Source organism: Littorina saxatilis, linkage group LG7 (genome assembly GCF_037325665.1).
Source record: "Littorina saxatilis isolate snail1 linkage group LG7, US_GU_Lsax_2.0, whole genome shotgun sequence".
In the NCBI taxonomy this organism is placed as follows: domain Eukaryota; kingdom Metazoa; phylum Mollusca; class Gastropoda; order Littorinimorpha; family Littorinidae; genus Littorina; species Littorina saxatilis.
In genome coordinates, this window is record NC_090251.1 from 10,798,629 (window position 1) to 10,870,717 (window position 72,089).

The following is a 72,089-nucleotide window of genomic DNA, read 5'->3' on the forward strand; positions in this document are numbered from 1 at the left end:
AGCCTCCAGAGCTTTCTGCCATCCTTCTCAAGGTTCAGAGAGCTTGTTTTCTCTTGCCAGCTTCTTCGTCTTGCCTGTAGCTTCTTTTTGAGAAATTTGGCTTTGGCTTCCTGGAGGCGGATGTTGTTGTTTTGTGACGGGTTGACTTCTGCTTCCCTTCTGGCGTCTGCCAGATCATCATCCAGTTCCTGCAATTCATTGCTCCAGTAGGGCTTATAGTCTCTCCTGGCACCCCTGGGAATGGACTCACGCGCTGCTCTGAGGATGCTCATGTTGAAGTCCTTCGCCACCATGTTGATGTCTCGACCCTCGACTCTGATGTCTTTGGTGAGTTCGCTGGTGCGGTGTCTAAAGAGGAACCAGTTCGCTCTTTTGTAGTTCCACCGAGGGAAGGAAGCTTCAGTGCAGGACTCCATGCCCAGAGTCAAAAAGACTGGCCGATGGTCACTTCCACCTAGCTGTTCTCCGACCTCTCTGCTGGTTAGCTGGTGCATGTCTTCCGTGCAGAAGGCTAGGTCAGGAGTTGATGTAGTGTGCCATCTTCTGGAGTAGAATGTAGGGCAGTCAAAGGGACTGTTCAAAAGGATGAGACCTTTGTCGTCCTGCCAGTTCTCCACCTCTTCTCCTCTCCGATCCAGGTGGTCATATCCCCAACTCTGTGAATGACTGTTGAAGTCACCCACCACGATGAAGTTGGAGGCCTTTGCGGGGATCGTGTCAAGGGCGAGGTGTCTATCATTGGGGCAGTAGAAGTTGACAAGATGGAATTCTGATGTCTTCGTCTGGATTCGAATCACCTGATATTCGGAGTCCTCCATGTGCGTTTCTATCAAACAGGCATTGATGTTGTTCCTGATGAGGGTCAGGATTCCTCCTTTGCTTCGGTCTGTTCTGTCGGACCTAAGGCATTGGTAGCCTCTCACTTTGAAGGACTTTTGGGGTGTCAGGTGCGTCTCCTGAATACAGCAGATGTTGATGTTCTTCTCATGCAGGATATGCTCCAACTCTGTCTTCTTGTTCAGGATACTTTCTGCGTTCCAGTGCATGACCTGGAAAGGTCGCTGCTGACTGGGTTTCTTCCTGGTTGTGGTGGTGCCAGTCACTTTCCTCCCGCGTCCCCTGGCGTGACAAGACGGACGGGAGGGACCTCCAGTAGTTGGGGCTGGGTCCCTTTGAGGCATGGGACCCGACGCTGCTCCACCCTGGGGGGTCCTCAATGGGCGAGCGCCATTTCCATCTGTGCTGGTTGATTGTGTCATCATTTGCGTAAGTGCGTGTACCCGTGGTTTGTTAGAATGCGCCGTGCGGCCCGGGTCCTCCGTCTTCAGCATTCGGGGTTTTCTGTCGGGGTTACCTCACCCTTAGCTCATGGCCCGTACGTCCTACCCTGAGAGCACAGGGGGGAGGATTTTCCGGGATCCCACCCGGAGCCAGTTTGGTCCGCGGCCGCAAGCGGCTGATCTCCATATCTGAAGACCGTTCCCCTATCCGCCACCCGGGGACGCGCTGGGTTGGGGGTGGTCGCCCCACTGAAAATCCCACACTGGGTTAAGAAAGATCAGCCTGTCCCAGTGTACTCACCTGATTTCAGCGTTGCCTCGGAGTACGACTGGACGAGTTAATTGTCATTCGATCACTTCCCCCTTGTCCTGTTTCCGGTCGGAGTTCCACTTTCTCTTGGTGGCATGTTCTGCAAATGATTTCAGGTATTGGACAACACATATCAACAATACACTGTCAAACGTTAAACCTTTTTCCTCTCATTTTCATATTCTGTTTCTTAGCTCAGGTAAGTGATGTCAATACACAAACTCAAACAACTGTATTTGATTTTCTTTCTTAGCAGTCTGTGAAAATGTGAAATCTCAGCTAGTAAAATCCTGCCGTTTATACAAAGGGTGCATAATTATGTGAAAAGACAAAGCTATTACTGGGGTAACTGGTAACTGTAGATTGCACCTTATCGCTTTAAGAGCAACTACTCTTCCATGACTGTTGCATAGAAGGGAACGCACTCTGCTGGAATACAAATGGCTGAAAGCATCACTGTGTTCTACGTGTCTTCTTTCAATACCTAAACTGTCCTTTACTTCAGCAACGTATCTTCAGGACAGTCCTACAGGGGAAGCACTTTCACAACGTGTCTTCGTGGCAGTTATACAGGGGAGGCAATTTCACTAAGCACTGCTTGGAGATGTGTACTCACCTGATTTTAGCAGCTGCTGAGACACGACTGGTCGAGCTGCCTTTCACTTCTGGCAGTCCTGTCTCCGGTCTGTGTTCCCCTTTTCCTTGCTGTCAAGTTCAGAAAGTGAAATTAGCTACAAAACCACAAATCAATCATACATGTGCACTCACAGCTTGGAGGCTAGTACAACAAACAAACGCTGAATTAACCTGGATTTTTCAGAAGTACACTACTTCAGAAATGAATCTACATTGTACTACTGGTTAAGAAATGTCTGCTATTACTATCTGTTGATAATCTACTGACGTGATTGTTTTTCTTAGCATTCTGTGAAAACGATGAATTTTTGCAAGTAACAAACTACTGCTCATCCTTCTTCTTCTTCTGCGTTCGTGGGCTGAAACTCCCACGTACACTTGTGTTTTTTGCACGAGTGGAATTTTACGTGTATGGCCGTTTTTACCCCGCCATTAAGGCAACCATACGCCGCTTTCGGAGGAAGCATGCTGGATATTTTCGTGTTTCTATAACCCACCGAACTCTGACATGGATTACAGGATCTTTTCCGTGCGCACTTGGTCTTGTGCTTGCGTGTACACACGAAGGGGGATAAGCCACTAGCAGGTCTGCACATAAGTTGACCTGGGAGATCGGAAAAATCTCCACACTTAACCCACCAGGCGGCCGTGACCGAGATTCGAACCCTCGACCTTCCGATTAAGAGGCCGACGTCTTACCACCCCGCCACAGCGCCCGTCAAAGATCTGCTCATCCAAAGGTGGTGCATTTAAAAAGTATTGCTTGGGTAACATCTCTTATTGCCAACAAACACAAGAAGAATTCCAGTAATTTCAGCTCGTTATCTCTTACTCACTTACTGCTCATCCAAAAGGTGCATACCAAAAGTAAAAACTGCAACAGGAGAAATGTCTCTTCGTGGCAGTTATACAGGGGAGACAATTTCACTAAACGTAGCAAGGAGATGCGTACTCACCTGACATGAGCAGCTGCTGGAACATGACTGGTCGAGTTGCCGTTCACTTCTGGCAGTCCTGTCTCCGGTCCGTCTTCCCCTTTTCCTGCTGTCAAGTTCACAAACTGACTTCAGCACCACAAAATCAACTGTACATGTGCACACACATCTTAGAGGTAATTGCTCAATTATATTATATTTCTCACAATTATGCTATTCAATAGTTTTCTTTGCTATTCAAATGATATTGTACAAGAGCAAAAAACTTCTGGGTAGTCTCTTACAAACGGTGTACAGCTGCTGCATTAACCCTTAGGCTGGTTGTTGCGACATATGTCGCGCTACTTTACGTGTACTGTCACCTGGTTGTCACAACATATGTCGCGCTACTGGCTCAGTCAGTTTGGTCGGTTCTGATTACCTCCCATGGATGCGAAAACCTATATGACCGTTTTTCTTTATGTTTCTCTCTGTTAATTCACCAGTGGCTATGTAACATGTGTTATGGAATTGCACCAGTGTAAGGGTTAAAAGCTGATGGATTCTACGTGCACAACTCATATAATGACTGAGAAATACTGTATACATGTATAGCATAGTTAAACCAAAGTATTTTCTGAGAAGCAGCAGAACATTTTGAGACATACATATTTACAATCCCGGTCCGACTGACCTTTTCTTTTGTCCTATGAGGCTGGGAACAACACGTCATATCAAAGCGCTGAAAGTTTGATTGAATTAACCCCTTGACTGCCATGATACCAATCAGATACATACTTTGCCGTCAGCAAAAAATCAATACTCTGCAAAAAGAAACAAGCGCTGAATATTGTCCAATGAACTGCAGCAAGATGGTTGCCTCCCCTGGAGATTATGTTCTCAGTTATTGGCCACATTGTCAGACCTGCCAACCCCTATGGAACCTCAAGTGTAGCAATTTACATTTTTTTCAAGTTCAGTGTAGCAAATGGTGTTTTAGTGTCTACAAATTATTCACATTAAGGCAATTACGTACGAGAATATATCTTTTTTTGTTTAGGCCAAAAAAAAAATAGGTCTGTTTACGGTAACCCGACCGACCCTAGTTTTTAGGCCCGACCCTAATCTTTTTTTGGGATCGTCTGAAAAAAACAAAAAACGCATCCAAAATAGAGCTGTTTGCGCTCAAACAGCAGACGACAGAAGGGAGGTAAGCTCAAAGTACTGTTTATAGTTATGTTGGGCAAAAACAGGGATTGATGAGAAGAAATGAACTGTGAAACATCATAGAGAGGGGAGAAAAAAAAAGAAAAAAAAAAGCCGACCTACCGACCCTATTTTTTCACCCTATGTTACCGTAAACAGACCTTTTTTTTTTTGGCCTTATATAAAGTTAATTAGGGTTCTCCAAATAGAGTGTCTGCAGTGCCACTTTTCAGTGTGGACAATGTTTATGACATAAATTCTGACCACTGCACAGAGTGAGAATCAAAAATGAGTACCAGGACTCACAAGAAAGAGCAAATTGATGTATGCTTCTGGTTATTTGTTTGAGCATAGCAATTGCATGCCTGGCGTAAGAGCGTAGCAATTTGTCTTAAAACGTAGCATGCTACGCTGACAGCGTAGCGGTTGGCAGCTCTGCATTGTTATACCTTGAATGCTGTTTGTTTCATTGACCGTTTTTAACCCAATTTTTCAATTAAATTTTTCTGGCAGTCACGGGGCAATACACCTTGGTTTGCCTCTACTTTCCTAGGCGTGGGATCCCAGAAAGAATAGTCACCATGTAGAAAACTGTGTACTAGCAGACTGTGTACCCTTAATAATGCTTGCCTCAGCCAGTGGATCTCGTACCGCCTTTTGGGGACTACAAGGTGCCTGATACAGGTCAGAATAAGAAAACTCAAAAAAGTCTTGCACATAGCATGGCAAATACTTCATTGTCATACACTGTTGTGTTTAAAACCAGATGTGTATACCACACATCTCCCTCTTTTTCTTCTCTTGTTTTTTAAAAGAATTGTTTTGTATTTACTTTTTTTTATGGGGGAAAAGATACAAACTTAAAGGGCTCAGGGGTCAATGATGTTTGGAAAAAAGTGGCGCCTTGTAGTTGTGTAACTTTTGTAACTTGACGTAACTTTTAACTTCACTAAAAAAAGTCACAGCAAACACATACCTGATAAGGGTACACAAGTCTGGACTAGAATTCTCTACCAAACAAACATTTTGTCTCAACTTAATCTAAACTCATTTAATTGTACAATTTATCTCAAATTCTAGCCTTCAGTAACCAGTACCTGAAGATCCTAAGATGATGACAGTTTCCCGGTGACGATGGTGACGATGACCTGGATGACGATGACCAGGACGACGATGATGATGACCTACCTATCGGCAGTGACGATCCCTAGCAAAATGACACGCTCCCCAGCAGAGTGCATCAGGTGCCCAGTGTTCTCCATCCACCCACTGGCAGCAGAACTCCCCGAGTAGGCCGTTAGCTGCAGGAGGCTAAAAACTGGGCATTGCTCCCCCCCGTTTACCCGGACCCCCTTCGATTCCCGCCGCCCTATATGTCCCCGGAACTGGCGATGCACGCAGCCCAAGAGCCCATGTTACACGGCTCAGCCTCGAAGGTACCCGCCCCTCCCCCGGTTCATCCCCCAGATCGACCAGAAGGCCTGGATTGTGAGCCCCCCCTCTCCCTCACCCCCGACCAGCCGAATGACCAGCCCCCCAAGAGCTTACTCATCAACATCAATGTAACTAGCATCAAAAGCTGCAGCCAGAGCCTACGCCAGGGGCCTGTAAGAGGACCCCCGACAACATCCAGAAGGGATGCAGGGTAACAGACAGCCCCACTGATGTTGATGAGTAAGATTGAAGGACCAGCCACCCAGCCGGTCGGAGATGAGGGGGAAGGGGGGCTCCCAGGCCAACTGGCCGATCTGGGGGACGAACCGGCGGAGGGACGGATACCTACGAGGCCGAGCCGTGTAACCCAGACCCCTAGGCCGCACGCATCCCCAGCCCCGGGGGCATACAGGACGACAGGATCGAAGAAGGCCCGGGTCCACGGGAGAAGCCATGGTGCGCACTCCCCAGTTTTCAGCAACCTGCAGCAAACGGCCCAGCTGCAGGGAGCCTGCTGGGGGCCCAGCGAGCTTCGGGAGGACGCCGAACAGCAAGAAGACCCGGCCAGAAACACGCATCTTACCTACGCGCTGCACCCCCAGACGACTGGGGGCTGGTCCAAACTGCCATTAAGCTACGTCGTCCCGGTCTCCTGTGATGGCCGCCTGGAACAAAAACAAGCAAAATGTAAAACAGCAAGAACACACCTGTCTGATAAGTATACACAATAAAGAATAATTAACTGAATAAACCGAAGAAAAAAATTACTACATGGGACAGGGAAAGAAAAAATTGCAAAGGTGCAGGTAGTCATTTAGGCTTTCCTTTTCATCAATATACACCCCCAAACAAAATATGAAGCTTACAACTTACAAACAGTTTTACTATCCATAATTTTTTTTAAATCAACAAGAAAAAATCAAATAAATAAATAAATCAGTCAATAAATAATAGACACAAAAATTCAAAAACAAATAAATAAAGATATAGAAATAAATAAACGAATAATCACCAAATAAATAAATGAATAGCTAGACAAATAAATAACACACACACACACAAGAAACAAGTTGAGTTGCTGACAGGAACTAATTGTAACTTGTTTTAAAATAATAGGGAAAACAGGAGGGAATATTTTTGAAGTCTAAGGAAAGGAAGAAAACTACACATGAAGTACACAAGAACAAGGTTTGCAGGGAACACAAGTCATCCAACTGAATGTCTACCATTCAAACCAAAACAACAACACAAACAACAATAATCAACAACAATAACTCCAATAATATTAATATTAATATATATTAATAATAATGAAAATAACAATAACAAAAAATGTTTAACAGTCAGTTCATAACCAAAGAACAGGAGATATATATATATCCCAAAACAAAATTTAACAATTCTCAAACAATAAATTAATTTGGGTACAATTCTGGTTAAAGATACACAAGGGAGAAAACTTTGCCATGTCTTTAATAAGAGTGACTCCCCTTGGTTCTCCTTCAGAGTGACATTTTCTATTTATACTAATGGACCTCATTTTCCCAAAAATAGATTTCATCTATTTCTTCAGCTATTTTGCTGATATTTTGGGACTTTGTCTTTTGAAATTTATTTGTTTTGCTTTTGTACAGCTGGTTTGCACTTTTAAACTGTAAAGTTTCTCTCTAGCCTCCTAATATCTTGGGATTGCCGGAAACATGTATTTCTAATGTTTTTTTTTCTCTCCTTCAAATGATCTCCCAATCTGCACTTTCTATTCAAGATCAATAATAAACTCAGTTTTTCAAAATTATGCCACATTTGATTTTTTTTTAAAGTCACTCAGGTTTATCATGTCTTCCTTTCGTGTCCTAAAAATGAATAAACAAGGCCACCTTTGAAAATGCTTTATGAGTATACAGGCACCCCCAAGAACATTCTGCAGTTATGTCCCCTGCACCAGAAAGCTAGCCAGCTATATTTTGGGAAAGATATTTTGTTCTTACTCACACGTCATACTCTGCATAGTCGCGGGAGATATCAGGAATTTTTTTTTTTTTTTTTTTTTATCTCAGGGGAAATTTTTAAAATGTCAGGAAATATGAACAGCTACCCAGAGATTACTGCCAGTCTCACCTGCAAGCGTCCGTCCAGAGCCAAAGATCCTCGGGTTCGACGTCCGGGGTCTCCAGCGATGTCAGCCTGCTGGAAACAAAAACAACAATCTGAATGTAAAGTAATAACAGCAAGCATGCATCAAAACAAATTATGATTTAAAAAAAATAATGATTGTGATTATCCAGACTTTTTTTTTTTATAAACAATTAATGGCACATGGGCTTAAAGACGGAGTGATATTTAGGCCTGATTAACACTATCACACCTAATGCTACAAGAGGGAATTAAACCTGATACATTTTGGGGAAATAGTTTGGTGCCATAATGTGCAGTGACGACGAGATACACCACATGTTGCCGGCAAAACGCTCACAGCAATATGAACAGCTACCCAGAGATTACTGCCAGTCTCACGTGCTACGTCCGTCCAGAGTCAAAGATCCTGGGCAGTGGGGTCCGACGTCCGGGGTCTCCTGCGATGCTAGCTTGCTGAAAACAGAAACAACAACCTGACTGTGGAGCAATAACAGCAAGAACAAACTTTATTTATAAATTGATTGAAATTTTAGTCTAACAATCTTTGACTCTATCCGGACTATAGGATTGTATTTTCTCTTGAAAACTTAATTTGTTTTCTTCATTAATTGCATCATTTAAATTAAAAAAATTCTACTTGAAGTTTAAGTTTCAGTGACAGATTCCAACATTATTGAAATTGATTCTTTTTCATTTCCTGAATCCAAAAATATATAGATATCTCATGTTTACTGCATAAATGCTTACTGCTCAAACTTAAAAAAAAAAAAATTCCCATGTTCACAAGCTTTGCTTTTTTTAATAACTAGCAGTTAAACCCGGCTTCGCCCGGGTGCACATCTGCGGCACCTAGGGAGTGTACGTGCACACTATCTTGTTCCTGCCTCTTGCCATCTCAGAGGTATGGCGACCACAGACAAAAAAGAGTTATCTCCCTTACCTTCTAGAAATTTCCGGAACTGTCCAGTTAATTTTTCATTCTTCATTTCTTCCCCTCATAGGAGCAATTATAGCGAGTCTCTAATATCACTGGCATGATGTGCTTGCTAGAGGTGAACAGTAGGCACTGAACTGGTCTTGCACCATATAGGCTGTATTCAATAAATGGGAGGTCCATAATCTGAGAAAGGAAACAATGAATCAAGAAACTAAAACCCAGGTGCACATCTGCGGCACCTAGGGAGTGTACGTGCACACTATCTTGTTCCTGCCTCTTGCCATCTCAGAGGTATGGCGACCACAGACAAAAAAGAGTTATCTCCCTTACCTTCTAGAAATTTCCGGAACTGTCCAGTTAATTTTTCATTCTTCATTTCTTCCCCTCATAGGAGCAATAGCAAGTCTCTAATATCACTGGCATGATGTGCTTGCTACAGGTGAACAGTTATCTCCCTTACCTTCTAGAAATTTCCGGAACTGTCCAGTTAATTTTTCATTCTTCATTTCTTCCCCTCATAGGAGCAATAGCAAGTCTCCAATATCACTGGCATGATGTGCTTGCTACAGGTGAACAGTAGGCACTGAACTGGTCTTGCACCATATAGGCTGTATTCAATAAATGAGAGGTCCATAATCTGAGAAAGGAAACAATGAATCAAGAAACTAAAACCCAGGTGCACATCTGCGGCACTATCTTGTTCCTGCCTCTTGCCATCTCAGAGGTATGGCGACCACAGACAAAAAAGAGTTATCTCCCTTACCTTCTAGAAATTTCCGGAACTGTCCAGTTAATTTTTCATTCTTCATTTCTTCCCCTCATAGGAGCAATAGCGAGTCTCTAATATCACTGGCATGATGTGCTTGCTACAGGTGAACAGTTATCTCCCTTACCTTCTAGAAATTTCCGGAACTGTCCAGTTAATTTTTCATTCTTCATTTCTTCCCCTCATAGGAGCAATAGCGAGTCTCTAATATCACTGGCATGATGTGCTTGCGACAGGTGAACAGTAAGCACTGAACTGGTCTTGCACCATATAGGCTGTATTCAATAAATGGGAGGTCCATAATCTGAAAAAGGAAACAATGAATCAAGAAACTAAAACCCAGGTGCACATCTGCGCTAGCAGTCAGGCCCGGCTTCGCCCGGGTGTTTCTGATCTTCCCTCTCTCTCAGAAACTTCTAGAATCTTATTCCAATGAGAATAAGCAATAGATGAAAGTGTGAGCTCATACATTTGGATTAAAAGGCTGGGACTGACAGTGTGAAAGCATCACCATCAACACACTCTTTTTGCTGAAAAATAACTTTTTGACTTGAGTTATTTCCTTTTCTTAGGAAAATTCTAGATACTTGAAAACCAGGTCTAACATCGACTCTATATATTCTGTAAAGACTGATCAGGCGTGCCTGCATTAGAAGAGATACCTCCCTTCAATGTATACAAAGTAAGAGTTACCTCCCTTTGCTTCTAGAAATTTCCTGAACTGTCCGGTTAACTTTTTCTTCTTCATTTCTTCTCCTCATAGGAGCGATAGAGAGTCTGTAATATCACTGGCATTATGTGCTTGCTACATGTGAACACCAGGCACTGAACTGGCCTTGCACAGCAGGGGGTAGGGTTAGTGTGTGTGTGTGTGGGGGGGGGGGGGGGGGGGGCGCGGGATGATAGCGGGCGGGGGGTAACCCTTGAGAATTACACGGTATACTGGTTTGATGAGAGTTACCTCCCTTCCGTGTGTGACAAAGCATGACTTACCTCCCTTGCACTATGTAGACTGTATTGATAGATGGGGAGGGTCATTATCCGAGGAAGGAAACAATGTCTGGAGAAACTAAAACCCAGGTGCACATCTGCGGCACCTAGGGAGTGTACGTGCACACTATCTTGTTCCTGCCTCTTGCCATCTCAGAGGTATGGCGACCACAGACACACACACACACACACACACAGACAGACACTCTCTTTTATTATATGTATAGATTAAGATATTCTCACAAGCTGCATTTTAGGGGGATATATATGATCAAGAAGAAACTTAAGTTTTTCAGAATTAAACCACACTTGATTTGCACTCATTAAATTCAGAAATGAAAGGCATTCAGGTCATCATACCCAGAGATTACTGCCAGTCTCACCTGCATGCGTCCGTGGAAAGCCAAAGATCCTGCAACCGGGGAAGACGTTGAAATCCGGGGTCTCCTGCCATGCCAGCCTGCTGGAAACAAAAACATCACCCTGAATGTAAGGCCTAAAAAAAAAATAGGTGTGGTTACGGTAACCCAACCTACCCTATTTTTAGGGGCCGACCCTATAACTTTTTATTACATTTGTAAACAAAATAATTAAAAAAAACCCGAGTGCAGAAAACGAAATGAAAGCGAAAGCGCTCGAGTCGCACACTTATTTCCCTGTCAAGTAGGTTTAATTTGTACACATTAGAAAAAAAATTTAAAAAAAAAAAAAGTGATTGCCTACCTTCCAACCCTATTTTTTTTGGCTATGTTACCTTAACCACACCTTTTTTTTTTTTGTTTGGCCTAAGCAATAACAGCAACCACACACACGATTGATAAGTATTAACAAAACTATGATTATACGTCAAATCATGATAATAAATAAAATTATTTCTTTTTCTTGTCGTTCGCTGCATTTTGCGAAAATTATTTAATTATTTGGTCTGGTTCTGGTTCTGGTATAGTACGTCGCAGGAGCCAAGTTGGCTATATTGTGTGTGTGTTAGAGCAATTCCCCAGGCTGGCATTAAAGAGTTGAGGCCAATCTAAGCATGCCTTAGTCTGACTAGGTATCAGGAATCTAGTGGCAGTATTTTAGGTGATGCAGGAGTCGAGGTTACAGAAAATGTAGTTAACCTGTGGGCCCGTAACCCTAGTTCCATTTTAATCATGGCAATTTCCTCTGCTCTGCGCATGATCGCATATATAACTACCAAGATCTGAGAAAAACAATTCTCTGATTGAGTTAAACAACTTTTTTTTTTTTAAAGTTTAAAGCTTACATTGAAGTCTTTGGTACCTCTTACTTTTGACTGGGAGCATTTCCCCTTTTGACTTACAAACTGACAGTTAAGTTTGACTTTTTCAGATTAAAAGGTTTGAACCAGTGCCAGCACACAACAACAACAATAAATGCAGCAACGTCTGGAAAGCCTTAAAATTTGTGAACAAAGTAAAAGTTGTTTGCAATTTCTTTCTTCTGACAAAGCCTAGGCCCTATGGCTTTTGGCAATTCAGAAAGTTACTCACAGTGGCGACTTTCACTTTCAGTTCATTTAAGAGTTATATCCCTTGCGCGACTGAAAACAGAATTCTTGTACAATAATATGCACTGACAGCAACGGACAGTCAAATTAAGTCAAATGGCTATCTTCTTAAATTGCCCTCCAATTTGTTAACATTGCCGGCTAACTTTATCATTTGACGTAAAACTACCAAGGTTAGGCCTGCAGTTAGACTTGAACTTACCGTGCTTTGGGATGACGTGACGAGCCAGTCATAGAATACTGGCACTGATCATGTCCGTCGCCGGTGTCGTCACAGCAAAGAATACGGCTCGGGGCGCCTTGTCACATCAGTCAGACGTTGTTGTCGTCGGTTACGGCACATCGATCACCACCGGCCATCACAATAGTTGATCCAAGTTTGTCCCCGCAAAAGTCACTCGAGTCTCTCGGCACTAGTCACTGACTCAAAACAGAATCGTCTCAGCACCCCGATAGAACGAAGTTGGTCCATGCCGCGGAAAGCCATTTTAAATATACACACAGCTGGCTATTAGACTGATTTAACAGACATTTTTGAATAGTTTCCGAAATTCCACTTGAATGAAAGATCTCTCGTCAGTCGTGGTAAACTTGAGAATCCTAGTCGCCGCCATGATACCGTGAGTAGTGTTGATCATCCGATGATCGGAAAAAATCATCACCCGCCTTTTCCCCAGGCAAATATGATTGGTCGAGACCACACAATTTGGGTCACGGGTTGTGAACACTTTAGAAATGTACCCTGCAGCCTCAGAATGTTCCCGCAAATCTGAGGTCACTGCTGAGTTGACGGCCAATGACAATATCGCTTACAGCCTACTGTTTGGGGGGACACACGTACGAGGCAGACACACGAGGACATGCACTCACACGAAGGGATCTAGTGATTACACAGTACACGGCGTTTGTAACGTGCAAACTGGCGATGGTCACTGACTGTGACACACAAATGGGTCATTGGTGTAAACTGATGTGCTGTCCGCGCGCTTCAAGTTAGATGCGGCGAGCATATAAAAAAAAATTGTTCGGCAATGAAACTCAGCGGGCAATGAAAGTGTGTGTGTGTGTGTGTGTGTGTGTGCAATGTGTGTGTGTGTGTGTGTGTGCAGTGTGTGCGGCACGGTGTGTGTGTGTGTGTGTGTGTGCGGTGTGTGTGTGTGCGTGTGTGTGTGTGCCGGTGTGTATGCGGTGTGTGTGTGTGTCAATACAGGACAGAAAAGAAGATCAAGCATAGAATTCCACAGTAGCAAGTATGGAAAATACCCAAGTTTAGCTTTATATGCAACATGTGACCACATCGTTGAACACCTGCATTGAAGCTTAAATATCATTCGGACAAGCACTTCGATAATAATAATGTGAAGAGACAACTTAAAAACTGACAAACAATTAAGTTCATTTTTTAAATAAAGACAAGCCAATCTAATAATATTAGTATTTGCTTCCTTTAAACAGACTTGACAAATTTATGAAAAAAACAAATGTTTGAACTGCAGCAGCAGCAGGCTTCAACTGCAGCTGGCTTGAGTTACAAATCCCACACTTGTACTGTTAGTGTTTGCACAATATGGCATAACAAAACCTGATACAGTTTTGGACTGTATTTTAATGCAAAACCAATTTGTTGGTTTACAAATGCAGATTAAATCAAGCGAAACCCCATCTGAAAAAGTGTTTTAAAGTATTTGTCCTACATAATATACGAAGCGGATACAAATATTTAATACAGCGATGCTGGTGGTGTGTGAGTGTGTAAGTGTGTATGTGTAATTGTGTGTGATTGTTTGTGTGGTGTGTATTTGTGGGTGTGGTGTGTGTGGTTTGTGTGTTTGTGTGTGTACGTGCGTGTGTGCGTGCGTGCACGCAGTGAACTGATGTATGTGTGTGTGTGTGTGCGTGCGTGTGTGTGTGAGAGAGAGTGTGTGTGTATGTGTGTGTCAGTGTGTGTGTGTGTGTGAGGACGGTGTGTGTATATGTGTGTGTGTGTGTGGGTGTGAGAGTGTGTGTGTGTGTGTGTGTGTGTGTGTGTGGTTTGTTGTGGAGAGGACACAAATCTGTTCAAGTTTGATGTGGGAGACTCGTTTAACTTTCAATCAACATCTAGTTCTTCGATCATGGGCTGAAACTCCCACAGCCTGTACGCGTTTGACCGTTTACCCCACGATTTAGGCAGCCATACGCCTTTGTTCTGGGCTCCCACGTTATGTATTTTCGTGTTTCCATAAGCAACCGAACTCTGACATGGATCACAGGATCTTTTCCGTGCGCACTTGGTTTTGTGCTTGCGTGTACACACGAAGGGGGATAAGGCACTGGTAGATCTGCACATCAGTTGATCTGGGAGATCGGAAAAATCTCCACCCTTAACCTACCAGGCGCGGCCGGGATTCGAACCCACGACCTTGTTAATTGCCAAAAACTACAGTTCAGTTTGTGATGTGGAAAGTTAGCACCACTCACAAAGAATACAATGTTCTTTGAAATCGGCGTTTGAACCCCCCCCCCCCCCCCCCCCCCCCCCAGAGCGAGTCCATGCACCCATGCCTTATTTTGGAAGCCCCTCTCTCTCATACAATGGGTCTGGCCCTGAAATTGTAAACGCTTTGTCTGGTTATTATGTGCACATTTTCAATTCTCGAAAAATAGAGTGAGCGAGCTGATACAGCGCATGCCCCAGTATTCTGGTAGTACCCAAGGCAATTTTCTTGGACAGCGTTTTTTTAAAACTCTTTCTACCATCAGAAAAAAGGACAGATGTTCTTTTTCCTTGCACTATTTGTGCACTGCACGCTCTCAGTGAAATGTATGCTGTGGTCTTATCTCTTTTGAAATTGTGTAGTAAAAATCTCACTCAAATCTCTAATCAGCACAAAACCAAACCAGCCCATTTCTATTCTGTACTCTATAGTCTAATGTGTGTAGCTCTTATTTTATAGAGGTATTTTTATTGGAACGCTTACTCTCTATCATCATAGAGTATTGGTCCCAGTTATCATGTGCAGACCAGCAGTTTTGTTCTTAACTGTTGTTGCCGTCGTCATCGTCGTCGCGTCTGTTGTCGGCGCTGTTAAACCTGTCGTCATTCCGCCAACGAGAAATGCGACGACAGAAGCAGCGCTTATCATTGTACCAGCTGGCAAAATCAGTGGACTGGCGTATAAACCGCTAGGTATGAAAACCGTTTTTGGCTCACGTAAGTGTAGCCTATGCGATGATAAACTTTGTCTGTCTGTGCGTGCGTATGTATGTATGTATGTGTGTATGTCTGTGGTAGAAACTTTAACATTTCCGAGTCTATGGATTACGTCAGTCTCGGTCAAAAGTGTTCGACGTGTGTGATAGAAACTATTTGAAGACGTCACATTATGACGTAAGAGGGTTAGACGTCACGCAAAGGAATTACTGAAAGTCTCGGTCATTGTTATTGTGAGCGGGCCGAGACTTCTTGGCAGATCCAGGGTCTCGCTTTCTTGCATAGTTTCACCTATGCTTACTGTGTGTGTGTGTGAGTGTGTGTGTGGTGTGTGTGTGTGTGCATAAGTGTAAGTGTGTGCGTGTATGTGTGTTTGTGTGTGTGTATGTGTGACGTAGTGATTGAGTTTGTGTTACTGTTTGTCGATTTCTTACGTGAGCCTTGAAGGCTTCGCCTCTTGTTCTGTGTGGTTGTACAGTCTTCTCGGTAGAACGTCTGGTGTCTGTGTGCTTGACGATAGTCTGGATCTGTCTGTGTGTCTGTCTGTCTGTCTGTCTGTCTGTCTCTCTCAGTCAGTCTCTCTCTCTCTCTCTCTCTCTCTCTCTCTCACACACACACATGTAAACGCACGCGCACACACACACACACACACACACAAATACCTCCCCCCCATCACACTCTGTCCCTCTTTCTCACTCTTATTACTCTTTACCCCATCCCCCCACCCCCCTACCACCTGCTCCCCCTCGACAGTGTTGACCAATTATTCTCTAAGTGTTATGTGTGTTTCTGTTACACGACACTTGAGATTGACGAAGTTATCAAATGTCGTATAGTTGTGTTCTTTTATTCTACGTGGCCCGTCTTCACAGCAGCAGACAAAAACTCGTCAAATTGAGTTCGAGGATTTATTTAGCATTCCATACATACAACTGCACATCGTAGCAGAACTCAAAGTAGAAGCCTTTTAACATACAAATCGCGCTGGCCTATATAGTAAATACTCAATCTTGAGAATATTCCAGACCGAACATGATACAACTAAAATTAGATGAACTGTCCATGGACTAGAATAGTGACTCGTTTCTGTCCACAGCCAAAGATTTTATCACACAAAAATATGACAGCTAAGACCGTATTTGTTACATTTTAGCAGTGTTGACCCCGAGTTTCTACTGCAAACAAAAATAATAGCAACATTTCAAAGTATGTGCGAGTCCCCTGATATGGACCACCTTCAACAAATCGAAGAAAATAAAAGCTAAAGGCTATTTTCATTAATTCAATAAAAAGCTTGCTGGACATAACCTATAACTAGCCCTCGAGATTTAAAAAAAATATAACAAAAAGTCTTCTTTTCGTGGAAGTTGATAATTTCACTTATTTTCACTCTGTTTTTGATAAGCTTCTTTAGTTTCCCTGTGTGCTTCAAGTAATGCTCTCATCATCCCGAAACAGATAAATCTAAAACATATTTTAATTAGTCTGACTTGTACACTAAGTTGTATCATGTTATTTTGAAGTACAGGGGGCTTTTTACAGTGATTCGTGAAAGCCCAGGCTCCTAATATGGACCATTTGTGATTTTTTTTCTGTATTTAATTTTGGCTGAATATCTATCAAAGCGATTTCACTCTGATTAGGCCTCACGGTTAACCAAAGAGAGAAGGCACGCCGTAGACGGTGGCTGCATGGGGAATTGCCTCCGCACTAACTTACACTGCTGAAGAGCAACACGCAGGGTGAGTTTCTGCACAAAATCGTCTCTGTTTTCTCCAAAATGACATATCATCACAATACTGGCGTTTGTACTTCGACCTAAGGTGTTATAGCATCCCATCATCGATTTTCTTCTTTTCTTCGATGCATTTGTTAACGTTGAGCTTCGATTATTTATGCTTTTCTTGCAAAGTTTGCTTAAATTCTGACTTCCCACAGTTATTACGGAAAATCAAGGTTATCAATCAAACTGCAGTCTATTGGAATATCATTATTGTTTATTAGTTGACATGTGGTCCAAGTTGTGTCATCCAAAGTCACGCGGTTGGAGCGTAATTCTTGAATCTGTACCACGACTGATCGATTTTGCGGCTGCCCACCTACGCAAAGGGTGGCTGCATGCCAATGCACTATTTGCGCAAATGATACTGTGAACAGCGCATCCAGTAATAACTAATATAATAATATAATAGTTAATATTATGCTTGTATTTAAAGGACCATAACAGGCTATTTTTAAGGTCAGATAAAGCAGTTGGGGTTGATTTAATGATATAGGTAAGCATCTACAGATGCAAAAACCGATCAGTAAATCTCAGGTTTTGTGTTGCATCACTCTAATTTTACACAAAATGCATGCTCAAAAAGCGACCAAATTCGTCTGCTACGCGAGACTTCAAATTCCCCGCGGCGGCAAGCCCTTGGCTGTGACGTCACAAGGGGGAGCCAGAAGCGAAAGTAGCAACGCTCGGTGTGCGTCTTTGCTGCAGCTGTGGATGCGCGCGTGCTCCCGACATCATGCCGAGAGAGTGTGCTGCTGCCGAATGTTCGGAGTTGCAAAAAAAAAAGACTCAGGCTTGAGTTTTTATTTGTTTCTATCCGACTGGGTAACAACTACAACGACGACAATAACACTGACAACAACTCGAAAACCAAGAACAACTACAATGTCAACAACAACAGCTTTACACTGATAAACTGCAGGTGGAACACGATTGATTTGACACGTTACAACCTTGATTTCATCTACGACGACGACAACAACAACATCAACTTAAATTCGAGAACATAATTATACGTCTTAAACAACATAGCCAACAACAAATCCGATAGAACTTCAACTACAATCACAACAGTGATCATGGGCTGCCTAATCTATTTGTTGAGTCTGGCAGACATTTTACTTCCACCCTTGAGAGAGAACGTTTTTTCCTCGTACATTTTGTGCCTCAAACCTGACTAAGAGGATACAATTCTACAATAATCCCCGATTATCAACCCAAATAGGTGGGACACTTCCGTCTCAACTCGGACGCCGCTGTAAGAACGATCTCTAGTAACAGACGCTGATAACAATACAGCTATCTGCTCGCTCCTAAGCCACTCCCCCAGCCTGTATGTCTACACACTGGCACCAATTAAACCTCCAACTGAGCTGTTAACCCGTGGTTTGTAAAAATGTAAAAATATTGTACAAATTACGTCGAACCTAAATCCGCGATTTGTAAAAAAAAAAAATAATAATAATAAAAAAAATGTCTCCATTCAGCCTATTGTCCCATCGCTGGGAAATTCGGATCGCTTCCTCCCAGTGGAAAGCTAGCAGCAACAGAGTCGCGCTACCCCAAAGTCAAGGGATCCATTAGATTTGTTTTTCTTTCTTTTTCCATTTCGTTATTTTCCTTCATCGCTGGCGAATTCGGATCACTTCCTCCCAGTGAAAAGTTAGCAGCAACAGAGTCGCGCTTGTGGTCCAAGTTGTGGAAATTTCCAAGTTGTGGAAATTTCCAAGTTGTGGAATGTGTCCAAGTTGTGGTATGTGTCCAATATGTGCAATGTTGTGGTATATGTCCAAGATGTGGAATGTGTTCAAGATGTGGTATGTGTCCAAGTTGTGGTATGTGTCCAAGATGTGGAATGTGTTCAAGATGTGGTATGTGTCCAAGATGTGGAATGTGTCCAAGATGTGAAATGTGTCCAAGATGTGGTATGTGTCCAAGTTGTGGTATGTGTCCAAGATGTGGTAATGTGTCCAAGTTATGGTATGTGTCCAATATGTGGTATGTGTCTAAGTTGTGGTATGTGTCCAAGTTGTGGTATGTGTCAAGATGTGGTATGTGTCCAAGATGTGGTATGTGTCCAAGATGTGGAATGTGTCCAAGTTGTGGTATGTGTTTAAGTAGTGGTATGTGTCCAAGATGTGGTATGTGTCCAAAATGTGGTATGTGTCCAATTTGTGGTATGTGTCCAAGCTATGGTAATGTGTCCAAGTTATGGTATGTGTCTAAGTTGTGGTATGCGTATAAGATGTGGTCTGTGTCCAAGTTGTGGTATGTGTCCAAGATGTGGTATGTGTCCAAGTTGTGGTATGTGACCAAGTTGTGGTATGTGTCAAAGACGTGGTAATATCGTCATGTGTCCAAGTTTTGGTATGTGTCCAAGTTGTGGAATGTGATGGGACAATAAGGAAATGGAGAAACACAATCTAATAGATTCACTGACTTTCGGGTAGCGCGACTCTGTTGTTTCTAGCTTTTCACTCGAAGGAAGCGACCCAATTTCCCAGCGATGGGACAATAAAGAAAAATCCCAAAGATCTCCCTTGACTTTGGGGTATCGCGACTCTGTTGCTGCTAGCTTTCCACTGGGAGGAAGTGATCTGAATGTCCCAGCGACGGGACAATCTAGTAATGATATGGAGAAAAAAACCAAAATCAACGGAGTCGCGCTACCCCAAAAGTCAAGGGATTTTGTTTTTGTGCCTTGACTTTTGGGATGACAAGAAGATATCGGGAACATTAACGTGATTTGTAACAAAAATGATTACAAATCACGGGGCGCGCAGACCCTTGATTTTAACTCCCAGGCTCAAAACTGTAAGGTTCAGCAGCAAAAGTTGCTTCTATGAATACGGCTTCTGACGTCATCGAAAATTTTACCCAGAATTCACCACTTCCGTACTCTCGCGGACGTTCGAGATACAATGGCCGCAAGATCGGAACGCAAAAACGCTTCGCTTCAGCCACGAAATTCGTCGGATTATGGCCTAAACGATTCCGAAATAAACTAAACCCTGTGAGGGAAGGTGAGAAAACAATTTCCTACAGCATGCATATGTCTGGTTAACCTAAGTCACGCCAAAACGCAAATAAACGCGTTTTTGACACCAAAAATAGCCTGTTGGGGTCCTTTAAAACCAATGTGTAAGAATGCTGCCAGGCTGAGTGTGTTTGATATCGATTGTTCTTTTCAGCAACTGTCTGCAACTGGCTGGAAAGATCACTCGCTATCATATCAGTGTATGACGTCACTTTTTTGACATATCAATCTAGTTTAGAAACCAGAAGTGACGTCATAAAATTGGAGATGACGTGATCATCAAAACCCAATAATTATGTGTTATGCTATATAATAGAGCTTTCTTTTGTGTACGTGGTAAATATGATTTCTCTAAAATATTGCAAATGGTTCGAAAAATTTAATTACTAAAGTGTTTTGGGTTATAACCTGGGTTAGGATTAGTAACCTGGGTTAGGTTTAGGTTTGATATGTGAAGATCCTTCGTTTCTTACGCATGATTTAGTGTCCAAAAATGTGCTCAGCACTGATGGTTATAACGGGTAAAAGTAGAGAGATAAAAAAAAGTGTCCAAAGTATGATAGACGAACAGACAAGCTGACAGACAGACAGACCAACGAACAGAGTGAGCTATGGACAAGTGACTAAAGTCAGCTGGAAAAACTAATCCATAATACCCACCTTGTCTTATGTTTACACAGGCAGGCAACAGTCACGAACAGAGCCCTAACTATAATATACCATTTTATTATTTGTAGTATTCGCATAGGTGGGCAGCCAGAAAGTGCGTAGGCATGCAGCCGTAAGCAAAGATACATTGCGTAGGTGGGCAGCCGCAAAATCGATCAGTCGTGGTACAGATTCAAGAATTACGCTCCAACCGCGTGACTTTGGATGACACAACTTGGACCACATGTCAACTAATAAACAATAATGATATTCCAATAGACTGCAGTTTGATTGATAACCTTGATTTTCCGTAATAACTGTGGGAAGTCAGAATTTAAGCAAACTTTGCAAGAAAAGCATAAATAATCGAAGCCCAACGTTAACAAATGCATCGAAGAAAAGAAAAAAATCGATGATGGGATGCTATAACACCTTAGGTCGAAGTACAAACGCCAGTAATGTGATGATATGTCATTTTGGAGAAAACAGAGACGATTTTGTTGTGCAGAAACTCACCCTGCGTGTGAAAGTTAGTGCGGAGGCAATTCCCCAATGCAGCCACCGTCTACGGCGTGGAAGGACTACCAAACACAAAATGAAACTTCTTCGCAAGAAAACAAGCTAGTTATTAGCATGAAACAAAAAGTGGTCCATATTAGGAGCCCTTCCCCTACATCAAAAGTGCCCACGCACATAATCCAAGCGAACGCCACGAACCCACGACTCAAAACAACGTGGTAAACAACTTGTTCTGACAGGACTAGAAAGTTCACCTGCATTCTCGTCCAAACATAAATATTGTGTTTACAAAATATAATATCGGTACTTTCCCACAAAATACAAGTTCAGCAACGGCAGCGTTTCCTGACAGTTTCTTATTCTTTCTTTGCGTGTGGCCATGCCATCCTCTAACCACTTCCTGCCCTCCCCTCCCCCCCTCCCCCTGTAATGTATTTATTTTCCTCCATAATTTAGTTGGATCTGTCTCCATCTCTCTTTATCACTTTTTATTTTGTTTTATTTTATTTGTTTCAATTTTTTTTTTGGGGGGGGGGGGGGGGGGGGGGTGTTCTCTAATTTCTCTTTTTACATTTAGTCAAGTTTTGACTAAATGTTTTAACATAGAGGGGGGAATCGAGACGAGGGTCGTGGTGTATGTGTGTGTGTGTATGTGTGTGCGTGCGTGCGTGCGTGTAGAGCGATTCAGACCAAACTACTGGACCGATCTTTATGAAATTTGACATGAGAGTTCCTGGGAATGATATCCCCAGACAGTTTTTTCTTTTTTGCGATAAATACCTTTGATGACGTCGTATCCGGCTTTTTGTAAAAGTTGAGGCGGCACTGTCACACCCTCATTTTTCCATCAAATTGATTGAAATTTTGGCCCAGCAATCTTCGACGAAGGCCGGACTTCGGTATTGCATTTCAGCTTGGTGGCTTAAAAATTAATTAATGACTTTGGTCATTAAAAATCGGAAAATTGTAAAAAAAAAAAAAAGATTTATAAAACGATCCAAATTTACGTTCATCTTATTCTTCATCATTCCCTGATTCCAAAAACATATAAATATGTTATATTTGGATTAAAAACAAGCTCTGAAAATTAAAAATATAAAAATTATGATCAATATTTTTGTTTTTTTGAAATCAATTTAAAAACACTTTCATCTTATTCCTTGTCGGTTCCTGATTCCAAAAACATATAGATATGATATGTTTGGATAAAAAACACGCTCACAAAGTTAAAACGAAAAGAGGTACAGTAAAGCGTGCTATGAAGCACAGCGCAACCGCTACCGCGCCAAACAGGCTCGTCACTTTCACTGCCTTTTGCACTAGCGGCGGACTACGTTCAGTTTCATTTTGTGAGTTCCACAGCTTGACTAAATGTAGTAATTTCGCCTTACGCGACTTGTTGGTTTTGCTTTTACTTTTGCTTTTTATATTTAGTCAAGTTTTGACTAAATATTTTAACATCGAGGGGGAATCGAAACGAGGGTCGTGGTGTATGTGCGTGTGTCTGTGTGTGTGTCTGTGTGTCTGTGTGTGTGTGTGTGTCTGTGTGTCTGTGTGTGTGTGTAGAGCGATTCAGACTAAACTACTGGACCGATCTTTATGAAATTTGACATGAGAGTTCCTGGGTATGAAATCCCCGAACGTTTTTTTCATTTTTTTCAATAAATGTCTTTGATGACGTCATATCCGGCTTTTCGTGAAAGTTGAGGCGGCACTGTCACGCCCTCATTTTTCAACCAAATTGGTTGAAATTTTGGTCAAGTAATCTTCGACGAAGCCCGGACTTCGGTATTGCATTTCAGCTTGATGGCTTAAAAATTAATTAATGACTTTGGTCATTAAAAATCTGAAAATTGTAAAAAAAAAATAAAAATTTATAAAACGATCCACATTTACGTTTATCTTATGTTCCATCATTTGCTGATTCCAAAAACATATACATATGTTATTTTCGGGTTACAAACAAGCTCTGAAAATTAAATATATAAAAATTATTATTAAAATCAAATTGTCCAAATCAATTTAAAAACACTTTCATCTTATTCCTTGTCGGTTCCTGATTCCAAAAACATATAGATATGATATGTTTGGATTAAAAACACGCTCAGAAAGTTAAAAACAAAGAGAGGTACAGAAAAGCGTGCTATCCTTCTTAGCGCAACTACTACCCCGCTCTTCTTGTCAATTTCACTGCCTTTGCCATGAGCGGTGGACTGACGATGCTACGAGTATACGGTCTTGCTGAAAAATGGCATTGCGTTCAGTTTCATTCTGTGAGTTCGACAGCTACTTGACTAAATATTGTATTTTCGCCTTACGCGACTTGTTTTAATTTTTTTAAAGATTTTTTTTGTCCTTCTTTGTTCAGCAACGACGATTCAGCATGTGTCGAGTGCCAAGCTGTGGATCGTTCTGCTGACGGACTGGCTGGCTGGGTTCCCCAACCCAGCTGAGCTGCCGATCGGTGTGTCCGATGCCACGAGCGCCCTCAAGAAGCAGGGCATGCTGTCTGATAACGTCTTCCTGGCAGGGCACAGCCTGGGTGGTCAGTCAAACTTTGGTCATTCTTGTTTTCTGATTCTTCGTGTACACTACATTGGGGTGTGCACGTTAAAGATGCCACGATTGACAAAAGGGTCTTTCCTGGCAAAATTGTATAGGCATAGATAAAAATGTCCACCAAAATACCCGTGTGACTTGGAATAATAGGCCGTGAAAAGTAGGATATGCGCCGAAATGGCTGCGATCTGCTGGCCGATGTGAATGCGTGATGTATTGTGTAAAAAAAATTCCATCTCACACGGCATAAATAAATCCCTGCGCCTTGAATATGTGCGCGATATAAATTGCATAAAATAAAAATTAAAAAAATTAAAAAAATAAATCCCTGCGCTTAGAACTGTACCCACGGAATACGCGCGATATAAGCCTCATATTGATTCTGGATTTGGGAACGTTAGCAGTGTACATGTATCTGTTTCGGATTTCAAGTAACAACTCCGTTTTACATGACCGCGTGACACGCGTATACAGTGGAACCCCCTTTTACGCCACCCGATTCAGGCTCCCAGGGGCGGATCAGTTGCTTTGTAAGGGGGGGGGTGCACTTTGAATCAAAAGTGAATGTGATGGGCGCGAAGCGCCCGAATTTGCTAGGGGGGTCCGGGGGCATGCCCCACCCAGAAAAAAATTTGGCTCAAAGAAGCAAAATGGTGCCATCTGGTGCCATTTGAACTTATAAATGGTCATAGAATCACCTTTCCCAATTTTTTTTTTTTTTTTTTTTTGCTGGAGGGGGTTGAACGTGCACCCTGTGCACCCCCCCTCGTCCGCCCCTGGCTCCCTCCTTTTTACATTTAGTCAAGTTTTGACTGAATGTTTTAACATAGAGGGGGAATCGAGACGAGGGTCGTGGTGTGTGTGTGTGTGTGTGTGTGTGTGTGTGTGTGTGTGTGTGTGTGTGTGTGTGTGTCTGTGTGTGTCTGTGTGTGTGTGTAGAGCGATCCAGAGAAAACTACTGGACCGATCTTCATGAAACTTTCATGGGAGTTCCTGAGTATGATATCCCCAGACGTTGTTTTCATTTTCATGTTTTCAAAGAAGCAAAATGGTGCCATCTGGTGCCATTTGAACTTATAAATGGTCATAGAATCACCTTTCCCAATTTTTTTTTTTTTTTTGCTGGAGGGGGGTGAACGTGCACCCTGTGCACCCCCCCCCCCCTCGTCCGCCCCTGGCTCCCTCCTTTTTACATTTAGTCAAGTTTACACTAAATGTTTTAACATAGAGGGGGAATCGAGACGAGGGTCGTGGTGTGTGTGTGTGTGTGTGTGTGTGTGTGTGTGTGTGTGTGTGTGTGTGTGTGTGTGTGTGTCTCTGTGTGTGTGTGTGTGTGTGTATAGAGCGATTCCGGGAAAACTACTGGACCGATCTTCATGTAACTTTACATGAGAGTTTCTGAGTATGATATCCCCACAAGTTTTTTTCATTTTTTTTTTATAAATGTCTTTGATGACGTCATATCCACCTTTTTGTGAAAGTTGAGCGGGCACTGTCACACCTTCATTTTTCAACCAAATTGATTGAAAATTTGGTCAAGCAATCTTCGACGAAGTCTGGAATATGGGGTTGCATCTCAGCTTGGAAGCTTAAAAATTAGTTAATTAGATTGCTAATTAAAGTTGTCATTAAAATCGAATTTTTAGAAGCAGATTAAAAAATGATTGCATTGTAATCCTCATTTTCTCATGGATTCACAAATATATAGATATGTCATGTTTTCTCTAAAAGTGTGCTCAGAATGAGGTTCAGTAAGTTCTACGCACGCCTCCTTCGCGGAGGCGAGCGTGATGCGTCTCGGTCTTCGGTATGGTTAGCCGAGACTATCTGAATGTTGTCTCGGCGATGACTAGTTTGTGGTGTTGATTTTGACTAAATGTTTTTATATCGCTTCACGCGACTCATTCATACTTCTTCTTCGTTTCATGTGTGTATTGTGGTAGAGACTATAGCTGTAATATGCTTAAAATGGCTGCCCTGCCTGCAGCTAAGGAGGCAGAAATGAAGCCCTGGGAACAGCCGTGCCCCCCCCCCCCTCCCTTATATCAAGCCTTGTTGCTGTCAGTAATGTGTGTTGACTTTCAGGTGAAAATGTGGCTCCCTATGGCACCAACCACGGCAAGAAGTGACTGAAGGGCGTACTGCTGTATGGAGCCTACATGCTGTCAACAATGTGTGTTGTCTTTCAGGTGAACATGTGAAAGGCGTACTGCTGTATGGAGCCTACATGCTGTCAACAATGTGTGTTGTCTTTCAGGTGAACATGTGAAAGGCGTACTGCTGTATAGAGCCTACATGCTGTCAACAATGTGTGTTGATTTTCAGGTGAAAATGTGAAGGTCGTACTGCTGTATGGAGCCTACATGCTGTCAGTAGTGTGTGTTGTCTTTCAGGTGAACATGTGAAGGTCGTACTGCTGTATGGAGCCTACATGCTGTCAACAATGTGTGTTGACTTTCAGGTGAAAATGTGAAAGGCGTACTGCTGTACCGAGCCTACATGCTGTCAGTAGTGTGTGTTGACTTTCAGGTGAAAATGTGGCTCCCTATGGTACTAAGCACGGCAAGAAGAGGCTGAAGGGCGTACTGCTGTACGGAGCCTACATGCTGTCAGTAGTGTGTGTTGACTTTCAGGTGAAAATGTGGCTCCCTATGGTACTAAGCACGGCAAGAAGAGGCTGAAGGGCGTACTGCTGTACCGAGCCTACATGCTGTCAGTAGTGTGTGTTGACTTTCAGGTGAAAATGTGGCTCCCTATGGTACTAAGCACGGCAAGAAGAGGCTGAAGGGCGTACTGCTGTACGGAGCCTACATGCTGTCAGTAGTGTGTGTTGACTTTCAGGTGAAAATGTGGCTCCCTATGGCACTAAGCACGGCAGTAAGAGGCTGAAGGGCGTACTGCTGTACGGAGCCTACATGCTGTCAGTAGTGTGTGTTGACTTTCAGGTGAAAATGTGGCTCCCTATGGTACTAAGCACGGCAAGAAGAGGCTGAAGGGCGTACTGCTGTACGGAGCCTACATGACCAGGCTGGACGTGCCGCTGACCGACTACCCTGTGCCCGTCATGCATCTGTCCGGAGACCTGGACGGTAGGGTCCGCATCACCAGGATAGCTGACACCTTCCAGTGAGTGTGTGTGTGTGTGTGTGTGTGTGTGTGTGTGTGTGTGTGTGTGTGTTTGTGTGTGTGGGTGCGTGTGTGTGTACGTGTGAGTATTTGTGTGTGTGTGTGTGTGTGTGTTTGTGTGTGTGTGTGTCGTGTGTGTGTGTGTGTGTGTGTGTGTGTGTGTGTGAGTATGTGTGTGTATGTGTGTGTGTGTTTACAGTCCTGCTAGAATAGATGACGTCATCTTAAAAGGCGAGAGATTACGACGCCACTTTTGGACTTTACCAATAAGCATAACTTTGGACTGTTTTGATTTTTGTAACTGTTTTTGAAAATATCCTTCGGGCACCCCCCCCCTCTCTCTCTCTCTTTCTCTCTCTCCTTTAGAAAATATCAGGAGCGCGCGCGCGTGGGGACATGTGTTTGTGTGTGTGTGTGTGTGTGTTTGTGTGTGTGTTCGGAAGGTGAAAGCAAACCGGGAAACCGGACGTATTTCAGTGCAATATTCGATTGTCATTTCTTCGACGCTTGTAGTGTAGTGTGTCTGCATCGGTGATTGACTGAATTGTTTATTACGCCTTGGCGTTCTTGCTTATTTTTCCAGAGAACTGCAGCAGAGTGTTTCCAAAAACCAAAGCGCAATGTACCGAACGCCAGTCGTTATCATGCGGGGGGTCAATCACGCACAGTTTGCATCCGGTCCCGTGCCGGCCAAAATGACCTTCTATGACCTCAAGGCGGAAGTGTCGTCAGCAACGGCATACCAGCTAATAGCCAATCAGACGGCAGCATTTATAACGACGTCGCTCGCAGTCCCGGGAGAAGATCTCACGAATGCAAAGAACATTCTGAACTCCTCCTATTCAGAGACAAACGCTATTTTTGAGGTGAGAAGATACGTTGTGTTCTATTGGACAACGCCCAACCAGCCGCTATTGTATATGTAGTAATTGGTTTATTTCAATCAATCAATCAATCAATCAATGAGGCTTATATCGCGCATATTCCGTGGGTACAGTTCTAGGCGCTCTGCAGTGATGCCGTGTGAGATGAAATTTTATACGGCCAGTAAATTGCAGCCATGTCGGCGCATATTTACCTTTCACGGCCTTATTCCAAGTCACACGGGTATGGTAGACAATTATTAACTGTGCCTAAGCAATTTTGCCAGGAAAGACCCTTTTGTCAATCGTGGGATCTTTAACGTGCACACCCAATGTAGTATACACGGGGGGTGGTTCGGACACCGAAGAGAGTGTATTTCGATATGTATAATTATTTGACTTGGAATGATGTGGGTTAAAACTTTGTAAAATGTATAAGTATATTTCGATGTGTATTATTATTTGGTTTGGAATTATGTACAGACTAATTTATTCATGTATGTTTTTGTGAGGTGCTAGGAACTGTTTTAGGATTGTGTGCCATGTAAATATCCTCATCAATATGCAGAGAGAGCTTACATGCAGAAAGAGCTTAAAGACACAGTGTAAGCTAGTATTGCTCGATTTGTTTGTAAAATAGCTCAAGCTTTTGTTGTCATATGTGAAGCCGTGTTACTTTCTTTGTAGGCGGAAAAGACAACGCATTCTAAATCCGACATAAACTGCTTGGTATATCGGTACGTATCTTGTTTCGGACAAATAGTTTTGCTCTGTTTTGTTACTGATTCGTGCGTTTCTTGTGTCCGAAACATTATTTCTATTGACATTGGCTCCTCGTTTATGCTCTTGCATAATCTAGGTGATATTTTCTGCAACAGCTGATTGATAAGAATGGTATATCGATAACAAAAAGTACGCAAACACGTGTTTACCAATGTATCCTACTTACGTGTGAAAGACACTCGTGAGATAATAATCGTTCAAATCACACGTGTGTATATCATGTAAATGAGGTCATGGGACGTCAAGCAAGTCTGGCAGGGACCTGTTTTTCCACTGCTTATGATGCAAAAGTCACCGAGACAAACGTCATTATAGAAAACAAATTGCGCTCGCTAAGTACCCTCGATTAATTTATAGAACTAACATGTCACGCCACACTTTCAGAGTGACGTTTCTTTGCTTTGACGTAATGGATTGCACAAGGCTTTAGAAGAGATCGAGGTTCCAAAACAAGCGTCTTCAATTTAGCTGCCTCAACTGCAGGACATTTTCAGTAAAATACACGTAAGTAAAGTATGTAGGATAAACAGAATACTACATGGCTTGCTGTGTCGTACCAGATTTACACTCGTTGCTTTTTCAAATAGTGAACAGCTCGCTTTCGCTCGCAGTTCAATATTTACAAAAACAACTCGTGTAAATGTGGTACGACACAGCAAGCCATGTAGTATTCCCTATGTCTCTTATTGACCCCCTCTTTAGAAGTGAAATCTCTGACGTCAGAAGCTAAACAAAGTTCGAAAAGACGTCATGACGTGAATAAAACCTTCACGTACAAATTTGGTCTTTACTTCTGCATGTCTTCCGAGAAAGTGACAAAAGACTTTCGAGAACGAAGTACGTCTTGGTGACTTACACATAGCAACAGTAGAAAATGAATCGTAAGGTCACCGCAAGGCTGTGTATGTATCGGTATCATATATCATTAAGTGTTTTGTTTTGTTTTACTGTTTTACAGCCTCTGCTGAGACTGAAGGCATTCGACGTGAACACACACAACAGTGATGTGTGGGGTGTGTCTGCTCAGGTGCAAATGTCGCGATTGTCGAACTACTCAATTCGGGTGAGCGACTTTGTCATTTTGATTGATGCTGTTTGTTGCCGTTGATGTTGTTGCCGTTGATGTTGGTGACGTTGTTGTTGTTTGGTGGTGGCGGTGTTGCGGTTGATGTTGTTTCTGCTGTTGTTGTTTATGAAAGAAGATCAAAAACATAAACAACTTAGGTATATGAAAAATATAACATGGAAGTGCAGTATAATAAACAACGATCGTTGTTGTTGTTGTTGTTGTAACTTCTTATTCTTCGTTGTTGTCTGCTTCTACTACTACTGCATTTTTCTTCTTCTCCTCCTCCTCCTTTTATTTATTTATTTATTAAGGAGATTTCTATAGCGCATAACGAAAAGCACTATGCGCTTTACAATATCACTAGGTATAAGCACACGCAGACATACTCTGATTAAATAGAACTTAGCCTAGCAAGACATACTAAGAACACTAAACATTTGAGTTCATACAAAAATAGAGAATTAAATTAAATACTGGACATCATCATCATCATCATCATCATCATCATCATCATCATCATCATCATCATCATCATCATCATCGTCTTCTTCCTTCCCCCCTCTATTTGACGGCCCCCTGTTGCTGAAAGTTGCACACATTACTCGAACAGTAGCTCTAATTCTACAGGTGACGAATCAAATCCTAACCAGCGAGAAGGACTTCGTCACCAGCAAACCCAGCATCGACACGACAAGTCCTGGCACGCCATTGGTCAGAACGCTGAGTCACGTGAGATACGTGCCCAATCCGGGGGACCTCCCCACCTTCACCCACTCCCCCATGTACGTGGCTGTGAAGATGAAGAGCTTCGCCGCTATCCATAACGCAACCCATCTTCAGCCGGGCATCTCTACCAACATTACATGTAAAGACATCAATGAGGTATAATGTGTTTAGCAACATCTCTTAGAAAGACATACATGATGTGTTGATGAGACGGGCGCAGTGGCGTGGTGGTAAGACGTCGGCCTCCTAATCGGGAGGTCGTGAGTTCGAATCCCGGTCGCTGCCGCCTGGTGAGTTAGGAGTGGAGATTTTTCCGATCTCCCAGGTCAACTTATGTGCAGACCTGCTAGTGACATAACCCCCTTCGTGTGTACACGCAAGCACAAGACCAAGTGCGCACGGAAAAGATCCTGTAATCCATGTCGAAGTTCGATGGGTTATGGAAACACAAAAATACCCAGCATGCCTACTCAACGAAAGCGGAGGGAATCTGACTATGCTCTCAGAGTATAGTGTGGGGAACCCAAATGGGCAAACGAGCTCACACGTTACCAGAACATTCTGGAACACTAAAGTAGCTATATGTGTTAATTGTGTTTTTGCTAACATCACTTGAGGTAATGTAATGTATTTTTACCAATTCCCGTAAAGAAATGTGTGAGGGAATGTATTTATACCGAATTCTGTGAAAAACAGTCTTGTGTGCAAACCAAGGCATGACCTTCTGATCCCTCAGCTTGAGGCCGTATGGGTTGAAACTAGATTAAACCAGGATACGCTGTTAATAGGTACATTTTATAGGCCGCCTAACTCTAATGTAGAATACTGGAAACTCATCGATCAGTCAATTAAAAATGTCGCCGCTTCAGAGCATATGTTTATTATTCTTGGTGATTTCAATTCAGATTTTACAAACAACCCTTCGCAGCATCTTCTTGATATTATCACTCTAAACAGTCTACAACAACTAGTTACACTTCCGACCCGCGTTACAGAAACAACATCGTCATGCATTGACCTTATTCTTACCTCGAGTGTAGACATCGTGCAAAGTATTAACGTTCTACCCCCTATTTGCAGCGACCATTCTGTGCCATGTGCGACAATTAAGAAACACATACATAAAACTCCTGCATCTAAAAGAACAATATTTAACTATTCCAAATTAAACAAAGAAAAATTCCTTACCGAACTGAGGAAAATCGACTGGATGAGCATTGGAACGCTACACACTGTCAACGAAGCAGCCAGGTCATTTTCCGAAAAGCTGTTAAGTGTCGCAAGACTATGCATGCCAGTAAAGACAATAACTGTTCGCGATCAAGACGCACCATGGATGACAGAGGAAATTATGAAACTACGCGACAAAAAAATATCAGTTCACGATACAGCAGTGCGACTAAACACACCTGAGGCCTGGGAACACTTTCGTATGACTCGCAATAATTATACTGACACAATTCGAAATCGAAAATTAGAATATATAAAAGAATTAGACAAAAAAGTATCCAGTGGAGATAACTTTGGTACTAAAAATTGGTGGAAACTAGTTAAATCATTCTTATCAAAGAAAGGATCAAACCCCAATGAAATTCCTCCTTTGACGTCAAACGGAACAACCTACTATACTAACCTAGAAAAAGCAAACTTGTTCAACGACTTCTTTATCCAACAGTCCATTGTCGAAGACGATATGTCAGACATTCCTGAAGTACCAAGGCTTCCTTGCAGAATAAACACTCTCACACTTTCAGTCGAAGAAGTTATAAATACGATTAACAAACTAGACAAAACAAAAGCAGTCGGTCCAGACGAAATCCACAATAGAATTTTAATTGAGAGCTGCGAAGTGATTTGTGACAGCCTAACTGCACTGTTTAATCGGTCTTTACGTGAAGGACTTTTTCCGTCAGTTTGGAAAATAGCCCACGTTTCACCAGTTCATAAAAAGGGAAACAAAGATACATGTAGTAATTATCGTCCAATCTCCCTCCTAAGCTGTGTTGGCAAAACACTAGAGAAATGCATACAAATTCATGTCTTTGACTACTTAACACAAAACAATATCATTACAGAGTCGCAGTCCGGTTTCATCCCTGGAGACTCAACTGTTTACCAGCTTCTTACAATATACAATGACATATGCAAATCACTCGATAATAGAATAACTACCCAAGCAATCTTCTTTGATATATCCAAAGCATTCGATAGAGTTTGGCACCGGGGCTTATTGCATAAACTCGAAGCCGTTGGAATTAATGGGCCATTATTAAACTGGTTTACAGACTACCTAACAGATCGAAAGCAAGCAGTTGTATTAAAAGGCAGTAAATCAACTTATCTTCCAGTAGTAGCGGGAGTTCCTCAAGGATCAGTGCTTGGACCTTTGCTTTTCCTAATTTATGTAAACGACATTGTACGTGATATAGAATCTACGATTAAGCTTTTTGCTGACGACACGTCACTAGCATGTACTTGTCTTTAGCCAATCACAACATCCGTGCCGAAATTTTAAACTCAGATCTTGAAAAAATTGTAAATTGGGCAGAAACATGGAAGGTAGCATTTAACCATGCAAAAACTGAATTGGTGAACTTTTGTACACAAAGAACCCCCGATATCGCAGATCTAAACTTTGGCAATACCATCCTTGAAAGTTCCCAAAATCACAAACACTTAGGAATAATAATACAAAACAACTGTAGTAGGAAAGAGGTATAAACCGGACCCTTTTTATTTGCGCAATGCGCAATGCGCAAGGGTAGGGACCAGCATAAAGTTATAGGTTAAGGTGCCTGTGTTTAAGTAGTGATAAGGAGATATTGCGGATAAACGGTTTATTGCGTTTTATATTTTGTCATGTGATTTCATGTGCCTGTACCTGTTGCTCGGTACTAATGACCACTCCAGGTGGGGTAATGACAGGATTACTGCTCCCCTGCAGTAATTGCCCCCATAGGGTCAATTACTGCTTTTTTTTTATTGGTGCTTATCGCAGTTGGAGTACTGACAGTAATTGACCCTCCCTCTGTGTTTTCACGGGCTTGGGACCGTTTTGACATGGTATGTCAAAGCCACATTGGGGGTTTTTGGGATTAAACAATACGAGCATTATTTACAGAAGCAAAACATGTCTTATCAAATTTATTTACAAAAACGACAAAGTTGTTTGGCATTGGAATGTTAACCATATCACAGGCGGCGGTATCACAGTCAAAAAAAGAAAGAGACCCATTAGAGGGGTATCACAGTCAAAAAAGAAAGAGACCCGTTAGACGGGTGTAGGCAGGGTTGAAACCCCGTCAGAAGCGATCACACGCTTGATGTAGAAAAACGAGAGTGACTTTCTGGTTTGGGAATACGTGAACATAGACTTTCCGTCTGTCTTGAAACCAGTGTTTGTACCACCACCACTTTCTTGCGTTAGAAGCACCTGTTGGTAAGACTCTTTTGTCAGTTTGTTTTGGTTTTTGTTCAAACCTTTTGAACTAAATTTACTCCCACTGTCTCCCTCACAAAAGTAGGTTTTAGAACACAGACCAATAAACGCATTTCCTTGGTATTCGGTTTTAAAGAGACCGGGTGTTCGTTTGTCATAGTGGACACGCGCTGTACAGGCCTGACAGAGAGTCGGGTCCCATGGGGCGTTAGCTAAACGGGTGTTTTGGAAGGCTGCCTCGTGTTGGTCACAGGCTTGTGCAGGGAACCATTGGTTATACACTTGGTAAAACTGCTCTCGTAGTTCAGGACGAACTACCTCTTCTAACGTTGAAGCGCTAAGCGCCATGTATAGAGAATCTGTATCCATTTCCAAAAGCTGGTAGTCGGCTCTGGACACAAACTTATCTAGAAAATCAAAATGAAACTCCAACATGCGTAGTTTAGCGTACTGGTAAACAAAGTAACCAATCTGAGAGGGGAGTGACCAGTTGATTTTTTTTTTAGCCATCTCTACTTCAGTGACAGAATCTGTTACTTCTGTTAGTTTTTGAAAACGACCATTGTTGATCAGTTTTGAGGCCTCATCAGACAAAACGTAATGAATATCACGATGGTTGGCCACGTTAGTTAAGGTTTTCCCGTAGGCTGAGTTACCGAGCAGTTTGAAAGTTTCAGCTAAGATAGCTTTTGATGGGTCTTGGTCTCCTGCTCGTCTTGCGTTTGAAACGCTGTCACCAAACTGACGGAAACAGGTTTTGGGTTGATACTCTACGATCAGCGTGATGTTTTTAACAAGCAACCCGTGCTGCATGTACCAAAACAAGAGGGGTGTAGCTAGCAGAATTTGTTCACCGTGGTAACTCCCTACAAGTGTACGGCGTGGTTGGGATAAGAGCTTGTGTTTTTCAGCGTAGTCTTTCATAAAATCCCCGATCTGTTCTCGGCTGACAGACTCATTTTTGAAAATAGGCTGCATTTCACTGAAATGTTCTTTTAGATGATCAGGTACATATATATCACACTGTACCAACCCGAACAAAGTTTTGTTTTGCACCGCGTCTAAGACAGTTTGATCTGTGATGGTAGAAGGATGGCGGAAGGGTTTAAGTGTCGGAAAACGATCTTGTAGAAAAGCCTGAATGGAGGTGTTTTGTTTTTTGTCTGCGTGCCATTCACACTCCCATTTTTCGACGACAGTCACACCCACATCCTCACGTAGGTATTTGGTGATGTTGCTTGTATGCTCTCTGAGTTCAACTAGTGTTTTTCCGGTGACAGGGTTAGTCGTTTTACCGGCGGTCACAGAACAGTCATGACCGTGGAACAAACATCCGTGAAACTGATAGCAAATTTGATTTGTGGCATCCCAACCATCAACTCTAATCTTTTTTCGACCAAGGGCCTTCTCTTTTGCGTTAAACTTATGTTGGAGATGGATCTGTTTTGATGCCATGACCCACTCCAACCATTCCCGAGCTAGCTGACCGTAAGGATCTGTTTTTTCCGCTTTAAAAGCGTTTTCTTTTCTACGAATGACAGGGTGCTCTGTGGGCATGTCTTGCATGAGTGCAGCTAAATACAGCGCATTTGCATCAAATCCCTGAACAGACTGTACCGGTTTGTCCTGATTACCACGAATGTATGTTTTGTCTTTTTCGTGGTATCTGTGAAAGACAATAGACGGACCTCCGACAATGTTCTTTCGCAAAAGTGCGTGAACGTCTTTTTGTTTTTCGTTAAAAAGTGAAAAGTAGGTATCTGAAGACAACGTGTCAAACAGATACTTCAGTGTCACACCGGGGACAGAAATACCGTCTTTCAGCAAATCAACTCGCAGACTAGCGTACATACTAATCTGATGTTGCAAAGCAACCAGAAACGGCCCTGTGTCTAGGTTGTTGTACCACACCAAAAAATCCTTCAAAGTCATCATTTTGTTTTCAGTCCACACACGCTGACAAAAAGCGTACTCTGTATCAGAAATATTTGAGTTTTTGAGCTTACTAAAAAAAGCTGCATGGGGTGGGAGTTCTCTTTCATCTAGTGTACTTAGACTAGTGATGTATTCATAGCAGAAAAAACCCTTTTCCTCTTCGACACCGAACGCCTTGAGGTACTTGGAATAACTAAAACCTGGCGCAAGAAAATTGTTGATGTCGAGAAACCGAAGTTTGTCTGTACAAAGACACATATACTGATTGTTTCGTTTAACAACAAACTTGAAAGGGGGTCTTTTAGGGGCCTTCTTTTTTCCCTCTGTTTTGACTTCTTTGTCTTCTTCTTCTTCTTCCTCTTCTTCTTCTTCTTCACCCACGGTATCAAAACCATCTGGTTCAAAAACAGGGTCTGTTTGACTTTCGTCTTTTGGAAGATCGTTATGGGCTGTTTTGTCTTTGACAAACTTTTCAATGAGAAAAGGTTTGATCACATTCAGATCGTAGCGAGAAGAATTGAAACCTACGACAGGTAGTTCTTGTAAATACTCATATAATTTCTGTCTGAGTCTTTCTACGGGGATGTTGAGGCTATCTGTCTCGTGTTGTTGTGTCTCTTCGATCTCAGTCAACTGATCAAACACATCTTTAAATTCTTCACAAAGAAGGGCGCAGGAGGCTTCAGAGATACGTTCTAGGTAGTTAACCATGCTATCCACTAGTTCTTGAGAGTCACCTTTACTCACAAAACAGGTTGGTTCTGTGAAATGGGGAACATTACTGCATACAGAAACAGAAAGAGGAATATGTTTTGCTGTATACTGTGTACAGTTTGACTCAACTGATTTTGTCTGTGGCAGGTTATCTGTGTCAAAAAACACCTCAAAATCAAAAGTCGCTCTGTAGGGAAAAACAAAATCTGTAGCTACCTGAACACCGTGGTTTTGTAGCTGTTGAAAAATGTTTTGAGGTGGTGAGTAAACCCCGCCTTTGAACGTTTCCTTTGAACCCTCACCCTGACAAGTCTGCTCATGTCGATTCATTTTAAACAAGGACGACCAGAGTTTCCCGCATTTGGAACAAGCCAACGCATGACCGAGTTTATCAATGTCTAAAATGTACATGAAATGGTCTTTGTAACGCAAGAGACGCATAACGCCAGAATGTTTGTAAGCGCTACGACGCAGAGGAACGAGACAGACAGGTGTTTGGTTCTCGTCAAACTCAAACACATCTATGTTCACCTTAAACTCAGATTCAATCGACTCAAGTTGAAACAAAGTGACCCCCGGAAAGTGGACAGGGGGAGAATGTCCGGCCCACTGTTTGAACAAGGTTTTTGTGGGTTTTTGCAAAGAATGACGCGAGGCTCCTTTGTACAAAGCAAGACAGCGAAAGAGACACAGACCATCAGTATAAGGAAAATGATTACGCGCGTCTTTTTGCAACTTGTGCAAGAACTGTGTGTTTGTGATGTAGTCAGGTAGACTACCACAGGCACAACCGATAGGAAAGTCAGTCAAAGGCGTGACATAGAAACTGGAAGACATGATGCTGTGAACAGCATACCGAGAGTTTGGGCGTTCGAGTCTAACTTGTTCTAGAATGTCATGGTCACTGATTTCACCGAGAAAAGAAAGAAAGTCCTGCTTTGAGTTGATCAGGCGCGGTCGTTGTAAGACAGAGTGGTTATTGACTGAGGCATGAAAGAAAGACAAGTCACCCGACTCTTTGTTTTTGAGAAGAAAAGAGTGAGAAAAATTGATTTTGAAGCGCTTGTTTTGTTCATGGAACAGATCAAGAAGCGACTCGTCCCAATCAGGGAAATCAGAACAAGGGTTCCAGAGAATGGTATAGGTTGACTGAAGTTTACCAGGCCGCTTATGAGTTTTAACAGAATTCCAATGCTTTTCGTACATTTGTCTTTCTTCAAAAGGTAACTTTTTGATTTTTTCTTTTTCTAGAATTCGTTTGTTTAATCCCTTTTTGGGGGGAGGGGCATCCTGTGAAGGCGAACTTTTTCTTTTCTGTCCGCCTGTCGGCACTGGTGGTGGAGGTGTCCGACTCGCGGCATCTTGACAGTTTTTGTTTGAGTTTTCATGACGAGCAAGGCCGTGTTTTCTGCTAAACGACTTGCCGCACATAGCACAGAGAAAAGGTCTGGCTTTGTTATGGGCTTCGTTAACATGAACGTTAAGGTTGTAGTTTTGTGTAAAAACCTGTTCACAGTGCGGGCATTGGTTACGCTGCAATAAAAAAAACTATGTCTGAGCTACAAAAAAAAATATCAAAAAAAAATCTTACATAAAAACATTTATTTTTCTAAAAAGCTATGTCTGAGAAAAAAAGTAACACGCTACCTTTATTTTTTTTTTATCTTTACAAGATATAAAAACAAAATCAACTTACCAAATCTGTTGAGGCCGGTTGTGGCGTTGTGTTAGCGTCACTGCTGCTGCTGCTGTTGGTCGCCATAGTTGTTTTTGTTCACCACCACCCACTTGTAAAGTCGAAGAGACACTCAAGAGTTAGCCCCAGAAGAAGCTTATTTATACCCCTCTTTGCCCGCATCACCGCCGTATTCTAACTACGCGTTTCTATTTTTAGGCGCTGACCAATCAACAAGTTCTAACATGTTTAGGTCTTGCGTATCTGTGGTGCAATAACTCAGGCGTAAGCACCCAATGACCCCCTCTGGAGGTTTACCGGAGAGGGGGCTCCGCGAAGCGCAGGGATACCGTTTAATTTCCTTACTCTGACACCCCCCCCTGACAGGGCACCAAACTACATAGCTATTAAAGAGAGAGGGCTCCGCGAAGCGCAGAGAAAGTGTGAATGTGTGTGTGTGTGTGTGTGTGTGTGTGTGTATGTGTGTGTGTGTGTGTGTGTGTGTGTGTGTGTGTGTGTGTGTGTGTGTGTGTGTGTGTGTGTGAGTTAGTTTTGAATATAAAATTTAAAGTAGATGTTTGGTTTTTTTAAATTAATAAATAAAGATAAGGATAGGATCTTAGTTTAGTATGTGAAAATGGATCCAAGGTGGAAACATCCTTTTACCTGTGTGATTGCCGGTCCCACAGGGAGTGGGAAGACTCATTTTGTCAAACAATATTTGAATCACTTACAAGATATGATGACACCCCCTCCAGAGGAATTGATTTGGTGTTATGGGGCGTGGCAGTCTGGTTACAATGAGATGAGACATGTGACGTTTGTGGAGGGTTTACCCGACGTGGAACAGTGGACAGGGGTCAAAAGGCGACTGGTCATCATTGATGATTTGATGAGTGAGACAAACGACAAGGTCACACAACTATTCACCAAAGAAAGTCATCATCGGAATCTGAGTGTAATGTATATTGTACAGAACCTGTTCGGAAAAAACAAAGAGCAGAGGACGATCAGTTTGAACAGTCACTACCTGGTGGTGTTTAAAAACCCACGGGATGCTTCACAGATCAACCATCTGGCCAAGCAGATGTACCCTGGGAAGCTAAAGTATGTCCAAGAGGCATTTAAAAATGCGACTTCTATGCCTCACGGTTATTTGCTGTTTGACTTGCGACAAGAGACACCCGATCATCTTCGTCTGAGAACAAAACTTTTCCCACCAGAGCACCCTGTAGTGTACCTTCAAAAATAACCATGTCTACACGCCTGAAGAGAAATGTACCCATGTTGCGATTGTTGTGTGGGGCTAAGCCTGCCGTGATTAAGGCCGTATTGAAAGGAGCTTCTCCAGATTTGATCCATGCGTTGTGCGAGTGCTCCCTGAACATCTTAAAAGGCCATGTGCAGCTGACGCCCGCACAGAAGAAACGGTTGTCTCGACACAAACAGAACCTACGGGTCTTAGCCAAAAAAACAACATCTGTCAAACATCGAAAGCAAATCCTGCAGAAAGGCGGTTTTCTTCAGGCTCTTTTGAACCCTGTGCTAGGTATTGTATCTGGCTTGCTCGGGACCCTGGGTCTCTGATGCGATGGAGCATACCAAAAAGATGATTTTGATTGAGCCACGTGTGTTGGACTCTTTGCGGGACTCTGCAGGTGGACCTCCAGTACCTGATGCCACCTCACAAAGTTTGAAGGACATGGATCAAGTGATGCGGGGTATTTTAGACAAGAAGGATGTGGACAAACATGAAAAAGCAGACTCCTACCAACAAGTCTTGTGGCGGTTTCTTAAGCGTGTTGAAGAATATAAAAACAAACCTCTTGGAAGAGTGGAGATAGCACAACCCTCAAAACAACCTTTGACAGAACTAAATGAGGTCGAGAAACCTCAGGACCTAGCTAGGGTAGAAAAACGAGTGTTGGAGAGTGTGCCGAAAACCTTGAAGAAGAAGGCTCAGTTGCTTTTGGATATAACCAAGGACAGTTCTGACATCAAGTGGAATGATCAAGGGCAGCTCGTGTACCAGGGACAGACAGTAGAAGGAACCAACATGGCTGATCTGGTGAATGATGCTCTTCGTTACCGTAAAAATGCACCTGATCCTCAAGGGTGGGAAGTGTTTGCAAAAGGTTTAAAAGCGGTTAATGCCCCTCGTGAACTCATTGGTCACACAGGGCGATGGGAGTGGATGCACAGCGAGGGTGGTGATAGAGGAAGACCACCCACCAGGACAAAAAGAAGAAGAAGAAGAATTGTGACTCCTTCCTCAGCATCTCCTTCTGCAGAAAGAGTATCATTTCCTTCTCCATCGCCCAAGAAGAAGACGTGGCTATCTTATTCTTGAGCAGAATGCCAGTGAAAAAGAAAAAAGTCGCTGAGAAGCTGCGACGTCGATATTATGAAAGTCAACTCCCTGGAAGTTTGGGTGGAGTGGAGGCTTTGAGAAGAACCACCAGACAAGAACAAAAACAAGTTGAAAAGTGGTTGACTTTTCAAGACACCTATACACTACACAAACCTGTGCGGCGAAAGTTTACTCGTCGTCGTATTATCGTGGGTGGCATAGATCATCAGTGGCAAGCAGATTTGATTGATGTTAGATCGCTGAGAAAAGACAATGACGGGTTTACCTACCTACTCACATGTATTGATGTGCTGAGCAAACACGCGTGGGTGGTGCCTTTGAAGGACAAAACAGGGGCCTCTCTGGTGACAGCCTTCAAAAGCATTTTTGTCCGAGGTCGTCAACCCCTGAGACTACAAACAGATAAGGGTAGCGAATTTAAAAACAAGGTGTTCCAGGATTTTTTGGACAAAACAAAAGTACACTTTTTTTGTGACAGAAAATGATGACATTAAAGCCTCAATGGCGGAGCGCTTCAACCGTACCTTGAAAGACAAACTGTGGAGGTATTTCACCAGAACAAGTTCAGTGAGGTATGTGGAAGTCTTGGCTAAGCTGGTGCGTGGTTACAATCATTCCTACCACCGCAGTATTAAGAAAGCTCCTGCTGACGTAACCATCGCTAATCAGGAGGAAGTGTGGCAACGGTTGTATGGTGGTCCAACTCTCTCCAAACCACCTAAACTGAATATAGGAGACCGTGTGCGAATCAGCAAGACGAGAAGAGTCTTTAAAAAAGGTTATATGCCTTCTTGGACAGAGGAACTCTTTACCATCAGTCAAGTCAAGACAACCACACCCGTGACCTATGTGCTGAAAGATGATCACGGAGAAGAACTGTTGGGGACTTTTTATGAACAGGAACTGCAGAAAGTGGGGGAGAAAGAAATATACCGCATTGAAGCTGTTTTGGAACAACGCCCTGGAAAAGGCAAACAGAAAGAGTATTTAGTCAAATGGCTCGGCTATGACCCGTCATTCAATTCTTGGATTCCACAGACGGCACTGACCCCCTACACGGACTAGCTTCAGTGGTTCTGATGGAGGAAACTCAGAAGATTAATACGCCTCTGGATGAACCAGACAGTGTTGTTAAGCGACCAAGAACATCCAAGCTGTGGCGTGTATTTGGACGTCGTGTCCCTCGGAGCGAGATTGTCTTCCTTTGTCAGATGCTCCTTATTTATGTGGTGATTGGAGTGTCTCTGTTCAATCTGACAACCGGTCGCGGACCGGATAACTTGTGGGTGGCCCTACTGGGAAGTTGTCTCGGCTACGTGCTTCCTAATCCTTCCATTGATCCACCCTTGGTACAGTAACAACGTCTTCACTCATCATGTTCTACCTGACACTCCCCAGCAACAGCTCCTTGCAGCACTACCCTGACAACAACGCGAGTCACTACTACACAAAACTACCTCAAACAATTGACCTGGGCACCGACTACGAGTGTGGGTTGGCTGAGATTCAGTTTAACAACTCGTATGTAAATGTGGAAAAAGACACGTGTCAGTTTCGAATTTGTGTCCCATTAGGTGTTGTTATTTCTTGTGATACTCTAGTTTTACCAGAGGGGTTGTATGATTCACCTGCTTTTTTTATAGACTCACTAAACCAGCTCTTGGTTGATGTAAGTCTTACACACTATGTAAGGTTTTATTACACCAAAGCAGCAAAAAAAGTACGTGTTAAATTACTCAAAAATATCTCGCTGTGGATGAGCCCCGAGTTGATGAGAATTTTGAAAACAGATGTCACCCAACAAAGCATCATAGGCCCTGGTCACTTTGACGGTAAAGCTATGATGGACTTACATCAAGATTTTCACGCAATATACGTGTACTGCGATTTGGTGCGCGAAAGAGTGGTCGGAGACACATTAGTCCCATTGTTGCGGACGGTGCCGATTAAAAAGAAGACTGAAGAAGTCGTTCATCATATATTTGAAAAACCCCATTACATGCCACTGACTCGTTGTCAGTTCAACACGGTGGAAATGCTTTTAACAACGGACACGGGAAAACCTATCGCATTTGAGCAAGGGAAGACGGTCGTGACGCTTCATTTTCGTCGTAGACGCACCGACCATTTGTAAAAGATGGTTCGTCTAACCCCTTTCCAGGGCAGTGGAAAACTCTATGAAGATTATTACTGCAGCCAGGTCGGCCACGGTCTCCCCGTGTTTGTAGGAGGAAGAAACTACAGAGGTCATGGCATTGGCAATCTCTTAGGGGGTATTGGTCGAGCCCTTGTACCTCTTTTGAGAAGTGGTGGAAAAGCTCTGCTGAAAGAGGGGGCTAGGACAGGTATGCAGGTGGCTCAGGATGTACTGTCTGGGCGTAGTGTTAAGTCGTCACTCCAGCAGAGAGCTAGCAATGCAGGGAAGCGCTTGTTTCACCAAGCCGTGGGTCGAGTGACAGGCACAACAGCCGCGCCACCTGGAGAACCTGCAAGGAAACGTATAAAATCATCTACACCACACCGCCAAGGTCAGACTGGGAGGCAGAAGAAGAAGAGAAGGAGGGCGACAGCAGTCGATATTTTTGGATAAGCATCATGGCGCTTGCCCACCCTCAGTCATGTGAAAGTGTACATACTGGACTGGATTTGTTTTCTGTACCCCCAACACAGACAGCTGTGCAGGAGGGAATGTTTGTAGAGTATCATCCTCTAGCTACTCTGGCCCCAGGAGCCCCTATTGAGTTTGCCATCAGTGGTGCCACATCCGAGTACCTGGATCTAAGCAACACGTATCTCCATGTGCGAGCTAAAATCACCAAAGCAGACGGAACACACTTGGAGGCTGACTCCCCTGTGGCTCCTGTCAACTACTGGTTGCACAGCCTGTTTTCCCAGGTGGATATCAGTCTCAATGATACCTTGGTGACCAATTCAGAGAACACCTACCCCTACCGTGCCTACATTGAAGCCACCCTCAACTATGGACGAGAAGCCAAGAAAAGTCACCTCACCAGTGCCATGTATTACCGAGATAGCTCCAACCACCTGGATGATACAGCAGGGGATGACAACTGGGGTTTGAAGGTACGGCGTGAGCAAACCATGCGGAGCAGAGAGGCAGACATGATGGGGCGACTTCATGCTGACATCATGCACCAGGAACGCTACATGATGAACGGCGTGGACGTGAAGATCAGACTCATTCCTTCCAAGAACATCTTCCACCTGATGTCTCCTGACCCCTTTCAGGGTTTCCGCAGTGTCATTACACATGCCTCCCTGTTTGTTCGCAAAGTCAAGTTGAACCCTGCTGTGAGCCTCGCTCACGCCAAAGCACTGGAAAAAGGCACGGCCAAGTATCCTTTGAAAAGGGTCGTGGTAAAGACTTTCTCCATTCCCACAGGCAACCACAGTGCTGTGCAGGACAACTTGTTTCTGAGTCAGACACCCAACCGCCTGGTGATTGGCTTGGTGGACAGCGCTGCTTTCAACGGACAAGCCTCACGCAATCCCTACCACTTCAAGACACAAGGATTGTCCTTTCTCAGCCTGTACCTAGACGGGAAACAGATTCCCGGCAAACCCCTGACACCGAACTTTGAACAACACCAGTATGTGAGGTCATTCTTCAGTCTCATGACGTCTACGGGTGTCGCCAACAAAGATGCGGGATCTTACATGGAGCTGCGTGATTTTGAACTGGGGTATGCTATCTACAGTTTTGACCTGAGTCCCAGTCTTCTGGATGGAGATCAGTTTGAACTGGTGAAAAGCGGTGCCCTGCGTCTGGAGCTGAAGTTCAACCAAGCCCTTCCAGCGCCTGTGATGGTGATTGTGTATGGTGAAATGGACAGCATGATCGAGATTGATCGCTCTCGCCAGGTCCTGACTGATTTTGCACTATGAACAGCAAAGACATTAGCCGAGTGTTGGGGAGAGACATTCATACCCGACGTGTGTTTCGAGGTGTGTTTCCCAGAGACAGACTCCCACGACAGGTGAATACGCGACGCCCAAGCGCTTTTGTCATCAATACAGATCGCAGTACAGGACCGGGAGAACACTGGGTGTGTGTCTGGTTTGATGGACTGGGACAAGCGGAATATTTTGATAGTTTTGGTTTACCACCCGTGCACCCCGCCATTGAAAACTTTATGCTGAAACACAGTTCAGCCCACGTGTACAACCCACGTCTTTTGCAAGACTTGACGAGTTCAGCCTGTGGCTTGTATGTATTGTACTATGTTTTGATGAAAAGCCGCGGAGCCAGTTTATTTCGAACGCTTCGTGTGTTTTCTCCCAACAGACTTTGGAGTAATGATCGAAGAGTATGGTTTTTGGTCCAACAGCTAAGAAGAAACTGAGGTCGCGTGCATCGTCTTTTGTTTAGGTCTGTAAACTGTTTTATTTCTTTTATTGGGTGTGTTTTGTGTGTGTATGTGTCTATATAAGAAGAAGGGGCGGAATCATCACCACCACTTTCATCTCGTACCCACCAAAGTAGAGAGAGGGTTAGAAGAGTGCTAGTAAGAAAAGAGAGGTACACAAAACAAAAAAAGTCATGCTGGAGACGGCCAGTCCCTCTTTAGAGCAGATGTTGGAAGAATTGGAGGCTGGTATTCTCAAAGTTAAAGATCACCTGCGAAACAGTTTGTTCTTGATGTTTGTTAGTGAGTTAAAACGCGATGTTTGCAAACGCCTTGAAGAAAAAAAGAGAGAAGAAAAAGACTATTCAACACGGTGGACTGTTGACGCCATTAGAACCGTCGCAGATAAAATCTGGGAACACCTAAATCGAGACAAAATTCTTAGTCGTTGGAATGTCGCATTACCCAAGACACATCCAGACGGGGTCTCCTGGTGGTGTTTGCGAGTTGTTGTGTGGAAGTGGACAGAAACGACAGCGTTTCGAAAAAGGGTTATCACTCATGTGACTGAACAACTGCTCTGTGAGTGATGCAACAGAGTGAAAAACGACATAGCATCCCACGTGACCTTAGGCTAACCCAGTGTGGACCCGTTAAAACCAGAATAATCAAGATGTACATGAACCACGAGTGTGTATATAAGACAGGACGGATGTAAAAAGACCACTACAGAGGATTTTTGCGGAGTCGATCATGTCTTCAGGGACCATGAAGCAGCCACCACAGCCGGCTACACGCTACCCGCTAGGTGGAAGCCTTTTTGCCTCAGTAAAAACGTGGAGAGGGGATGTAAAAATCCATATTCGCCACTATGCTGTTCCTACCTGCACCAAAGGTGGACGTGTTGTCCCCACCCAAAGAGGAGTCACCCTGGACTTGAAAAAGTTTCAGAAACTGCTTAGAGTGCAGAAAAAACTCAAAGAAGACTTCCACCAACAGGTATCTTCTCTGTCACCCACAGAGGAGAAGCAGGAGAAAAAACATCCGAAAAATCACACAGAGTATCCGCCGTCAGACTACTACTGTTCAACACCATCAACCACAGCCACGGCTTCGACACAAAGCGAGGAATACCCTCAGCAGCTACAGCGACCCCTGTATTCCACATGTCCAGCTTACTGTCCTGTCACAACCGTAAATCCTCTTCCTGTGACACCAAGAAGTGGTTATGAAGTTGACAACTAATCCGGGGACCACCTCGTTCCTTTAAATTGACAATCATGATTTGGATTTTTTTTTTTTTTTTTTTTTTTTTTAATGTATGTGTATGCAAAATGTTAATTTTTTTTTAATATTTTTAATATTCAAAAGACTGCTGTCACTTTTATAATAAAATGATCATATTGGAAAAGTTAATAACTATGTGTCTGTATAACTCTTGAATGCTACCGTGAGCAGTTTTATGTATTGTTTTGTTACTCTTTACATCTGACTTTTTTACCTTCTTGTTTGGAAGTACTTGTGTAAACGCGCGCGCATGTGTGTGTGTGTGTGTGTGTGTGTGTGTGTGTGTGTGTATGTGTGTGCGTGTGTGTGTGATCGGAGGTGTGTGTGATCGGAGGTGTGTGTGTGTGTGTGTGTGTGTTTGCACTTACATTTTATTCCCACCACACATATAATCCTACCTCTTACATAGTCTATCAACAACAAAATTAAAAAAAATTAAACAGTGTGTGATCGGAAGTGTATGTGTGTGTGTGTGTGTGTGTGTGTGTGTGTGTGTGTGTGTGTGTGTGTTTGCACTTACATTTTATTCCCACCACACATATAACCCTACCTCTTACATAGTCTATCAACAACAAAATTAAAAAAAATTAAACACCGCAACAACGAAGAAAATAAATATCAAAAACAAAATAATACCTATCTTATCTGGTGTACCTATCAAAACCTTGTATGTAGAACAACCGTTTCTATTTTTAGTGCTGACCAATCAACAAGGTCTAACATGTTTAGGTCTTGCATCTCTGTGGTGCAATGCTCAGACGTGATCAGTCTCTAACCTAACATTATGTATGACTGACTGTAGAACAACTCGTGTTCGGTGTAAAATGTACCTCCGATGTTTATAACACCCACATAAAAAACAACAATCTGAGTCTACTTGTTAAAACTTTTGTTATATGTGTACATCAGCTCCCATCCCTCTCATCAGTCGAGCTAACTTCCACACCCACCCCACACCATTTGTCTAGCACTAATCTAAGCATTAAAACCTAATCAACCCTCGGGGTAGGCAAACCACCTCCTATTAAACTTCTCTAACTGCTGGCCACCTCTGGTGGTTTTATCGGCGAAGGGGCTCCGCAAAGAGTAGGGATACCATTTTTATTACCTTATCCTAACACCTCCCCTGACAGGGCACCAAACTACATAGCTATTAAAGAGAGAGGGCTCCGCGAAGCGCGGAGAAAATGGGAGGGGATTACTGTCAATAGAAAGGAGGCGGCTCAGTAACCCAGCCGCGTTAAGCACCAATAAAAAAAGGCCGGGGGGCAGTAATCCTGTCATTACCCCACCTGGAGTGGTCATTAGTACCGAGCAACAGGTACAGGCACATGAAATCACATGACAAAATATAAAACGCAATAAACCGTTTATCCGCAATATCTCCTTATCACTACTTAAACACAGGCACCTTAACCTATAACTTTATGCTGGTCCCTACCCTTGCGCATTGCGCATTGCGCAAATAAAAAGGGTCCGGTTTATACCTTTTCCTTACTACTAACAACTGTAAATGGGATGAACATATAAAATCTCTTGTTGCAAAGTGCAGAACTCTCGTAGCTTGCTTGCGTACATACAAATATAGACTGAGTCGAAAATCATTGGAAATTATGTTTAAATCCTTCATTCTACCACACTTTGATTATTGCGACATAATATGGGACAATTGTAGCAAAACCCTAACAGATGAACTCGAAAAGTTAAACCTAGATGCAATACGAACAATCATCGTAGCTGTCCGCGGAACCAGTCACTTTAAGCTTTACGGAGAATCTGGACTCCAATCATTATCTGAAAGGCGTAACCGTCATAAACTAACAATGTTCCATAAAATTATTCACGACAAGACCCCCCCATACCTACAAGCAGCACTCCCACCTCTCGTAGCAGCCAACAACCCCTACCACAGACGCCGCCCCTTAGAACGAAGTATACCCCCACATCGAACAGAAACGTACAAAACATCCTTTTTTCCTTCGACAACAGTACTCTGGAACCAACTACCTGAACAAATACAGTTAACTGACTCCCTCGGGGAATTTAAACATTGCTTAACAAAAGACGACACACAAATTCCCGTTTACTTCTACAGTGGCAGTCGACAAACACAAATAATCCACACAAAAATGAGACTTAATATTAGTGATCTAAAGAAAGACTTAGTTGAGCGACACCTTGCGGAAAACAGCGTATGCGACTGTGGTGATGGAACAGAAACTGCAACACACTTCTTACTAGAATGCCGTTTACACTTAGCTGCAAGAAACAACACAATCAACAAACTAACCAACAACCTCATACACACAGATATTCTACTTCATGGAAACCCCTCCTTGCAAACAAAAATTAACAAAAAAATCTTTTTAACAGTGCAGGAATTTATTGGACAGTCCGGCCGTTTCGAACAGATAAACATGTAAAGTGAAAGCAAAATCGACACGTCTACTCGTCTCTCTCTCTCTCTCTCTCTCTCTCTCTCTCTCTCTCTCTCTCTCTCTCTCTCCCCCTCCCTCTCTCCCTCTCTCTCTCTCTCTCTCTCTCTCTCTCTCTCTCTCTCTCTCTCTCTCTCTCTCTCTCCCCCTCTCAGTCCGGCCGTTTCGAACAGATAAACATGTAAAGTGAAAGCAAAATCGACACGTCTACTCGTCTCTCTCTCTCTCTCTTTCTCTCTCTCTCTCTCTCTCTCTCTCTCTCTCTCTTTTTCTCTCTCTCTCTCTCTCTCTCTCTCTCTCTCCCTCTCTCTCTCTCTCTCTCCCCCTCCCTCTCTCCCTCCCTATCTCTTACTCGCAAACACCATAAATATTATATATATATGTATTCCCAAACGGATTTTTGTTTTGATGTACAATTTTCATTCAATTTTCTTTTCATGTTTGCAAGCTTTTCATTTAAACTGTACAATAGCCGCCATTTATATCATATGTAATTTTCTAGAAATAGTGAACACCACTATAAGCATTATGCTTGTTGTTTACTCAATATGCGTTTTTTGTAAATAATGCACAAACGTTAAATAAAACAGTTTAAGCCAATTGAGGCAATATTTTTCTAACAACATCAATGAGGTAATGTAATGTATTTCTACCAATTCCCGTAAAGAAATTTGTGAGGGAATGTATTTATACCGAATTCCGTGAAGACATAATTGAGGCAATATTTTTCTACCAACATCACATGTAAAGTCATCAATGGGGTAATGCAATGTATTTCTACAAATTCCCGTGGAGACATTGAGGTACAGTGAAACACCCATATAAGACCCTTTTAAGACCCCCTTTTAAGAGCCCCTTTTAAGACCCCCCTTGTAGGACCCCCCATTTAAGACCCCCATTTAAGACCCCCATTTAAGACCCCCCATTTAAGACCCCCTTTTAAGACCCCCCATTCTAGACCCTTTTAAGACCCCCCATATAAGACCCTTTTAAGATCCCCCCATTTAAGACCCTTTTATGACCCCCATTTAAGACCCTTTTAAGACCCCCCTTTTAAGACCCCCCATATAAGACCCTTTTAAGACCCCCCATATAAGACCCTTTTAAGACTCCCCATATAAGACCCTTTTAAGACCCCCTTTTAAGACCCCCCATATAAGACCCTTTTAAGACCCCCCATATAAGACCCTTTTAAGACCCCCCCATTTAAGACCCTTTTAAGACCCCCCATATAAGACCCCCCATATAAGACCCTTTTAAGACCCCCCAGATAAGACCCTTTTAAGATCCCCCTATTCAAGACCCCCATTTAAGACCCCCCCATTTAAGACCCCTCATTTAAGACCTTCGTATTTAAGACCCTTTTAAGACCCCCATTTAAGACCCCCCTTTTAAGACCCCACCATTTAAGACCCATTTAAGACCCCCCCATTTAAGACCTTGTATTCTGACTTTCTGTTCAGAACCTCTGTAGATTTACCCCCAATTTAAGACCCCCTCCCTTTTAGGACCTGATTTTCTCAGATATTTGTTAGGTCTCAAAAGCGTGGTTCCACTGTAATATTTTTCTACTAACATCACATGTAAATTAGACATAAATAAGGTTATGCGTTTTTGACATTATCACTTAGAAAAACATAAATAATGAGTTTTATTTTTTTTCTACCACCAACACTTGTAATGCAATGAGGTAATGTTATGTATTTCTACCAAACTGTAAAGACATTAGTGAGGTAATGTTTTTCTACCAAAACCATCTGTGTTAACAGTAACACTAATGAGGTATTGTAATGTACTTAAACCAATTTCTATAATTGTAAACAACAACAACAACAAAACCACAACACTACCACCAACACCTCCACCACACGCACAACAACAAAAACAAAACCACCACCACAACAACAACAACACCACCGCAACAACCACAACAACAAAAACAACAACAAGAAGTTATCGACGTACCAACTCTACATTTTTTCGGCTTTGTCATCGGAAATGAAATGTAATTTGTTTACCTTAATTCCTACAGGTAGCTTTCCAGGTAGCGGTGAACGCCGCCTCAGACGTGGCAAACCAGCGGTACCAGAGCAGGGGCCGCAAGGTGAAGTTCCAAGATGACTGGAACGCCAAGACACAGCTCCAATGGTCAGCCTCCCAGATCAACCTCTTCGAGGATGACGTCACCTTAAACGTCACTTCCCCTTTTCTCTGGACGTCGCTTAACGAGACCGAGTTCCCCGGATTTACCGGCATGCACTACTGCAAGCTGCTGGCCCCGTACCGCGCCGCGGAGTGGATTTATGTCGACTCTCTCCGGACCCACCCCATTGAGTGATTTTATCTAAGAAAATTCACTCGCTGGGCACAGTGCCCGTGCACCCCCCCCCCCTCCTTTTCTCTCTTTAAACGGGGGTTGATTTATGTCGATTCTCTCCGGACTCACCCCATTGAGTGATTGTATCCACGTTTATCCTACATACGTGAGAGAGACACTCGTGAGCCGTCGCGATATAACCTTGAACGGTTGAAAACGACGTTAAACACCAAATAAAGAAAGAACACTCGTGAGATAATAATCGTTCAAATCACACGTGTGTATATCATGTAAATGAGGTCATGTCAAGCAAGTCTGGCAGGGACCTGTTTTTCCACTGCTTATGATGCCAAAGTCACCGAGACAAACGTCATTATATATAAAAAAAAAAAAGTTGCGCTCGCTATTAATTACCCTCGATGAATTTTTATAACTAAGACGTCACGCCACACTTTGAGAGTGACGTTTCTTTACTTTGACGTAATAGATTGCACGAGGCTTTAGAAGAGATCGAGGTTCCAAAACAAGCGTCTTCAAGTTAGCTGCCTCGACTGCAGGACATTTTCAGTAAATACACGTAAGTACAGTATGTAGGATAAACAGAATACTACATGGCTTGCTATTTCGTACCAGATTTACACTCGTTGCTTTTTCAAATAGTGAACAACTCGCTTTCGCACGCAGTTCGACAGTTTCTATGGCATTCCATTTGTCAAATAATTATGTGGATACTTTTTCATGGTTTTTTCACCAGTTTTAGCTAAATAATCATTATTTAGAAGCTCATGTGCTAAATAAGTAATTGTTTATTAACAATGTTAAACAATTCTAAATAATTTTTTGTTTATGTAAACCATTCATTATTTACCTAAACAATTAATTGTTTACGTAAATAATTCATTGTTTACGTAAACAAAAAATTAATGCCGACGCCAGGCGGAGCAGCCACTAGATTGCCAATTTTAAAGTCTAAGGTATGACCCGACCGGGGTTCGAACCCACGACCTCCCGATCACGGGGCGGACGCCTTACCACTAGGCCAACCGTGCCGGTAGAGTTTTGATTTCTTACTGTCATTTTCAATCAAGTGTACACCATGCTCAGAAATTAAAGGTCCTGGAATTGCTCCCCCATTGGTGTGTGTGTGTGTGTGTGTGTGTGTGTGTGTGTGTGTGTGTGTGTGTGTGTGTGTGTATGATTGTGTGTGTGTATTGACCTTCGGCCTTGGTCGATAAAGATGAAACCAAAGACCATATCACGGTGTGTCAACTGATTCCGTTCATACACCGGATGTTTTCGTTCGTACGCGTACTCTGTGCTATAACATGACGACCATTGAAACACACATAACTTGTAGTAGGGGCCTGTTTCTCCCTGATCAAACTAATGTGTACGAAATCTGCATGTTTTAAAAAGACAAGTGATTGTACAAAAGCCATGGGTTTCTATAAACTTCTGTTCAAGCGAAATGTCGTAACAGGCAATGGTTTTGGTGATCATGTGCAAATCAGGGGTCAGATTTGATAACAGAGCGAGAAAAACAAGAAAATGTAAAAAAAACAAAATCAGGCAATTTTGTCACGTTTGGCTCGCGTGTGTTATCATGAGGATTACTATCACCTTGGTACTTATCGTACACATAGCCCAACCAATTAGCTACCTAATTCTTGCAATATCACAAAAGTGCGCTGCCCACACCACTTACCGCCACGGTTTTTCCCCAGGCAAGTGCCGAAAATGAGGCTGTATGAACGGAAACATCCTGCGTACGGACGGAAACATCCGGTGTATGAACGGAATCAGTTGACACACCGTGGATAATTTATGCCCCCTTCGGACCAACAAAAAAACTTGTCCGTCAACAAGCCACCAAACATCTTATAATGTTGCGACAAGATCCCAAGTCCCGACAGGCAGGGCCGGGTTGGCAATTTGTACTTTTGCGATCGTTCCGAGATGAAAGTACTGACCAGCGTTTCTATTCTCGGACTTTCGGGAAAGATTCGGGAAGATCTCGAAGGTTAGATTTTCTGATCACACACACACACACACACACACACGGTCAGACGTACAGCATTTACCAATCCAATGATCACGTTAATAAAATATGCTCACTCTCATCACATAGGAATGAACGATAAAGTTGGGGTACGAAAGTTGTCGCAATATTTTTTTCTCCACAGTTCTTCTTCCTCTTCTTCTTTGTTCATGGACTTAGACTCCCACGTTCACTCATGTTTTTAGCACGAGTGGATTTTTACGTGTATGACCGTTTTTACTCCGCCATTCAGGCAGCATACGCCGATTTCGAGGGAGGCATGCTGGGTATTTTCGTGTTTCTATAACACACCGAACTCTGACATGGATTACAGGATCTTTTCCGTGCGCACTTGGTCTTGTGCTTGTGTGTACACACGAAGGGGGTTAAGTCACTAGCAGGTCTGCACATAAGTTGACCTGGGAGATCGAAAAAATCTCCACTCTTAACCCACCAGGCGGCAGCGACCGGGATTCGAACTCACGACATCCCGATTAGGAGGCCGACGTCTTACCACCACGCCACTGCGCCCGTCATCTTCATAGTTCATGTACACCTTCCCGCATGAAGAATGCTTGACCTGGTTCCAGCGAGTCCGCACATGTCAGTTTTGATATTTCTGTTGCGGGGGGTTGATGGGTTCTCCTGACCAGACTGCACATGTCAGTTTTGATGTCTCTGTTGCGGTGGTTGATGGATTCTCTCGACCAGACTGCACATGTCTGTTTTAATGTCTCTGTTGCGGGGGTTGATGGATTTTGTCGACCAGACTGCACATGTCAGTTTTGATGTCTCTGTTGCGGTGGTTGATGGATTCTCTCGACCAGACTGCACATGTCTGTTTTAATGTCTCTGTTGCGGGGGTTGATGGATTTTGTCGACCAGACTGCACATGTCAGTTTTGATGTCTCTGTTGCGGTGGTTGATGGATTCTCTCGACCAGACTGCACATGTCTGTTTTAATGTCTCTGTTGCGGGGGTTGATGGATTTTGTCGACCAGTCCAAACAAGTCAGTTTTGAGGACTCTGTTGCGGGGGGTGGCAGATTCTCCCGACCGTAGCCGGGTTGTCGTGCATCTCTACGGCCGCAGCAGGCTGGGAGTGATTCGCACGTGCACACCTCTCGCACGCGACCGCTCTCCTGACCGCTTGTAGAATAGGCCAGAAGTTGACCAGCCTCCAGAAGAAGATGACGGGGTTGGTGATGCTGTTGACCAGGAGGAGGGTGGACATGAAGGTGTGCCTGGGACTGCTCAACTCCGCCCTACGGTCGGCGCGAGTGGCGTACAGCATCAGCAGGTAGCCCGAGGTGGGCAGGTAAATGATGCAGAACCACACGGACAGGAAAGCGATGTGTGCCGTCAGCCGGCGGGTCCGCTGCCCCTCGGCCGGCGTGATGTGACGCGGGGTTAAACGACGAGTGTGCAGCCAGACGCATATCGCCAGGTAAGACAGGGACACGCCTTTCCCGCACACCAGCAACACGACACCTTGCACCAGGAAGCCAAAGGATTGCAGGGCACCCACCGGGTAGCGTTGCGGCGTGAACGCCTCTCTTCCTATCGACACTGCGCTCAGGCACATGGCGAGCAGCCAGGGCAAGGACACGGACAAGCCAATCTTCTCACGCCATCGCCGCTCGCTGGTGGCCTTGTGCCATGCAGGGCAGAACACAGCAAGGGCACGATCCACCGCCAGCACGAGCAACGTGAGAGCAGTGCAGTCCACGAAGGTGTATGACAGAAACGTCAAGGTCAGGGCCATAGGCTCGGGCCACTGTCGAGTGGCACCAACGACAGCCATGATCATCAAGCCAAGGTCGGTATTGACGAGACTGACCAGCGCGCAGCGGAGGTACCTGGAGAGATCGTGGTGTCTGATAACGGCCACGAACGTGAGCACGTTGAGCACAACGCCTACAGTGCCCATCAGTAAAAACAATACTTGTTGGGGACCGCTCATTGTCAAAGCCTGGACAAGGTCGTCTAGGCTGGCGTTCGGCGTCGTCGTCGTGTTGAACATTGTCTAGACACCTGGTGACACTGCGGACGTTCAAAACCCAGCTTCGATGTCTGTTTGAAATATGGACGTGCACAACTCTGTTTACACTGTAGTTTGCCAACCCTTTTGTTTTTGGGTCGGTCCACACTGTGGATGCGCACACCTCTTTGTGCTTGTGTTTAGATTGTGGATATCCCAATGTCAATTTACACAGTTGACATGTACACTTTGTCCTGGTATCGTTTACCCTGTGGATATGCACTTCTCTTTGTCCTGGTGACAGTTTACACTGTGGATATGCACATCTCTTTGTCCTGGTGTCAGTTTATACTGTGGATGTGCACACCTTGGTCCTGGCAGGGCCGGACTAGGCGAAGAGGAGGGGGGTGGTTGCCAGTGGTGGCCCAGGGGGATGTCCCCCCTGGCGGCAGGGGCGGATCAGTTCATTTTATGACTGGGTTTTTTCAAAAGTATATTGTGAAGATATGGGTGTGAAGGCGCGAAGCGCCGAGCCGACGGCGCGAAACGCCTAGCTTGCTAGGGGGGTCCGGGGGCATGCCCCCCCGGAAAATTTTGAAAAAAAGGATGCAAAATGGTGCAATCTGGTGCATTCTGAGGATGATCATTACCAGTTTCAGGCAGCAGATTTTGTCACTGATTAATACCCCAAAAATTGAAACTCAATGTAAAATAAAGAAATGCATACCTCATTCAATATTTTTATTTTTTGGCTGGGGGGGGGGGGGGGGTCCGGAAACCCTAGAACCCCCCCCCCCACCTCGTTGTGGGGGTCAGGGGGCGAAACCCCCTGAAGCTGATGGGTAAGTCATATTCTGAGATAGGAAAATGGTCGCTCCTTGCATGAAACGGCATAAAATAAGCAATAATAAAAAAAAAATTAAATAAGTAAGGTACATGTTTGGGCTAGGGGGGGGGGGGGGTTACGCAACCCCCATAACCCCCCCGGTAGTCCGGCCCTGCCTGGTGTCAGTTTACACTGTGGATTTGCACACCACTTTGTCATGGTGTCCGTTTACACTGTGGATGTGCACACCACTTTGTCATGGTGTCAGTTACTATTGTGGATATGCACAACACTTTGTCATGGTGTCAGTTAAAGGCAGAGTAAGCCTCCCGTAAACCATCACAGATACGGTCAGGCTTTTACACACAGTATAAACACCCTTTCATTTAAACACTCACCAATTGAGAACATCCTAGGTGCCCTCCGTAAAGAGCGAACAATTTTCAAAGAATTTATTTTTGCGTGGTTTATCTTACCCCTGAGCCATCGTGAACCCGTGTGATCCAGTTTTCCCTTTTCACAATGCAGTCGTCATAGTTAGTCATTTGAATGCGACTCGACGTGAGCTTATCTACAATAGCACGTTTTTTTATGCACGAAACAACGGCTGTGGTTCACAAGAACTCTAGCGATGGCTTGTGACTGTTGAGAGGAACGGCGATTTGCACTGATAAACCGGCCGTCGTCTGCTACGACCCTTGCGTGACCCTGCTTCCGGGCTTTTCTTTTTTTAAACTTTCACAACTTCGAATTGTTCTGATCTTGTCTTGATGAAAAACGAATTCTTTTATGATTAAAGAATGTTTGTGTAACAAGCTGTCAATTTATTATTTAGATTTTAAAAGTTAGGTCCAGCGCAAAAACGAGGCGCCGTTGTTGTTAACGGAACAAGTCTACGAAAATAAATTCTTGGAAAATGTCTCACGCTCGACAGAAAGCAGCCAGGATGTTCCCGTTCGGTGAGCGTTCAAATGGAAGTATGCTTGTACTGTATTTAGACGCTCGGGGAGCTCTGTGATGGTTTACGGGAGGCTTACTGTGCCTTTAACATTGTGGATATGCACAACACTTTGTCATGGTGTCAGTTAATATTGTGGATGTACACAACACTTTGTCGTGGTGTCAGTTAACATTGTGGATGTACACAACACTTTGTCGTGGTGTCAGTTAACATTGTGGATATGCACAACACTTTGTCGTGGTGTCAGTTAACATTGTGGATGTACACAACACTTTGTCGTGGTGTCAGTTAACATTGTGGATGTGCACAGCTCTTTTCTAAGTGTCGTTTACACTGTAGATGTAGATGCACTCTCTGTTTAAAAGATATCCGTATTAGTCCGCATACTGTTCTGTATCCTGTCGATAGACTCGCACTGAACAAATTAGCGCCAGGTTTTAGGCGAGTCTGGCGCATCGCGGAAGTAAACTGACAAGCGCAGGTGGACGTAAAACTCAACAACTCTCAACCGTCCGCAGTCTAACACTGCCCACGGTCACCCATACCAATGACACAAGTCATACTGTTGCTGAACATTACGTCTTCTGCTGTCGCCCACGCAGAAGAGTTGGCACAGTTCGTCTTTTTGACTAAATGTTATCAGATAGACCGGGAAACGAGACGAAGGTGGTGGTGTATGTGTGTGCGTGCATGCGTGTATGTGTAGAGCGATTCCGAGAAAACCACCGGACAGATCTTCAGTAAACTTAGCATACACGTTCTTCTACATTATATCCCCAGACAATGTTTTCAATAACTGTCTTCCATGACGGCATATCCGGCTTTTTTGCAAAAGTTGAAGCGGCATTGTGACAACCTCATTTTTTTGCCAACCAAATTGATCGACATGTTTGTCAAGCAATCTTTGTCTAAGTGCTGACTATGGGGTTGCATTTCAGCTTGAAAGCTTATAAATCAATTAATGAGTTTTTTAATCAACATTCTAATTGAAATGAATAAATATTAGTAATAGACACAATTAATATAGTGATTGCATTTACTCTTCTCAATTCCTAAATCCAAAAGTATATAGATATGTCATGTTTACTCTGAAAATGTGCTCACCATTAAAGAAAATGGGTTAGATATATATGTACTACGTTCATACGCTTCGCGGAGACGAGCGTGATCCGTCTCGGTATTCGGGTGTGGCTAGACAAGTCTTGCTACATGTAGTTTCGGTACTGATCAGTTTTGGGTGTTAATCTTTTAGTTTCAGGCCGACGGGTTGACAAAATGTTTTATACCGCTTCACGCGACTTGTTTCTTTCTGTGAAAACCTTAGTGAACGATGACCGGTGTAACACGAGAAAATTACTCCCACGAGATTTTTACTCCGGAGTAAAAATTTCGTACGAAAATGTTACTCTCTTTACGAAAAAAGTACTCCCCAATTACACGAGAAAAATTACTCCCCATGACAGGTGAGTTCCGAGTAAACATTTCGTACAAAAATGTTACTCCCCTCACGAATATCTAACGAATAAATTACTACACCCTAACACGAGCATTTTAACTTCCCATGCCATGAGGTGTACGAAATTTTTACTCCCTTGTCCCCTGTTAGTCTTGGTGGTGAAAGGGGTGGAGGGAGGGTAGCGCGACATTTGTTTGCGCGAGATCACATATTGGCATTATCCCTTCGCCCGCATCCCATTTTTTGCGTACGAGATTTTTACTGGAAGTAAAAAAATGGGGAGTAAAAATTTCGTGGAGGGAGTAATTTTTGTGTGCCTTGGTGAGTTCTTTTTTCGTACGAAAAGTGTACTCGGAGTAAGAATTTCGTACAACATTTTTACTCCGGAGTAAATTTTTCGTGGAGTAAACATTTCGTGTTACACCGGTGCGACCACAGAATCATATACTGTTCAAAAAAAGAAACGCATAGCTTGTAATATTTGGTTAATTTAGTTATATGGCTACAAGGATATCCACCAAACTGCAGAAAATGTTTATCTGGTCGTCGACCTTTCGTCCATTGCCACAAGTGAGCTCTGCACGTGACGCATGCGTTATCAGTGGCTACAATGTCAAAATTGCTCATTTGGCAAGACCACTCGTCATGCTTCAGTGTAATCTCGTGAAACTCGGGGAATATTGAGCTCTCACCATGTCTTCCAAAACCCATAAAAGCGGATTGTTCGCCACAAAGAAATCAGACGACAATTCAGCGACGAAAGATGGCCCGGTTGAGCAGAGAAGACCGCCAAATTGCATTGGGTCGTTTACAAGCAAAGTCAAAGTGCAATCGCCAGGCACTTCCACGTGTCCCAGAGCACCATCAGTAGACTGTGGGTCAGGTTTCAAGCCACTGGCTCCGTTGCTGACTTGCCACGAGCGGGAAGACCAAGGGCGACAACTGCTGCTCACGACCGCTTCATACGGCTCCGCCACCTCCGGAATCGTTTCCTGTCGGCCTCATCTTCTGTCCAGGCTCTCCCCGGGCCACACCGATTATCGGACCAGACCGTGCGGAACCGCCTGCATGAAGCTGGTTTGAGAGCTCGCAGACCTCACAGAGGAGCTGTCCTCACCCGCCGCCATCGCCAGAACCGAGTGCAGTGGGGCAACCAGCACCTTCGCTGGACCGTCCGGAATCACTGGAGACACGTGTGGTTCAGCGACGAGTCCTACTTCCTGCTCCAGCGACATGATGGTCGGAGGAGGGTCTACCGGAGAGTAAACGAACGTTACGCGCCCAACTGTGTGGATGAGGCACCCGTTCATGGTGGTGGAGGCGTCATGGTGTGGGGGGCGATCAATACCGCTGGAAGGAGCACCCTGGTGCACGTCCAAGGGCGCATAACTGCCCAGCGATACGTGGAGGAAATTCTGCGCCCACACGCCCTTCCTCTTCTGGCTGACCAGGATGCCATATTCCAGCAGGACAACGCTCGCCCGCACACAGCACGACTCGCCACCCAGTTCCTCACCGACCACCATGTCCAGGTGCTTCCCTGGCCATCCATGTCGCCAGACATGAACCCGATAGAACACCTCTGGGATGAATTGGACAGACGTGTGCGCAGGCGAGAAGAAGCGCCGGCAAATCACCGCGATCTATTGCAGGCACTTCAGGAGGAGTGGGACACCATCCCACAGCAAGATATCCGGCATCTGATCCAGTCCATGCCCAGAAGGTGCCGGGCAGTTGTTGCTGCTCAAGGCAGTCACACCCCCTACTGACTTGACAGCCTCGGCACCCAATCGTATTGATTGACTGATTGATTTGAAGATGCAAATGAACTGTGTGTGCATTCAACTGTGTCCATACCAAATTTCAAACAAATAATCTAAATATTGGATCTTCTGTTAATTTTTTCGAAAAATAAAACAAATTTGGCAAGTAGCAACTATGCGTTTCTTTTTTTGAACAGTATATGTTGCACGGTGATGGCCTTAACAAAACTACCGGAAATAGGCAGTAATGGCGTCTCTCCTTTTCCCCCTGGATCATGTTGTTTTATATAATTATAGAGTTTTGTTTTAAAGGCACAGACTACAGTAAGCCTCCCGTAAACCATCACAGGGCTCCCCGAGCGTCTACATACAGTACAAGCATAGGGGAAAGGCCCCAATTAACGGACACTTAAGGTTAAACCCATTTTTCTCACAAAGTATATAACATAGCGCAATTTTGAAAACGGATTATTGTAGATCTAACCTACCTTTATCTTCATGTTGAAAAAAAAATGAAAAAATCTGTTATACTTTAAAAGTTATTAAGGTTTGAATTTTTCGGCAAATTGTCCGGTTTTGGGGAACCTACTGCCTAAATCCGGACAGGGGGTCACCAAAGTCCGGACACAAAATTCGCTGCTTAATAGAGTAACAAAAGTTGCTGAAACCATGTTTTAATTAACAATTGCAACCGTTTTCTTTTTTGTGAACGTTCATGTATTTTTACATTTAATTATTATGTTGGTTTTTGCAACTTTTGTCAGTCAAAAAGCAAGTTTTTATGAAGATATGTATCTTTTTCTCGAGAGAGGGTTATGCGTTATTTTTAGTCAAGCGAATTGACCGCACGTTCAACTACACACACACACACACACACACACACACACACACACACACACACACACACACACACACACACACACACACACACACACACACATATTTATTACATATTGCCAGGGACCTATATTTTTTACACATATTACATAGTCCGTTATTTGGGCGCACGTGGTGGACGGTATTTGGCAAACCCCACTAGTTGGAGTTACAATGCAGCTGTTGAAAAATGCGTTCATTTAATACGTCGTATTGCATGGTATTTACTAATAGAGTGTATGTACTATCTACTTCAACCAATCAATTCATCTTAGAAAGTCGTAACTTCTTGCTGCACTTAGTTTACAAATGTCTAAAATTACAGTGAGAGTGCGAAAAACAGAAAACCACTTCCCGTGCAGAATGCGTGCGTTCAGTCGCCATGTTATTTTGGTGCGAAGTGTAAGGGGATATCACTGAATCGTTTTGCGCAAATTTTTTTTTTGTTGTGACCTACCATTTCTGAGATAACGCGTGTCCGTTATTAGGCGCCCGTCCGGTAATTAGGGCATTTCCCCTACTTCCATTTGAACGCTCACCGAACGGGAGCATCCTGGCTGCTTTCTGTCGAGCGTGAGAAATTTTCAAAGAATTTATTTTCGTGGACTTGGTCTTCTACAACAATAGCTGAGCCTTGTTTTGGTGCTGGACGGCTGTTATGATACCGGAAATCACGCCCGGACAGTAAGCCTCCCGTAAACCATCACAGATACTGTCAGGCTTTTACACACAGTACAAACACCCTTCCATTTGAACGCTCACCAAACGGGAACATCCTAGGTGCCCTACGTAAAGAGCGAGCAATTTTTGAAGAATTAATTTTGCAGATTGTCTCGAACACTTTTTGGACCCATCCTGAACTCAGGTCAAACATGAGTTACTTCCCTTCGGGTCTCATTCTATCGATGTAAACTGGCGATAGCCGTGAATCGATGATTATCAAAATGTTTTTGGACCGTGGTGCGTTTTTGCGCTAGACCTAACTTTTAAAATCTAAATAATAAATTGACAGCTTGTTACACAAACATTCTTTAATCATAAAAGAATTCTTTTTTCATCAAGACAAGATCAGTACAATTCGAAGTTGTGAAAGTTTGAAAAAAGAAAAGCCCGGAGGCAGGGTCACGCAAGGGTCGTAGCAGACGACGGTTTATCATGCATATCGCCGTTCCTCTCAACAGTCAAAAGCCATCGTTAGAGTTCTTGTGAACCACAGTTGTTTGTTTCGTGCATAAAAACGTGCTATTGTAAATAAGCTCACATCGAGTCGCATTCAAATAACTAACTGACGACTACATTGTGAAAAAGGGAAACTGGATCACACGGGTTCACGATGGCTCAGGGGTACGATAAACCACGCAAAAATAAATTCTTTGATGAAAATTGTTCGCTCTTTACGGAGGGCACCTAGGATGTTCTCAATCGGTGAGTGTTTAAATGAAAGGGTGTTTGTACTGTGTGTAAAAGCCTGACCGTATCTGTGATGGTTTACGGGAGGCTTACTGTGCCTTTAACAAGGGTAAAAGGAGAAACAGAATCCGTTAGTCGCCTCTTACGACATGCTGGGGAGCATCGGGTAAATTCTTCCCCCTAACCCGCGGGTTTACGGGAGGCTTACTGTGCCTTTAAGGAAAATCAATTAACAACAAAAAAATTGTTTGGGCGAACTTTTCCCATAAAATGTTTCACCTGTCCGGAAGACCGCCCAGCTCATTATGGGAGGGTGCGTGTTTCTCTGACATCACGTGGTCGAATTCGTCATATTTCATTCTGCTGATGTCCTACAATTAGCGCTTCTGGGATGATAACGCGGCGAGACAACTCCTGTGATCTTGCCGCGAGGTGGCGCCAGTTACCAGGCGAAAGAAAGAAGGGGCATAGCCTCACCAGAACCGACCATTGTCTGTTTACTGTATAAAATACACGACTTACGGGGGCATGTTTCTCGGATATCACGTTGTCGATCTTGTCATATTTCGTTCTGCTGATGCCCTACAATACAATACAATACAATACAATAACTTTATTAATCTCTAAAAGAGAAATTGCATTGCTGAGCTTTTGTGTCCGTAATAAAACATACATAAAACATTAAAAAATTAAGTAGATGTGCATGCATTGCCAAGGCACTGCATACCCCCAGCAAAAGACCAATCGTCCGTCTCTCTCTCTCTCTCTCTCTCTCTCTCTCTCTCTCTCTCTCTCTCTCTCTCTCTCTCAAACACACACACACACACACACACACACACACACGCACACACACACAAACACACACACACACTCACACACACACACACACACACACACACCAAGTCACACACGCACACATACACACACTCACTCACACGCACTCACTCACTCTCTCACAAAAACTTCATACACACAAAACACACACCCATTCGCACATAAGGACAGACAGACATACACACCTTTACAAACAAACACACATACACGCACACACATACACGTATGCACACACACACACACCACACACACACTCACACACACACACGAGTACAGACTCATGCACGCGTGCGCGCACACACACATACACACAAATACACACACACACACACACACACCCCACACACACGAGTACAGACTCATGCACGCGTGCACACACACACAAATACACACACACACACACACACACACTCACACACACACACGAGTACAGACTCATGCACGCGTGCGCACACACACACACACACAAATACACACACCACACACACACTCACACATACAGACTCATGCACGCGTGCGCACACACAAATACACACACACACACACACACCACACACACACTCACACACACACACAAATACACACACACACACACACACCACACACACACACACACGAGTACAGACTCATGCACGCGTGCGCACACACAAATACACACACACACACACACACACACACACACACCACACACACACTCACACACACACGAGTACCTACAGACTCATGCACGCGTGCCAGTGCGCACACACAAATACACACACACACACACACACACACACACACAAACAGTAACACTAACACATGTGCACAAAATGAACACAAACACACACACCGCGCGAGAGAGAAAGACTACAGGGAGGCATGACGTCATGATGCATTAATTGACGTCAAAGACTTTCGACCGTGACGTATTCTTCTTACGCGAGCTTTATCCATAGACTTGGAAACTACGGAATTTCTACCCGTCCAAAGCGGCCTTGGGTGGCGTTTGCTCAAAAAATGGGGGCGCCAATTTTACCCACCGTATTTTTGTTAGTATGGTCCCAATTTTTGGTGAACTTCCATCTCCAACTGTGGCCCATTTTCGGGCACAAAGAATCCTTCTTTATCATGTATTATTCAGTATGCACATTTCTCAAATCGATTTCGCTGGGATAAATTAACATGCATTCACCATCAACAATGCACAAACGAAAGTCAGCACCTTGCTGGTTATCACATATTGTCTAAGAGAGTAGAATAAGAGTATATAATCATGCAAAACAAAATCAACAATACTGAAACAATACAGAGGGTCCCAAAGGGGGGGTATCATCACGATCACGGGAAGGGAAATTTTAGCTTTCACGATCACAGTTACCTTGATTTTTGTTTTCACGATCACGAACATCAGTGGCAAATCACGGTCACGGTAAAAGTTGCAGGTACAGAAAGCACGTGTCAAAGTAAACACAACCACACAGTTATTCGCTCCTCTGGATCTATTGTTTATTCAACACAAAGTGACAACTGTTGCACTTTTTTTATTATTTTTTTTGAATTCTCTTTCATTCACACATAGATTTGTAATCAGTAACAAGAATGTTGTTTTCATTGTTTTTTCTCACGCTCTCTCTCACTCATACAGACACTCACAGGAATATACACTCCAGGGGCGGAGCAGTTAAGCCAGAGGGGGGTTGTTACAACCTGGGGTCCAGGGGTAGACCTTGTGGGGTACATGGGCAAGGCCCCGTTGGGGGGTCTGGGGGGCTTAGCCCCCCAGAAGCTGAAGAGTTTTAGCTATTTTATGAACAATTTATGGCTTATCCTTGATTTTAAACATGATCAACTGGTGTCAGCAGCCACTCATTATTTCTTTTAAAGTTAGTATTATTTATTTTTTTGACAGCCGGGGGGGGGGGGGGGGGGGGATTCCGGAACCCTAATCCGCCCCTGCACTCATACACATTCAACTCCCACACCCTCACTCACACACATGAATATATACTTGCACAATTTCACATTTTTAGAGCTAAATCTTTCTCAAAAACTATTGGGTGGATTGACATTAAAGTACATGTTTGTGTGATGGTAGAGTCTATAATAACAAAATCCCCAACGAACATGACTTCGATCGACTTTGACATGAGGATCAAGTGACCCAAACCGGCACGTCTCCCCGCCATAGTTCCTGAATTTAACCCATTGTTTGATAAGTTTACAGGCGCTAAAATAAATCCAAGCTTAATGCAAACTGATGCAAAGAAGCGACAATTAGAATCTATGCCAAGCGTGTCCCCGTTGCTGGGATGAAAAACACATTTCTAGTTTCGGTTTTGGCTACACGCAGACTCGATCAGACTCAAGCCAGTCGAGGTCACACTGAGCGAGTGACAGCCGGACGTGGCAATGTCGACAATGTCAATGATCTCAATCAAACTCAAAGATCTTGAACAAATTTCAAGATCTTTGCCTACATTCAGAACAGTCATAGAGCAACATAGACAGGGCTGGACTAGGGGGGGGGGGGGGGGTTACAGGGGTTGCGCAACCCCCCCCCCCTTGCTTAAGCATGAACCTCCAAAACGCTTTTTATTGTGGGGGAGGGAGGGGGGGGTTGCATCTGGATCATCATGAAATCCGAGGAGAAATCGCACCTCTCACCTCTCAAGACATTTTTCTTCAACGATTTTTGTGATGAAAAGTATGAGTCCTTACAATCTCAATTCTTCTTCATTGCCTATACAGCTTGCTGTCGAATTTACCTTTTTCGTTCAAGGAGAGGCTTCCTTTCCCTCCAGAAACATCAAAAACACGTTCAGCTTCAAGGGGGCAAAGCCCCCTTGCAACCCCCACCAAGGGGGCTTCGCCCCCTGGACCCCCACCAAGGGGCTTTGCCCCCTGGACCCTCATCTGTAACCCCCCACCCCCACCCCCTAGTACTTACCTAGTCCGGCCCTGAATAGATCAACATACCTTGACATTTCGTCTTCGGAAAGGCGGACCCGTAGCCTGACCTTTCCATCAAGGAAGGCATTCTCGCCGCCTGCTTTGGTCTGGCTTGAATCCACAAAATATAACAGAAGTTCGACGACAGTACCGCTGCACGCCATTTTTGATCTTCGAATTCGAATTTGACTGAATGCACTCAAAACTTTAGCACGAAGCCCTTCCATTGGATTAAGTTTTGCAGACTTTTGCAATTCGCCTTCTGATTGGATCTCTTTTTTGTGTGATTGGTTCTCTTAAAGGGAAGCAATCGCTGTCAAAATCATATTTCTGAATGTGTTGTTGCTTCCCTTCAATCGGGATTAGCTCCTTGACGAATAGAGGATCATAGAGTGATACAGCTGTGAAAAATGTACGTTGAAAAAAAAATGCTTTGCAATAATGCCCATCACGATCACGAAAACAAATCACGATCACGATCACGAGACTTGATTTTTTTGTCATCACGGATCACGGGCAAAGTCCCATCACGATCACAGAAATGGAAATTTCGGCAATCACGGTCACAGAAAGGTCAAAAAACGCCAATCACGATCACGATTTTAAACCCTTTGGGGCCCTCAATACAGAACACTGACCCCGTGCATCAGAGCGACAACACCAGCATCTACCGCCCCACCTGAGAATTGAAGATGTGAATTGCAGATGGAATGAACGAATTTCTGTAGCGTGTGGATCTTGCGGTTGGTTGTCTGAATCTGTTGCTCCTGTCTGTCCGTCTACTGTCAAATTCCGGTCTGAGTGGGTGCGAGTCGTCAGCCAAAATCTTCTGTACCTTGTCAGTCAGTCGTCGTTCATGTGTTGATGTGAAATTGTCCTGCTTCCTCCCAACCACCCCACTTGCTTTCCCTGATGAATTTATCTAATCTATCCCTGTCTTGCTTGTTGATGTTGCCACCCCAACACACGGAGCACGTTGAAGTGTAAAACATCTGAAGGATTTCTTGTCTGATGTTAAAAGACCTGAGTTTTCTCAAAAAGTACAGGCGAGAGTGGAGTTTCTTCACAAGGGCATCAGAGTTTGGTTTCCATGTCAACTTATTGTCTATAATCACCCCCAAATACTTATACTGCTCTACCTTCTCTACGACCTCCCCCTTGATCACTATCTCCCTGTGTACATGTTCCCCCCTCCTGTTGTCCATTAACATTTCTAAGATTACAGACACTAATTAATATGGGTCTTCATGCTGCTTTATTTTGTGTTGGGGGGGGGGGGGGGGCATGTTTCTTTCACATCACGTCACATCACGTGGTCGTGCTCGTCATATTTCGTTCTGCTTATGCCCAACAATTAGCGAAGATTTCAGACACAAATTGATACTGACCGTCATGCTGCCTTCTTTAGCGTTGGGTTTTAAAGGGTCGAGTATAAAGCTTAAAGGGAATATATCTAACAAAAAACCTGTCACAAATCGCCCATGGCTGTATTTTGAGTAGGAATCCCAGACTGTAATTCTCATTGTGACGCACTTTGCGCGACTCCCAGTTTTCGTCCTATCTTTTGACCATGAGCATTCCATGCGCTATTCCTAGAGATACAAATTTGAAATTGAGCCGAGAGCTACAGAGTTCGTTTTGGGGGTTGAATAGAGGACAACACTCAAATTTGTGTTTGAGCGTTCTATTTTTCAAATCTAAATGCTGTGTGTGGTAGTCACAGCAGATGGTAATATTCCCCAACGAACATTAATTTTGGTTGTGTCTGTTATCGTTTTAGCCCTGTATGGCACGGAATTTGCATGCGTTAGCTGGACTGTAGGTTTGACTCCCTCAATCCAACAGTCTTGATCTGCTTTGAGGAATGGGTATCTATGAAAACTAAATAAATAATGATGACGACCGGAAGTCCGGACTCCTGACAGCAGAGCTGGGCAATGCAAACCGCTCGCTGATTAAATTTCATTTAACTAATTGGCATAGTTTCGGAGCAGTTTTGAGCAAATCATTGCATTCTAAATTACAGTAAAGCGAATGCCCCTTGAACTTTTTAAGGTCCAAATCGTCAGAAAACTGTCCAAAATGGCGCCTTCGGTATACTATCTTTAAAGTATCGGTCGGTCACTGTTGTAGTTTTACATTTCGACTTCAGCGACGGAGATTGACAGGCCGACAAATCGCAAAATGCACGTGCAAACCATGACCTCGTTCCGGTGCGAACATTACTGAAATTCACGTGCAATCGAAAGTAAAATAGCCTCTGTGAACTGTGTTCAAAGCAAGAATCTATTGTGTTTGATATACGCCTACGACACACTAGATGAATACCCGGCTTCGCCGGGGTGAATCGCGAGACAGAGACAGACAGCGTGGCGGTTCACCACAATCACCTTTGAAGGCGAAGTCCTCTCAAACGGGATTGAGAATTTTAGAGCTTATTTCTAAGCCCTATATTATCTGTTATGGCTTCTCAAACGCCAGAACATACAGACAAACAAAAGCCGCCAGACCCCATCACAAACAGAGCTCTACAATCCACAGGTGTTGCCTCCACACACACACAGAGACACAGAAGCCGTATATATCTATCTATATATATATATAAATATATAGAGATAGGTGACAGTGGATTTTTCGATAAATAGATTCGACCTTTGCACTTTTACAGTGAGGACAACTTACGGGTACATGCAAGGAAAGTCCACAACTTCTAAGGCGAACAACTCTGCAGAGTCTGCTGTGAAGGGCGACGGTAGTCTCCCTGTCACACTTGACCCCCTTTGAATGAACTTTGTCCCCAAAGTTCCAAACCATGGACCCGCCAAGCTTAGGTCCCTCCCAGGTTGGTGGAATGGGAACAGCACGAAAATGATTCGGTGGCCTGAACATTTCATGTCGAGTCCCATCGCTGTCGACGACGCCAAATGTAACCGAGTGCCGAAACACCACAATCACCTTTGAAGGCGAAGTCCACTCAAACGGGATTGAGTATAACTGTTATGGCTTCTCAAAGGAAGGCCTGAACATACAGACACACCAAAGCCGCCAGACCACATCACAAACAGAACTCTACAATCCACAGGTGTTGCCCACACACACACACACACACACACACACACACACACACACACACACACACACACACACACACACACACACACACACACACAGAAGCCGTATATATATATATATGTATATCTATATCTATAAATATATAGAGATAGATGACAGTGTATTTTTCGCGTGGCTATAAATTGATTCGACCTTTTCACTTTTACACTAAGGACAACTTACGGGTGCAAGGAAAGCGTTCTGGACAGTGCAGTGACATTCTAAAAATAGTAACGTAGTAACGGGAATATGGATTGACGCCACACGAAGGAAGGGAGATAAACGCTGAAAACACTGGAGAAGATAAGGAAGAGTTACTGAGAATGGATCCAGAGAAAAACCAAAATCGGTTCAGCGCTGCGCGCTGAGAGCACGTGTTGAAATATCTCATCGAGCAGGTTGTGTCCGGGGTGTAGCTGAATTTGGCCACCAAATTTGAAAAAGATCCATCGAGAACTTTGGCCGTGCATCGCGGACACACACATACACACACACACACACACACACAAGCACACACAAAAAAGCACACACACACACACACACACACACACACACACACACACACACACACACACACACACACACACACACACACACAAGTCGTATTCATATATAGAAGTTTGAAAGCTGTGTACTATCTTTTACCGTTGAGTAAATTTAAGAAACCCCTTTAACACGAACAGACTTGCTTTCGGAAAGCAATTATCTAACGCGAGAAGATTAAATAGAACTTCAAAATGTCAGTAGTGACCAGGTCGACATTTCAAGTTCCAGAAATTTTTTCCCTTCATTTTACAAAGGTCTGTTTGACAATTTCATCTTGCTTATGCAGTTTGTCAGCGTAACATGATAGTGTTGATGGAGATTTACGGCTTAACGGCCATGTGACTCAGAGGCGGATCACATCATTTTTAAGGGGGGGTTTCGAAATTTCTTTTAGGGACAATTCGACGACGCGAAGCGTTTAGTTGAGGGCGCCAAGCGTTCGAACCTCCTAAGGGGGTCCGGAAAATATTGATAAAAACAAGTAGGCTCCAAGCCAGCTAGGCCTACCGTGCACCCCGCTCAGAATCCAGCTTCAGTATAGGCCAGAGATATTTATTGGGGTCTACTGAATACGTTTTATCAAGTTCGCCACGAAAAAACTCATTCCCACTACTACTTATGCCCCTTTGATTAAGGGTACCCCCTCGAACGCTAAATTTATCTGTGAAATCACAATGCACAGCTGCAATAAATGAACAGAGAACCACTTTTTTGAAATCAAAACAGTTAAGTCAAGAAATAACGGTTTTAGGTGTGACAAAAAAAAAGAACAGGTTTTAGGTGTGACAAAAAAAAGAACAGGGCCTGAGTACGGTGATAAATACAAGACTTATTTTACAACCATTTGAAAAATACATACATCCCCCGTGGCTGCCCACATAACGAAATCGTTTTTCTCGTGTTTTGAACTTGCCAGTGTTACAGCACAGAGCAGAGTCCGTCCCACACTTTGCTTTGTGTACATCACGTGGCCACCCAAACACCCGCACAACGCAACATTTTCACGAGAAAAACACGTTTATTTGTTTGCTTTGTCTGTATTAGGCTACACATTTCTATCTACATTTACCACTGACACACCAAATTGTATACTTTAGTTTGCAAGTGAATCGTTATCATACAAAATAACGTTATCACGAGACGAACAGAGATCTCAGAGATCGTCTGCTTCTCAACTGTTTCGCGCAAATCGTGTAATATCTATTTTTGCGGAAACCTCCCGAAGAAATGCAATCTCAGCGGCTTCCACCTGCAACATAGTCGTGCTTATTTGGAATGTGACGTCCTGTTCTTCGTCAGTCACACCTATCTCGAAAACTAAGCGTCGCACAGAACCAGCGCCCTTCCAGTAGATAGCGCTTTGTCAGACCTCAACCCTTCGACTTGTCCGGCTTGTGTGGCCCTCCTTCCAGGCGACGGATCATTCTCCTGCCGGCTTTGCTCTATGTATGGGTCGCTGAGGCAGGCAAGCCACCCGACCACAAGGTGGCAATCCATCGGGCACCCATAACAGGGGGGTCATAACGGGTTCATACATTTGCTTGTCGTTAAAGCTGAGGTTTGATGTACAATATTAACAATACTTTCTCTCACGGACTATGACACCATACTTGGTTTAAACATAAGTTTATTTTAACAAAAGTTCCAATCATGACATGTATACAAAATACACAGGTAACAGCAACAAGCTAGAAGCTTATAGTGGTGTTTATGCATGGACAGTACAACGGAAGGCGGTAACGGCTGAACAATTCGTCTAAGTAAACCAAATCTATTAGGCAAAAAAAAAATAGGTCTGTTTACGGTAACATAGGCCCAAAAAATAGGGTCGGTAGGTCGGGATTTTTTTTTTTTTTTCCAAAAAACCATATTTTTACGTTATTTTGCCAAAAAAACAAGTTGGTTTTTTTGGTTTGTTTTTTGTTTTTTCCCAAATGCCAAAAAAAAGTCTAGGGTCGCGCGAAAAAAATAGGGTCGGTCGGGTTACCGTAAACAGACCTATTTTTTTTTTTGGCCTTACACCATGACACCATACTTGTGGTGCCCGTTCAAGCCAATCGTGCCATGTACATCTAGATTGAGGTAGAGTGGATTCCCTACATTCGTCAAATTTGACAAAAAATCCCCCTGACAAGATTTTTAATTTTTTCTCAAAGAGATCAAGATTTTTAACAAGATTTGAAGCACAAGATGTGAAAGTGATGAAGTTTTAGGACCTTCTTTTTACAGTGATAGACCTGATTGGAAATAGTTTTAAGCCGCGTGGAGCTTTCCATGTAAACTGAGAAAGGAAACACACTTCCATCGGTATCGAATAGCTTTAACTGCTGAAGAGTCGATAAACAATAATAACCAACCAACCAACCCCCCCCCCCCC

The 72,089-nt window shown here is 43.6% G+C and overlaps 1 protein-coding gene across 1 annotated transcript; it reads left to right on the top strand.

The window, feature by feature from the left end:
- Nucleotides 1–15,010: 15,010 nt before the first annotated feature.
- On the top strand, nucleotides 15,011–52,107 carry LOC138970664 (uncharacterized). Its single transcript, XM_070343133.1, has 7 exons — nucleotides 15,011–15,306; nucleotides 23,683–23,859; nucleotides 26,819–26,999; nucleotides 27,583–27,865; nucleotides 29,604–29,708; nucleotides 30,342–30,596; nucleotides 50,696–52,107. The coding sequence occupies exons 1-7, from the start codon at nucleotides 15,132–15,134 to the stop codon at nucleotides 50,999–51,001; spliced, it is 1,482 nt and encodes a 493-aa protein (XP_070199234.1). The 5' UTR covers nucleotides 15,011–15,131; the 3' UTR covers nucleotides 51,002–52,107.
- The last annotated feature ends 19,982 nt before the right edge of the window (nucleotides 52,108–72,089 follow it).

Excerpts from the sequence above, each read along its gene's own strand:
- LOC138970664 (XM_070343133.1), top strand. The coding sequence starts at position 15,132 with ATGTGCAGACCAGCAGTTTTGTTCTTAACTGTTGTTGCCGTCGTCATC. Across the intron at positions 23,860-26,818 it reads GGCAGGGCACAGCCTGGGTG|GTGAAAATGTGGCTCCCTAT; the intron begins GTCAGTCAAACT and ends GTTGACTTTCAG. Across the intron at positions 27,000-27,582 it reads AGGATAGCTGACACCTTCCA|AGAACTGCAGCAGAGTGTTT; the intron begins GTGAGTGTGTGT and ends TTATTTTTCCAG.